The sequence below is a fragment of the Lupinus angustifolius genome, chromosome LG05 (genome assembly GCF_001865875.1).
Source record: "Lupinus angustifolius cultivar Tanjil chromosome LG05, LupAngTanjil_v1.0, whole genome shotgun sequence".
Classification (NCBI taxonomy): Eukaryota; Viridiplantae; Streptophyta; class Magnoliopsida; order Fabales; family Fabaceae; genus Lupinus; species Lupinus angustifolius.
The window spans coordinates 9,618,693-9,685,220 of record NC_032013.1 but is presented as its reverse complement, the minus strand read 5'-3'; the positions used below and the strand labels follow the sequence as shown (position 1 = coordinate 9,685,220).

The following is a 66,528-nucleotide window of genomic DNA, read 5'->3' as shown; positions in this document are numbered from 1 at the left end:
TAGGGTGGCTAATGATGAGCTCATGGGATATTTGAGAAAGTGATGTGAGATTTGCTTTATGGAAGTCAAATCTCGCATCTCAATGCGAAATGATCACCTCGCGGACACGTGTGATAAACATGTTCTTGTATTATCGGCCAATACTCAATCGGGTATTATAAATCGCCCGATCTTAATATTCGATTAGAATTTCGGATTTCGGCATTCCGAGTGAAAAATATTTAGAAAATATGTATGGGTGGACTTAGGATCTATATTGACTCGAAATGAAAATACGAAGCCAACAGCGCAATCGGAATTCGATTCCGAGTTACGGAACTCAAAAACCACTTTGTGGCCCGTACCAGGTGAGATTCGGCCCTGACAGCGGTCCGGAATCGACTGTCTCCGAAAATCATTAAAATTTACCACCAAATTGAAAATATAATTTCAAGACTAAAACTCAACTAGAGTTTCGTCTAATTCTTTACCGAAAATTCCCAGAAATTCATTTTCGAAAATATAATTAATAACAATATTAATAAAATCTTATAATTCGAAATCGTAAAATTTGCGGTGTTACACCAACGATACCCTGCAAACCCAAATATGCGACTTTCACCCCCTCTAAATTCCACCCGCTCCAAAATTTTGCTAGAAGTCATGGTCGCCCACCTAGTTTAGCTCCCCAAGCCTAATCCAAACATCAAGGAGGGGCGCAAGATCAAACAAAGTACTGTGAATACCACAATACATTTGGCCACATGACCGACGAGTAAACCTAGTTACAGGACAAAATTGAAACAAGTCGGCAATGTGCAACGCTTTATTTTAGGGATAGCACAGCAAAGACGATTGCCCATGACACGAGGACTCAACCCTCTGATGAAATACTTCCATATAAAGCATAATAGGGAAGACAACCAAGCAGGGGATGGGCAAATAGAGGCAGCCAAACAACCAAAGGCAGAGGAGCCCGATTGACATTAACACCATTACTAGAGGGTTTACCATGGTGGCACTTCAAGGTCGGCTCAAAAGTGATATGTACGTTAAGTCATACAAGTAACCACCAAACATTCTCAAGTCAATAGGCATGCTCCTCCCATCTTTTACGACGATCATGATTATGAGGGTGTCGTCCGCAAAAATGATGATCCCCTGGTGATCACTGCAAAGTTGAAGAACAAGAAGGTCGGAAGACTCTTCATTGACCAAGGGAGTTCCGCTAATATAATGTTTGAGGACCTGTTTGAGAAGACGGAGCTGAGCGACCATGACCTACTACCGTATGATGGGCAGTTGGTCGGTTTCACCAGGCAAAGCATAACTAAACGAGGCTAAGTGCATGTATGGTTAACCATCGGCGACTAGCCCCTTAGCAAAACAATCCAAGGCAAGTTCCTGGTTATAAAATGCCACTCAACATATAATGATATTTTGGGCCGATCACTGCTAAACCATCTTGAGGTTGTTGTTTCTACCCTACATTTGTGGATGAAATTTCTCTCTCCCAACCACTAGGTGTGCATAGTCCATGGAAGTAAACGTTCTGCTCAAAGCTGTTATCAAATAAGCCTCTTCGGTTTTCCAACAGCAAGAGGAGACTAACCCACAACGAAAAGAAGAAAGAGAGTGTACATAATGGAGATGGACATTCAGACTACAAAGGGGAATCTCCCGGTCTATGCAATGAGTTCGGCGGCCAAAGGATCATTTGGCCTCTTCACCCAAGCTCCCCTCGATCGCCAAAATTGAAAACTTGCTCAGTGGCATACATGTTGCGTTAACTCAAGCATCAAGACTCCCGAAGTTGTTTTTCTTTTATTCCTCCAAGTGTATTGTCGGCCTAGTCGTGGTCGGACAACCCCTCTAACACAAGAAACAAATATATAGTAATGAGATATTGTTGATTTCATGTTTTATCGCAGGAACCAACTCAACATCAACACCCCTCAAGGCGTAGACCATGTCCCCCTTCGAAGGCAGTCAAATAACCATTGCAAGGAGCGGACCATGTCCCCCTTGGTCGAGAACTCAACATCAATACCCCTCAAGGTGCGGAACATGTCCCCCTATGACGGTGGTCAACTAATCATCCCAAGGAGCGGGCCATATCCCCCTTAGTCGACAACTCAACATTAATACCCCTCAAGGCGCGAATCATGTCCCTCTTTGATGGCGGTCAAATAACCATCCCAAGGAGTGGACCATGTCCCCCTTGGTCGACAACTCAACATCAAAACCCGTCAAGGCGCATGCCGTGTCCTCCTTCGATTGCGGTCAACTAATCATCCCAAGGAGTGGACCACATCCCCCATAGTCGACCATTCAACATCAATACCCCGTCATGGTGCAGACCATGTCCACCTTTGATGTCGGTCAACTAACCATCACAAGAAGCGGACCATATCCCCCTTGGTCGACAACTCAACATTAATACCCCTCAAGGTGTGAACAATGTCCCCCTTGGTCGACAACTCAACATTAATGCCCCTCAAGGTGAGGACCATGTCCCCATTCGATGGCCATCAATTACCCGTCAAATTAAGGACTATGTCACCTTTCGATTGTGGTCAAAAAATCACCCAACGTGTGGACCATGTCCCCCTTGATCGGTGGTCCAATAAGTGATACCTCTTCGACAATGGTTGGATAGGCGCGAATAGTGTTCCCTTTGGCCAGACTCAGATTTTACACGGGAAGTATCACTACATCCGATTTCGAATCATTACTCCTCTCGGACAACATTACCTTGGGGAAATTTAGATAAATTTCCAACCGGGTCTAATTATTGCTTCTTCTAGTCCAGGTTGTCTTGTGCATACTCGAATTCGTTACTCCCGGACCAAGGCTACATTGTCCAGGGCTGAAATATTGATGCCAATTAATATTTTCGATCAACTTCATTTTATTCAACTACCAAGTTAATCCATTCTTAGTCGAACATGTCGCTTAAGACCAACATAGGCACTCGAGTTCGAAGTACTTGACCTCCGAATAATACAGCTCGAGGTTTCAGCCATAAAGTTAAACCCGACCAACATTATTTACATGATTACTCAAAAATATCATGATCATTCAACACATCTTTAGTGGTTAATATTACTTCTAGCAAAAGAGCTTGCCATATTATATTATTAGCGGTCAGAAGCGCACAAATGTTCACAAAAAAATAAAGACCAACATATGAAAAGGACAAATTCATTGATAAGAAAATAGGGTTACAAATCCTACAACTAATTACACGACACTCAGGCCTCTCCCTCATCCCAAGAACCGACAACTTGGTGATGGGACCATCCTCCTACAACAAAAATTCCTCATCCTAGACATATGCCTTGATGCATGTCCAAGACCAATCATCGCCTGGATCTACCAGACCAACATGGGCGTAGATATTATCCCATGCAATGAATGCAACCTCCATTGTCAGGCCCGATATGGAATCCCGCTCTGCCACCAGCCCATGCCTCTCCAACTTGAGGGTAGTCATTTCCGCAGTCAACCAAACAACCTCCTTTTGAGTTGATTTATTGGAATCCTCACCTACCTGCCCCTACTCGTCTGTTAACTTCAGCTTGTCGCTGATTTGATGAATCTCACCTTTGGCCTCCTCAATGTGTACCCTTAGGCTAGCCATTCCACTCTAAGAACTGGCTAGTTCCCGTTGGGCCTCCGTAGTAGCTCGATGGTCATCTTCATATCGGTTGGTCAAATTGGATAACTTCTAGTTGACAGCCATCAGTTGGGCTTCCAAACCTTTCCCCTCACCTTCATGGGCCCCCTCACCTTCCTCAGCTCCATAGAGTGACATATTTCGAGGAAATGAAGAGCCTCCCCTTCCCCACGCCCGACAATCGAGGCTTCACCCTCAAGATATTTTGTGATGGTTGTCGCAATGATGGAAGATGCATCGACCTGCCTCATCATATCGCAAATGGACGACGCATCGAATACGACCTTCATCTTATCGGTCACGAGGTTGATCTTGACCGCCTGCAGGACGAAATACCCACCAAAGGTCGACCTTCAACACTTGTAGCCTTTCTTTATCCCCCAGTAAAGGGAATGTCACATGGGGGACAATCATGCCTGGTTTTGTAGGAGCCTCTTGCACATGTTTAGGATCCATTGTAGGAACAGTTACCGGTACCATAGGCACGACCAAAACCGTTTAGACCAGCCCACTCTGATCGGTTGAAGAGGAGGAGAAGGTGGAAGCTCTGCTCCACGACGAGAATATGAAGGTGAACTCCCCCCGAATTGACTGGAATAGGGAGCCATCGACTCCGCATGTGCTCGCTTTCTTGATCCCAATCGTCGAATGATCTAGCTCAGTAATCAGTTCTTATCCAAATGATCGGCCATAGCAGTTGCAAAAAAGCAGAAAGATAAGTACATAGCCAACAACTAAAAATTACGAGCACATGACTCAATACCTACCAACCTGACTTTCAAAAACCTGGTCACCCTTAGACAGGTTCGAACAAAATAGCACCGAGTCATTGTCAACCCATCCGAACATGATTTGGGTTGCCTCAATCTCTGGGCCTTCGAGGCTCTCAAAGGCGTAACTGAACATTGTGGTTGATGTCTGATGGAGGTTTCCATTCCAAGAGAACTAAAAACAAAGCTCTACATAGGATTCGTAAGCCCATTGGTGGGCTGCCCCCGGATTTCAACCTAGTAAAACCCCGCTCTCCAATTTTTGGCAGAAGAGTCGAAGAGGTGGAACAAGGCATGTTTGTTCTTTGACTTAAGGCAAGTGCACCCACGACAAACGATCCTCGACACAAGAACAAGCGAACAATGTAAGAGAACCTCATCACCTAGCAGTAAATCTCGAACACCCAAATAAATCCCTATGCATTTGGATGCAGTTGAGACGAGGCGACCCCCAGATGGTTCAGCATATCCACATACCACTCATCTACATGTATTTTGAGCTCGACCATCCGAGTGTAGTATTCATACATAAAGAAACTATAAGTGTCCCTCCGATCCATGTAAAGATCCTCGCAAACCTGCTCTTTAGAAGACAGAGCATGTAGTTCGGTACATTTTGACACATGTACCAGCATGACAATATTGGGCATCACTTTCTCAAGAACCGATTAGTAGCAGAAGTCAGGGTCGTCCAGACCCTCAGGGATTAGAAACCTATCAGCCATTCCATGTATGTTCTCGACATCAGCAACCTATTACTAGAAGAAGCATCAGACTCTGAATTGGATTCCTCATTCACGACCGGACGCCACTTCTCTATAAAAGTTGCTTGATCTATCCCAACGACCCCCCTTCCTACTACTCTCCCCCTCTAGTGGGCCAGCATAGCCGGGAATGTCAAGCCATCCGCCCATCCCTGAGCAAGCTGGTCCCTAGAACGAGACGACCATGAGACATAAGTGGGTGGAGGTCCAGACATAACCTCCACCTCATCAAATCTAGATTCTAGGTCGGTAATAAGAACCATGATTATGAAAGAAGAAGGGAAAGTAGATTACCTAGAGGGAAGTTTGCGAAGAGTTGAAAGAAGACGCGGTTGATCGGCAACAGAGTGGATTCAAAAGCAAAGAATTCAGAGAACAAATGTGAAGAAAATGAAGGAGAACCTCCCATATTTATAGACGAAGCTGGTCCAGGACCACCCCTCGCTGCCCAAAGCAAAACACATATTGCTTGTTCAAAAAACACCCAAGTGCATCCAACAATAACCCAAGAACCAAGACAAAAACAGAAAAAGTCTACCAGCATGCTCGCCTACCGAGTATACTACTAGACTAGGGAATTTGTCCAATCCCGGTTATTCGGGCGTCCTAATTGTCCGAGAAAGTCGCATACCCGACCAAACAAAGGTTGAGTATGACTGGTCAAGGATCTTATCCTAAAGTCAGACCCTTTCATGATCGGATATCCCAGGTCGGGTCTAGGACCATTTCCCATATGACACACCGCCAACAACACACTGTCGTGCACCTTACAACCCCACCTACTTCCTGCCAACATGACAAAGACAAACTACAATACGGCTACCATGCATGCCACAAGCTACAAGTCAACTATGTATAGAGTACGACTCTGCCAATGCTACCTCGCATGGGAAAAACAGCCCCCAATAGGTCAAAATGGTCGGCCATGCCAACAGTACTCTCCAAAACCACATCATCCACTATAAATAGGGGTCTTCCCCATCAGGAAGTAACACACATTGATTATCATTATCATTCATACTTGCTATCTCTATTTCTCTATCTCAATTATTGCCCTCGAGCATCACATCAATAGTCTTACTGACTTGATCGTCGGAGAACCTTATCAAGTACTTCCACCAGCAGGTCTAAGTCAAGTCATCCAGATTCCTGAAGAACTTCAGTCCGGATACGAAAGAAGCACTACCCAGACCTCTAGTCTGATCAAATTTGTTCACTAAAAGAACAAAAACTAAGCAACAACTTGTCTCTATAGATGGCAAAATGGGCAATGTCCGCATGCGCGCCCGCATAGCCCATATTTTTTTGCGAGTAAGGCACACAAATTTTTCCTATTTGCTCGTTTTGTCTGCCAAGCATGCAGGCATTTCCATTGGACAATGTGGGCGACCCACAAACATAATTTAAGGAAAAAATATGAAAATTTTAAATAAGTTATGATGTAATGTGATTTTTAATCCCTAAAAAATTTGTAATCTAATGTGATTTATTAAACTTTATATACAATATCAGTTAATTTTTTGTTTTTAGCTACTTTATTGAGTTTAATTTTATTTATTATATGAATTTTTTAATTTTTTTTATTATTAGACAACGCCCGTGGGCCGGCTGCAAGTTCGTTAGTCTGTTTTAAAACTAGCAGGACATTGAATTTTGTCTGTTAAGTTAATTCGAGCATGCTCGTGATCACTTAAATTATTGTGGCATTTAGGAACACGGGCAAAATAAACAGGATGACCAGTTTTGCCATCTCTACTTGCCTCCAATAAAGTGAGAAAAGCTTAAAGGAAAAAATTGGAAATCAAACAATTTTAGTATGAGGCATTATTTCTTATAGTCTGATCACATGACACTGTTGGAAATGATAGATAAAACGTAGTTTTTGTATGTCATTCATAAGCAATTAAGTTGATGCATAATTTTTTTATTATTTAATTGATTTGTGTTCGTCTATAATAAGTATATCATCTGAAGTTTTTATCTCTTAAAGAGTATATTGTCTTTACACTATTGGTAAAATATGATGAGGAGGACCCTAATTGTGCAGTTTTATCTCCTCTTAGATAAAATTTGTTTTTGACATAACCTACTATTTTCATATTCCCAAATATATTTTTCTCATAATCAAATTTCTAAAAGTCAAATAAAGTTAAAGTAAATTATATTTTTCTCAAAAACCAATAGTTAATTTTCTACTCCTCCACAAATCCTCTAATTTATATAATATTTTAAATAAAAAATGTAATAAATATAATTAAGTTAATAAAATATAATATATTGTGGAGATAAATCTAAATTAAATAGTATATGAGTTCATATCTCTTCATTATTTTTGGTTCATATATAGTATAAGAGTGAGTTAATTTAAATATTATTCTCTTAGAATTATTGATGCATTTTGTAACGAAACAAAAATATAGAGGAGACATTGACTCTTATACTATTTGGACTTGTCTCAAAAATGAAAAATATTTTATTTAACTTAATTACATTCGTTCCATTTTTTTTAAATATCACATTTATTTCTCATGAAATGATATTTTGATAGTTAGTGTAATTTATGTACATAAATAAATGTGGTTTGTGTAGGTACAAAAAAAGAGATGGGTGATTAATGTAATAAACCAACATGATTTTAACAACATGAAAAGACTAATCGATGTGATTAGTACTAACTCACTATTCAGGTCAATTAAGGTTGTAGATTTTAACAACTGAAAACATATATTAGCTCAAAGCTTGTAGTTGAGCCACAAGCATGTGCCAGTCAAAACTATAGGTACTTGATTCGCGGATCATTTCATGTCAACTTGTCTTCTGTCAATGTCGAAGAAGGATTGTTATTTTTCAATGTAATGTGTTTTTTGTTCTTGGACAAACCATATGCAGTTAAAAATTGCTTAGTTTTCTTACAGAAAAAGGACCTTTGAACTAGGGTTTGATATGTTGGTCACACCCTAGGGTTTGAACTTTGAACAATGGATATGTTTTCTCCTCTCCTTGTTACCTACCCAGCTACAATGTGGTCCAAAGATACAAAGCCAGGCACAGGACATGGTACTGCAGCAACAGTGCATGTGAAATTTGGATTTGAAGAGACTGAAGTATGTAGACCAACTTATTGCTAAAAGATATTTTGATTGCAAGTTGAATTTTGGAGATGATAAAGAGAAAAAAAAGTTTGGAGCTTTCTTTTTCTCTTCCTAAACTCAGTTGGGAAACATAAAATTTTATCACTCTTCAAAGACAAAAGAAATAATTTTGCTAGGTTTAAAATTGTGATTGTGATTGCACTATCAGTTTCAGAAACTTTCAAACTTCAGATATTTTGAATTATTATAAAAGTTGAGATACAATTTTATAGACTTCCAAAACATTAAAGTTGTAGCCGTGGCCGTAGACCTATATTTAAATCTTTATAATTTTGTATTGTATTTAACACATTAAAAATTGTTGAATTTAATTTTGCATGTTAATTTTACTCATTTTATATTTATTAGTAACAATGCTCTTACGATAAAGGAAATATAACAATATACATCTATATATGGTTATATACTTTTCATCCCAATAAAAAACAAAAAGAGAAGTTAAATAATGGACCACTTTAATGTATTAAATGAAGGCATTTTTGCTGGATTAAAGCGTGCAATATAGAAATATTGCAGACATGATTTCTTTTCTAAAAGGTTCTCTTTATGTGAATGTGGTGTTCAATTTCAACGTTCACTAACATTTGATCTTATATTAATATAAAATTTATATACTGTTAATATCAATGTAAAGATTTATACATAAAGATTATATTATTTGGCATCCATTTGGATTACATTTTTTGAAAAGTCAACTATGATTAAATATCAACGGTAGGTGAATGACACAATAACAGTATATAAAACTCATACACTATCAATATATACATTTTTTCTCTTAATTAAGAGGGTAATATTCATGCACTAAAAGTGCAAATATTTATACGTAACCACTACTCATTTGTATTTCTCTTTTTTTGAAAATTCAATAACAATTAAATATAAATAATAGATTTTATAATGAAAATGTATGCAACTCATATATTATCAATGTATACATTATTTTCTCATTAATTAATAATTTAAAGTGATATACGACTATTGTTCGATAGGAAGAGTGGTTAAAAACTTGAAATGAAAAATCAGATGATATGATCCTAGACATGGTTTACATGCTGAATCTTCTAACCTTGGTCTCGTGCTAAGTGATGTTCGAGTCAGCTGAACTTGGAATTATATGTTTCAACATGCATCAATTTGAATCTATTGTGAAAAAAATAGAATTGTTGCTAGTAACAGAATTTGAACTCCTTAGACTTGCCTGCATTTGCTTCAATCCCTACGAGAACAGTTTATTGAATGTGTGTAATCTATTACCTATACATAGCAAAAAAATGTTCCTCGTCACAATTGTTAACTTCTCCTCAGAACATGTCTATATTCTTATCATAGACTCTCACATATTGTATCATGTGACCTTCTATTAGTTCATGTGATCCTTCTTTTTCAATGCATATCAACATATTGTAACATTTGATACTCGTCACTTGTCAGCTCATCTAGGAATCTCACTCAAACATATTAAACTTTTCATTTTTAAAAAAAAATTATTAAAAAATCTTTCTAATATTTTAACTCATTCAACCTCCTAAAAAAGTTTCCTTTCAAATTTTATTTTTGAAAGAAAATCTATTTAGCATTTATTATTACCATTTTCTCATTCTATCTATTACATATGTATAAGAAATTAATACAAATTATTTGTAATACATATTTATTAGTTTTTTAGATAATAACATGTTTATAATACGTCTTTAATAATAAAGTTATATTTATAAGTTTATTCTTTCAATACGTCTATTTATTTATTATTAGTATTTGTATTAAATGTATTTATTTCTGAATGAAATCATCATTTATTAGTTTATTTTTCTCAAGATCAAATGTATCTTTTTTCAATCAATTTATTTATTTTTATTCCACCGAAACTATCTTTTAATAAATTTTTCATCTCGGAAGTACTATTTGCCCTCTCTATGTACTGGTGCTAATATGTTTATTCATTCGTTTAAAGTTCAAACTCCCTCCTACAATTTTAGATTTTTATTGTTTATATTATAGTGTTCAAGAAGATCAATGATCATTTTGTATTTTAAACTTTTAACTCTCCAATTATTTTGTATCCTCAATGTTTGTTATGCTACTATTACATGAATTTTGATTCAATATGAAATTTGACAATATTATCATCATTTATTTTACTTATGTCTTTGAGCGGTTTGAATCATGCGAAAGCTCAAGAAACATGTATATTTTTAACTATATGAACACACGGGATAATATATGTAATTTTAACTATACTAATTCATGGGTAAGATATATGTTCTTAATCATGCAGTACCTGTTTTTTGTCCCGTGCATAATGGGATATATGATAGTATTTATTTCAATTCAGTCATGCCTAATGCTGTTGAAGTTTGTAGTTTGTTGATAGCAGCCCAATTCTTAAGAAAGAGTTGGTATACAACCAGCGTCCAAGAGAAATAGGCAAAGGCCCACTTGGCTTGTTGACTTTGTTCAAACTTTTAATTTCAATTTCAGTCATTTTTAATTATGTCAATTCGGGTCTGAATTGTTTAGCCCAAGAAAAATAATGGTTAACTTAATTTGCCTGTTCCTATTATACAGGACTGTTATTGCTGTAGCAGCTAAGTAATGAAATATTTTATCCAGAATTTTATTTCTCCTTAATTAATTGATTTCCTTCTAGAATAGAAATATGTAGTTGTGCTAGTTCCCTATCATTTTGTATATGCATCATGTGACTGAAAAATCACACCTTATAGGGGAAGACATATAATACTTTTCATGCAGTCTCTATGCTTTTCCCCAATCTTATGGTTATCACATTTCCTTTCTTATACTTCTTAAGGTTTGTAATGCAGTACTTGACATAGAGTCTGGTTGGGAGAGATGTTTAAAAGGCAGGATCATAGGTGGGGAGAAAAAATCAACCACCACCCTTCAAGGGAATCGATTTCCGATAAGAGGTTGTTAACCGTATCATTATACTAAGCTCACCCTCTTTGCCATTAGCTGACTAATAGCCTAAAAGTGGTGTAATCATGATGCACCATTTTGGCATACACACATTTCCTTTTTTCTACACATTATATCTAGCACATCACCTTTCAGTTATTCTCCTATAAACTCTCCATATGGCCAATCCTAACTTCACCTTCAACTCAATCATATTCGCCACTCAACTAGTTTCCTAGTTCTGTTCACCTTAGGCTATTCCTTTTACTGCAAATTGTTACACACTACTAATAAAATTACTCACTTTACATTTGGTTCTGTCGATGCCACTTGTGCTAGAAATCATTTTATTACCAGATTTTTTACGCAATCTCTTCAGCAAGTTTTCAATCAAGTTACACAGAAATTCCACAATATATGCAGTAAAAAATATTAGCAGGCAATTATATTGTACAGTGTACACTGAAAGTTTTCCAAGTCATTTACTAACCAATCTAACTGTTGATAACTGGATTGACATGCATATAGAATTACATAATATATAATACATAAACAACATATGCATAACAGTTTCCTGCTCCTATATAGAGATTATTTTACCAGTACCAAAGGATGTAGTTTTTTACATAAACCCCAATAGTCTAGTGTCATACAACAACAATAATAAGGCAGGCACTTGTATTTAATTGCTGGATGTACTTATAGCAGCAACAGTTGAGACCTCGGACTCTACTCCACATATATTCCGAACTCTGCAGATCTTGTAGTATCCATTCTCTCCCCAGTTCTCCCCCCATGAATTCTTTATGATCCAGAACGGTTTCTTCTTCAACCTAATAGGAGCATATTCATCAGCTCCATAACCCACCAAAAGAACACCATGATCCTGATGTTTCCCGCAGATATAAGGGCATGAGACACCACCGATATATGTCTGCATATAGACAGCATTGATAGCAACTGTACCAAGCAAAGCAAAACTCAGTATTTCTCTAATTTGCCATTTAATCGGTCTCGGTCTTTTAAAAAGAAAAGGAGAGATCAAGCAATTCAATACCTGCAAGAGGGCCATTATGCACTAGATTTGCAGCAATTTGGTCCGTATCAAGAGATACAACACTGAAATTTGACACTGAAGCAACAACTTTGCTTTTGTCAAAATGGCATTTGCCATCTCTTCCGGTGTAAGGATAGTCCTTTTCTCGCTGTACTCCCCCAGATTGAAGTATGTACTCAAAAGCATTATTCATCAACCCACCATTACAACCTGCGTCACATGCTCCATATTCTTCTGGATCACACTGTAAAATCAATCGTTGTTAATTGATAATGCTCTCCATAAATGATCTATGCTTCTAACATATATGATTGTGATTAATTTTACTGCATTCCTCGGAAGCTTATGGCTAATTTCTCAAAAACTGAACACATAAGTCACATTAAGTTTTTGTTATACAATAACATATCAAAACCATGACCGAATCATGTCCCTATACATGCACAGAAACTTCATTACAACTTGTAAGATTCTTAAATGCTGCCTCGAAACAATTATGTTACTTCTGCACTTAAATATGAGCATATCTCATGCACCGATTAAAGATAAGTTAATTCTTGGTTTAGCAATGGAGTTTGATGTAGTCTCAACTCTCAACTCTCAACTAATGTTTCAAAATTGTAGTTTATATGACAAACAGTGAACCGAACATACTTCAATTTATGGTCATTTGGTTTTTTGAAGGATAATGAAGGAAAGGGAAAAGCTTCACAATCATGAAAATACGCTTGTGAAATTACTCTGAAGTTTTTCCTTTCTATTCTTTTTCCTCCAAAACTAACGTACAAACAAATCCTTATGATTTGTTTTCGAGTTGGGTCTTGGAGGAGAATAAAGGGAAAACGAAGACTTCAAAGTCATGAATTACACTTGTCAGATGGATTTGAAGTCATCATGTTCCCTTCCTTGCCCTTCAAAACCTAGCTCTAAAAGGGAACATTAGAGTATCGCTGATAATTGTTTTGACTCCAATTGCTGAACTATTTGAAACATTGATTTAAGTATAAATGAAATAATTTTCCACTTCAAACTAACCACGTGATCGCAATCGACAAGCTGTTGCTCGCTAAGGCTCTCTAGCTTGCCAGTAGCCAGAAAATGAGCTCCTTCCAACGCTCCAGTGGCACTAAATGACCAGCATGAACCACATGCGCCCTGATCATCAAATACTTCAAGTTAATAATACAAGCCAAAAATGAAACTTCAGCATAACAAAAGGTTAAAACAAATAAAATCATCGATGAATAACTATTATTAAGAGAATAAGTCCTACTAACACCTTTTAAAATAGTTGTCTTTGGTTCATATTTGAAAATAATCTGATTATCAGATTGTTAGATAATTTTAACGTGCAAAAATCCAACTTCAAAAAATTCAGTGTTTTATATAATTCAAAAAACAGTGGTAGAGAACAGCTTATATTGATGTTGAACACCTTCCTCCGTATATTACTCCTAAAAATAATCTTAACACCAAACGTCCCCTTCATACTGAAATTGATGCCGATCTTCCTTCAAATTTATATAAACTACAAACATATTTGACTTCAGGAATTAAACTACATGGTGTGGCCGGTGCTTACAAATTTAAACATTATCATATTAGTCTTGAGTTATAAACACTTTAAAAATTATATATTCTAATAACATATTTGACCTAAGAACAAAACTTTTGCAACTTAAACATCTCATATGATGTTTCATATGCAACAACAAGGAGTTGGTCTAGTGGAGTAAGGTCCCACTGGATATCCCAAGGTCGAGAGTTCGATTCCTGAGAGTAACCCTTGTTGGGAAGGGTAACCACGAACCCCGAAAGGATTAGTTCATTACCAAAAAATGTGAGGATACTCTTAGTAATACAAACAAAACATCTCAAATGATTGATGCTTATAATTGTAAAGATTAAAACAATAGGTTCTACTTCAGAAAATTAAACTTTAATTTATAAAATTAAGAGAATTTTATAATATCATACGTTAATGGATGGACCTGCTTATAATTTCAGAGACTAAAATCAACGTTGACTCTTATTAATTTAATAACAAAAATATATGCAGTGAGAGCTTCATGTTTAATCATCATGTAATAATATAATAAATGTGTATAAATCTTCACCACAAGGGACAGTCACATATATTATTATAAGCTATGAAAAACATGCCTGATCCTTGACGCCAGTGACAGCTCCCTTATCACGCCAGTCAAAATCCTCAGGGAGGTTATTGGTAGGAAGGATAGGTGCCTTATGAGCATCAGCCGGTAAACGGAGACGGCGCTTAAGGCCAAGGAACTGGCGGCGGAACTCCCTCGGAGTAAGATCGGAGAATTTAGTTACACCGTGCACGGCGGAGGGGTCGAGTTTGGCATGTCTCTTGGCTCTGCGCAAGTTTGACTTGAACACAGCGAAGCGATGGTTGTGCTCTTCTTCCGTATCGTAGGTTTTGCCGAACTTTGTTTTGAATTTAGTGAAGTGGTGTTCGGCGTTCAGTAAGTCGTCGTCGTCGACGACTTGACGGATGAGGAGATCATCGCTGTCGGTTGCTTGATCGGAGATGACGGCGGTTGCTACAGCGGCGAAGAGGAGGAGAGACAAGAGTGAGTAACGGCCCATGGGGAAAGTCAAAGGGAGCAGTAGGTGGAGATAATGGATTAGAGATATTTTTTGTTGGCGTTTGGTAATAATGCGTAGAATTTAAGAGATTGTAGTGAATGGAGATAGCGAATGGGATGACGGCACCTGGATTTATATTTGTTTCTAAAAAGACTTGGCCTATTATGTCTAATTTCTATAAGAGTTAATTACATTGACATCTCTTGAGTTTTAGTAAAATTACATAAATTATCTCTTATTTTTTACACCTATACAAACATTCCCTAGTTTTTATACTTTCATTACACTGACCACTCTTGCATGAGAAATAAGTGTCATCTTCTAAACAGAAAATGTGATAAATGCAATTAAGTTAAACAAAACATGGTATATTGTGAGGAAACATCCAAATAATATACAAATTAATGTATCTTTATTATTTTTGCTACAAAATGCATCAACAATTCTAAAGAGATATTGTTTAAATCGCTCTTATATTATATCGTAACGAACCAAAAATAATAAAGAGGTATCAAATCATATATTATTTGGACTTGTCTCCATAGTATAGCATATTTTGTTAACTTAATTGCATTTATAACATTTTTTGTTCAAAAAATCACACTTATTTCTTATACAAGGGTGGTTAATGTAATGAAAGTATAAAAATCAGGGGTTGTGTAGGGGTAGAAAAGTGATGAGTGATTTGTGTAATTTCGCTAAAACTCAAGGGTGTCAGTGTAATTTACTCTTTCTATAATGGTGTAATTTTCATTTCCTACTTTTTTCTTAATATTATTTAATTCTTATAAAAAATTATATAATCATAAATAACCATTACCAATATATTATTTAACTACATCTTTCATATTAAATAGAACATTATCATAAATACACAAAATTATAATATAAAGTACATCAAACGCAACAAATACATTCAAATTCTCAAAATAAAGTATATAAAAATTAAATACGTAATATTATATAATACTGACCAGTAGACATGAAGTGTCTGTACACACTAATATATATACATACAATTAATAAAATCTTAGCAACATACTAAATTTTATTTTTAATTAATATTAATCTTAAATGATAGCAATAAAAAACATAAATACACATATCTTTCTACATTAATTTTTCTAAAACTTGTACCATCATGTGAAAATATTTAGGTAAATATAACCAATAAAATTTAAACAACATATTAAAATTTTATTCTACATAATTGAGGATAGTACTAACAAAACAACAATTCTACATAATTGAGGATAGTACTAACAAAACAACAATAGAACACATTTTTTTCTATCATCTTGTCAGTCCATTCCTTATGTGATAGCTACAGCGTGGCCCATCTTTAGCTTTAGCCCTTCTTTTTTGTTGGCTATTTTAATAAGTATCCTCTCTTCAATCACGCAACACTGTGAATTTGAGATTTTTCTTATGATTATTTAAGTTTGGAGCTAGATATATAATTAAAACCTGGGTAAATAGGTTGGAATTTGTTTAACTAGCCTAGCATCAACCAGTCTGATAGGGAACCGAATGCTTCACGAGTCTGAGTCACTAATATGATTAGTTAAGTTTCCAAATAGATATAAATCGACAACACGGTCAATTTTAAAAAAAAGATCAAAACAATGTTGTCTCGAGAGGAAAATCAATTATTGGATTATGTTTACCTTTAGACATATTTGTAAAGGCCTAAAGGAAAGAGGATTTTTCACGCCTCTATTATTAATAACCCTCACATGACATGCTAATATTCTTTCCTTTAAGATATCTTTTGGTTGTTTTTTTGTATTATCCAATGGTATTTTTTCATTCTTTTGAGCAATGAATTAATCACTTTTAGGATATATAACTACCATTTCTAATAAATGTCATTCTAAAAAATTAAACATTTTGCACTTTAATTATCTTGTGAATCTAATGAAGTCTTACATCACTAGACTAAGATACTTGTGTTATACCTCTAATATTAGCAATTCTTACATGATGGGGAACGTGAATACACTAAAATCTCATTATCCTTTCCTTTAAAATTATAGTTTGACTTGTTCAATCAAATTAAGTAATGATTGAATTTAAAATAACTTGAATTCAGTGTTTGTGCTATTCCCAAATTTATCACAGCCAAAGGAAATTCTAAACATCCAAGTTCCAAATATCTTGAATTATCAATGAAATACTACGTTATTCAAAGATTAGTTTCGTTTGCAAGTTTCTTTCTTCTTTTTTTATTTCTTTCAACTTCGATATCACTATCATCCAACATCCAAATATCATATTATAGTCAAAACAAGAGGAATATAATGGACAAGCAACTTGATCCTTTCCCTCTTGTCGATAATATTTTACATAAAACAAAGAATAAAACAAAAAAACACTCTATATTCAGACGTTCCTGGATAACACTAGGGATCCAATATAATAGTGTAGTGTTAGAAGTTCACATTGATTTATCTTTTCTTTTTCTCAAGTTGATACGTATTATAGATTAAGTGAAACTGCACTCATGCACACCTTTATATCAAGTACATTAGAGGCATAAGCTAACAGCCTAATACCTCATTTTGACTTCCACTTGTGAATTTTACAGAATAATCTTACTATTCTATAAAAATGATAGACATTGTACCAATTTGTTAGTCTAGTTGTGTAAGACATTACTGAATATTCGGATAGATCAAAATGTCAAATGTTCGATTCATGAGAACAACATTTGTTAGAAGAGACAATCATGCATCTCAAAAGTGATTAGTTCATTGTTCATAGAGTAAGTAATAATTTTAGTTTTACAAAAACAAATGATAGCCACTTTTTTGGAGCTATATATATGAAGGATTTTATCCTTAGATTTGAATGGAGAATCTGACCAATTATACACCACATTTATTCTTTGTTGGTAGAAGAGAAACATAGGTGATCTCTATTATTAAAATGGTAAGAGTTACGAATAATCTTGATAAAACAAGAAAGAATGAGAAAATCATTCATTGAATTAATATTGAATTGAATGAATGAATTGAATCTTGAATTGATTAAATACAAAGTTACATTGAATCCTTTATATAAAAGGAAGGAAAAAACTAACTACACTAACCAAAAACTAACTAACCCCAATTAACCTTCTTGTTCTTAGAAGCAGAACTAACTCAACAATACAAACCCACATATTCACATACACTATTATTTATATTGATACAATATATTTCAACAACCCCTGAAGTTGGAGAGTGGAAATTTTAAACTCCAAGCTTGAAATTGATTTAAAGCAATAACAACACTTAACTACCTATGACAGAAACTATATCATTAAACGTTTAACCATCCATGACAAAAATTATATCTTTGCTTAACCACTATGGACACTATATTTGAGTTTAACCACCATTAACTGTAGCAAACCAACCATTAATGATGAAAAAAGAAAAATGGATCAAAATCTCAATCCTGATGTGCAGCTTCATTGACATAAAAAACACACTATAATGATGTTGTATGTGAGAGGAGTAAGGAATAAAGTATGAATGAAATAAAAGTAATTGATGGTAGACAATATTTATAATCCTTCCAAAAGATTATTATTGGTTCATCACTGAATGAAGTTGAATTCTTGATTGGAAGAGAGTCTCATATGTGAAAAACAAGTTAGTGACATACTATATGAGAGAGTTTTGTTATCCTTATCTAAAATTGTTGATATCTTCATCCATCTTATGTAACGCCCTCAATTTTCTATTCTTTTAATATGTGAGTGAACTGATTTACTCTTGTAGATTTATTTAAAAATAAATATGATTTTTTTAGATTAGTCGTACATCTTTAAATGTTTATTCAATAAGTTTATGATTAAATAACTTACTTTATTAGTTATCTTATAGTTAAGTGAATTTTTATCTTCTAAGAATTAGCTTTGTTTCAAAAACATATTTTTGGATAGAAGTTGCACTTCATTAGACTATTAAGATATTCACGTATTCTTGTAATATATTGTAGATTTGTATTAAATACATTTCATGAGTATTTATCTATTGATAAATAATTTATCGAATAATATAGCTTATATTATTTATTTTGATAATATTATCTTGTTTTGATTTGAGTCGTTATGTTTATCTTAAAATATTTTTAATAACATATATTGTAATCAATTTAACCTTTTAGCACTAAGTAAATAATGGTTATCTTATTATATACATATATATTATTGTTATGACTATCCTATCTTATGAATTGCTATATCTTATATATTAAATGATATTAAATTTCACGTTATACCTCTGTAAGACTTTTCATGGATACATGTCTAGTATTTGCTTTAGCCTTATTATAATATATTATATATTATAATGAGGTGTGTTGGTTTTTGTTATATATAATATTATAATCAATTTAATAGTGTTTTCTAACTTAACCTAGAAATATTCTATATCTATGATTACTATCCCTTAAAAAAAACGGCTTGTATTCCCTTTCAAACACTTGTGCTACTGCTGAGAGAGAAACAACAAGTGGAGAACTTTTCATAACTCATATTTCTTCCTCCCAAGGTTTATTATTATTCAATCTTTTTTTGTTAGTCTTATGTCTTTTATTGCATGAAAATACATAGTGCCTTTAGAACCTTCTGCCATTGGGAAACTTAACCAATGTTTTTCAATTGTTTTCTTTAAAAAAATGACTTGTCACTTGTTAGATAATAAAGAACAAAAGCCATATTTTCTTTTCCTTTTGATTCTTGCAGACACTGTATGTGCCATTTTCTTGAATTTATTAATTTGCCACACTAACATTTGATAGACTTATAAGATAAAAGAGGTATTGTATTTGTGAGATTGACATCAATACACACATGTTATCTTAGTACAACATTCTTTAACATTTTTGAATAATAGAGCAATTAGGCACATTTCCAATTCAGTTTCCAAGTAGTTATGTGAACCTCCTATTTTATTGTCTTCTTTTTATAACATGGCCATATGCACAAAGCATTAAAAACCAAAGATATTTTGTAAATTTTTCCAAGAGGCAATGTCATGTTTTTCTCACTTTTGTTTATGCCTTATTATTTTGCCTATGAACGTGCACTCCTCTTTTCTTTTATTTCTTTCTTTTGCTTAGGTGAGATGAATTGTTAAGAGTCTTTATTTGCATTGTTTTCTTTCACAAGTTTTAAATTAACACTGCCATATGTTGAAGTGAACTTAATGAACACTTTTCTCTCAACTTAATGATATCAAGATCAAGCTATTACAAACAGAATTGAATTATTTCTAAATAAGTGACTTTTATTAAGTATGAAGTGTTGATCTATTTTAATTTGGTTGCTAGTTGTTGATGTAGAATAGACTTTAATTAGGTGTCTGTTTTGTTGTTGGCTTATGTATGAGAGTAGATCCCGAAGTTGAAGGAGAGTACACAAGAGCTAGTTTGTTTGCTAGACAAAGAGCTTACATAAATCCAGGGAGAATACCAATGTGGTCTTAGAGTATTTCATTAAAGTTTTTCCTCTCCGGTTCCATCAAAAGTCGGAGAGTCTTGTAGATTAGGAAATCTCGTGGAAACATATTTCCATGTAAGAGTCCTTAATATTTTTTATGACAATGTTTAGAGTCTTAATTATTTCATTGTGCTGAAAAAAAATATCTGTATGAATTCATTTTTGTGTGTAACATAATGCGAGGTACTCGCTTATGTTATTACTTCGTCATGAAAGGTTGTTAAATAATTATGTTTGTATGTATTTGAGTATTGTGATAAATTGATAATTGTTTTATGTGCTAAATGTTTGTGATAAGGTTATAATTCAGAAATATCTCAATTGCAATTGTTATGTTATTGATTGTTGTATGGTGGTATTGAAACAAAAAATATATATAACTTAATTATTGTATTAATATGGGAAATACCTACGTTAGTTGTTATATTGATTTGAAAAATACACAAGTTTGAAATTGGGGCTGAGACTACTAACTTAGGTTGTATTTTTGGAAAGGTTGAATTTGATAAGAGCCTATGGATATTCACACACTTGAAAGTGTAGGGAGAATTGGGGCTTTACTTAATGATCTTGGATACTAAGTTAGCATCTTGAGCTCGTCCATTGGACTTGGCATGATAGAAATGCATTGGGGCTGAGATGACTAACTTAGGTGAGAATAAAAAATTGGAAAATATTGATTAAAAGATTCAATGGACTAACTTCGATTATTGTACATGCATTGCATTTTTGTAGTTGGAGTTGGAGAAAATGGACAGATACGATGATAGAAATATCATTAAGATTTGGATAGGGACGACAATGACGGTGATTCATCAAGAAGCCTTGAGGGATTGCTTAGGTGGGATAGTCTAGTGAGGGTCCGGATTCATTACCCGTATGACTAGGATAGTCTTACATGCAAACTAAGTAGTCTCTGACACCCCTTGCACATTTCATGATCAGTAGAGAGGAATCCTAAAACGGACTAGCTTACCACGTAAGCACCTCAGATAGAGGTAATTGAAAAACAATTGATATTGTTATTTGCCATTGTTAAAGATATCTGTACTCCCAGTTGCTTTCCCACTAGGTTCTTGGCCTTCGGGTATTGTAATTTTGGTGGTGATTGGTTGGTGAATTGCATATTGCATTGCATAACAGATATATTAATTGTGGATGTGAATATCCTCTTATATAAGACATTAACTTCATGAATTATTTGCATATGTTTGACATTGTTTGTTTATGGTGTTGTTATAGGGTGTCTCATTTTAATGTTATTTCTCTATGTAATTCCACGTTGTGGTCGCCATAATTGGTTCTTACTCCCTTTTCTTTGTCTTTTTTTGTGTATACTATGTGTATGTTCAGGTTTGTTACAGTTGCTCTATGGATATCCATTGATGGAAATATAGACAAGAAGAACTTAGCTGATATATAGTTAAGTATCTTGTTTATATTGAGATTATTGGCTCTGATTTAGGAATAGCCTTGGTCTTTTGAATTAATTTTTGTATAAGTTATATTTTATGAAAAATACTTAAGAGTGATCCTTTTTGCATACAAGATGTTTTTTATAATCATTATGCTAAGATTAATTTAATAATTTTGTAAAGCTACATACTTAAACAAATAGATAATTATATAAATTATGGTTTTGAGGTTGAATGTGATACATCATTTTTGGGTAATGATAATATTGAACATTTCCGCATCTTGAACATGTTAATGAATTTTTGTTTATATTCACTCTGATTTTCTAACAGGTTGCCTTTAATTTTATTTAAATTTTTATCATATTTTTGTAATGAAGTCTTAATTTCTAAGTTGTAAAAAAACGGGATGTTAAAATAGTGGTATCAGAGCTGGTCCTTCCTATCTGGCTTGGGGTATGGCCTCATATACCCTTTCTCTGTGTTACTCTGGTGTGATTGTTTACGTGTTTTGTTATGATTTCAACCTCACCCAATGAGGTAATGTCTTTTTGTAATGAAAGTGACAATTGTTTGTGAAAGATTAAGTAACGACTTAAATTTATGAGGATTTTCTCGTCATGATCATTGGACATGTGATGGATTAGCATATGATAACTTTTTGTGTGTGGCTCTTTTTTTATTTTGTGTTCACTGGAGCTATTTCACTTCTTAGTCTGGTTCTCTCTCTTGCATTGTCATTTGGTGTTCTGGATCAAAGTATTTATTTTATATATATATCATTAAATCCCATGTGTGTTGTGATGTTTACGGTCATAAACGTTCCTGGTTGAAATATTTATTTAATCATTTTGTCCTTCCTATGGCTAAAACACATGCATAATCTTGTGATGTGGAGTTTTACTTTGTTATTAATTTTCTTTTTTTGGCTAATTCCACCTCTTTATTATATAGTATGTATTTCTTTTGTGAAGGTTTTCTATCACATGCTCTACCTTCTTTTCCTTGAAATAAATTTGTACATATTGATTACTTCTTTAGCATATGTTTTCTTGTAATATATAAAAATTTAGTAATTGAATTTATATGATAAGCTTGTGTACAACTTGTTCTATAGTGTAATTGTAATATATCTATTTTAAATTGATTGATGTTGTCCTTCCATTTTATCATAGAGGCATGAATTCTGGAACAATAAATTTAGTATCATTCTAATAATAGAATAAGTAATTTAATTGAGTGATATTAACATGTAAATGAATATTGTTTATAGAATGTTACTAATAATTCTTTAATGGTTTTGAAATATTGTGTTAGTAAAGCAAAAAGGAAATTACAAAAAAAAAACAAGAAAAAGAAAGGTACATGATGTATTTTGAGGAGGCAACGTCTTGTATCTTTGTTTTCATGAGTTGCCAAAATTGAACCTTTATTGCTTGCACAAGTTTTATATATTTATAATAAAATTAGATTTCTAGTTTAAAGTATGGATTGTATTGGGTTAAGGTACTTACACGCCACCTGAAGAGTATGTTTGTATAAAAGTGGAATTTTTATATATGATCATACTTCGAAGTGACTTTCTAAACCCTTGGTAACCAAAATTGATTCATTATAAGAAATATGATAATAAAGGTATAATGATAGGGAAAAAATATGTTTGTGCCTTTTAGATATGTATATATGTCCAAGCTGCAATAATGAACTTTTGCTATGGTGCCACTTTAGTTTTAGTGAGATATTGCTAAAATAATTTTGTTTACATCCTCTCCATAAGTAATGGTAATTAAATTAGCTAAATTATTGATACTACCTTTGCACATTTTGTTATATCTTCTATATTAATTAATATTTTAAAATTGAATATTAACACTATCTAATATAATTGTAACGTATATTAACATATGGATAGGTACTGTACTTTCAGTTTTTCTTATGTGCATCAACATCTTCTATATATTTATATATATAATTGAGAGATTTTATACATATATATCTATATGTAATAAAGTTTAAGAATCTTATTCTTATGGTTAGTATGTAACTTTTGAACCAATTAGTCTCTTGTAAACCTTGTGGTCTACGCCTTCACATCCATTTCATGCATGATTAATTGTTTTTGATCGTTTAAAAAAAATTTCATTTATGAATTAAATGTGTTTAACCCCTTACTCTTATAAGGTGATTGAGATAGGTCTTCTATCTAATCAATTTTCAAAAGTCCCCTTGGTTGAATTGTAGTATTCCACTCAACATTAGTTTTGTTTGATATTGAGAATTCCAAGCCTTTTTGCAGATAATTGTGTCTAAGATAAGAACAATTTTGTATAATTCTTTGAGTATATTCTAGAATTTCATTTTTAAACTTGATATAGGTATTTGAGTTCTAAAATTGTCTTTTCAAATTGTACTTTCGTTGTTTGTATTTACTGCATGTCATTCTAATGATATTTATGAATATTCAATTATCATGATAATGAAATCTATATTTTTGGTATGGTATGTTGTCATTATGTCTCAAATTGAATATATAAGATATCAAAATTCCTTCTATCACATCCTATTTTAAATATGGGAATGTAATCTTGAATTGGTAACTTATGACCGTTTTGTTTTGCTCTTTGAATTTTAAAAATCCTTGTATGCCTAGATGATTATTTATTTGATGAATATTTTCTTTTCTCTCTCAATGTAATGTGACAAATGTAAATTTGAAAATTTCTTGAATTTTTTATGACTATTTGACATGTGTGAAGTGAAATGTTTCTATTTCTATCTAGTTTGTGTTCATTTAACTATTCTCACATTGATTAACATCTTTTACACTCTTGTGAATGATGAGTTATGAAAATTTAATCTCTTTCCATATTGATTACAATTACAAAAATATCCTAGTATTTTTAATTCAAATTTTTCTAATAGTCTAGATTTATTGTTGTCTTGATAGATCCTTGAGATCTAGTTTTCTTAATAAATAATTGGTAAATTTTGTACTCGTAATAATAATTTTGTTCAAGTTGTGTCTTCACATCCTTTTGTTGTATCTTGACATCTTCAATTTGAACAAATGTTAGTTCTTGAATTCCCCATATTGTATCAACCTTATCTTGACATCTTCAATTTGATCAAATGTTAGTTCTTGAATTTCCAATGTTGTATCAACCTGTATGTGGTTCGCCCTAGTGATTGACAACTAAATTCTCTTAATTTTTTTTATGATGGAGTTTGTGTTTGATTGTGTGTATCTTGTGTCTAATCACACATATAAAATCTTATTACCCTTAGAATAACCTAACAAATTTCGGGGACGAAATTTCTTATTAGGGGAAGGATTGTAACGTCCTCAATTTTCTATTCTTTTAATATGTGAGTGAACTGATTTACTTTTGTAGATTTATCTAAAAATAAATATGATTTTTAGATTAGTCGTACATCTTTAAATGTTTATCTAATAAGTTTATGATTAAATAACTTACTTCATTAGTTATCTTGTAGTTAAGTGAATTTTTATCTTCTAAGAATTAGCTTTGTTTCAAAAACATATTTTTGGATAGAAGTTCCACTTTATTAGACTATTAAGGTATTCACGTATTCTTGTAATATATTGTAGATTTGTATTAAATACATTTTATGAGTATTTATCTGTAGATAAATAATTTATCGAATAATATAGTTGATATTAGTTATTTTGGTAATATTATCTTGTTTTGATCTGAGTCGTTATGTTTATCTTAAAATATTTTTAATAACATATATTATTATCAATTTAACCTTTAGCACTAAGTAAACAATGGTTATCTTATTATTGTTATGACAATCCTATCTTATGAATTAAAATATCTTATATATTAAATGATATTAAATTTCATGTTATGCCTCTGTAAGACTATTCATGGATACATGTATAGTATTTGCTTGGAAAATTTACAGATGTGGTGCACCTTAACCGAAAAATTACGGTTTTGGTGCACCTTTTAAAAAAATTACAAAACTAGTGCAGTTTTATACAAATTGCCGATTTATGTATTTTTTTCCTCTCTCCTCCCCCAAAATCGGCACTGGGGATGGAGTTTTATTAAACTATATTTTTTTAAACTCCCCCTAAATCGTCAAGAGGGGGAGATTTACCTTTTATATTTTTTTTTATTTTTTTTCTCCCCTAAATACGTAACCAGAGAGTTTTTGATTTTTTTTTAACTTGTAGGAGTTATATTATTAGTTTTAGGGTTTAATATTTCAAACACAAATCCTAACAATACACAACATAATAAATTTTGTCAACCCTAACCCTAATAACAGAACACAATAATGAAAAACACAATAATGAAAAACACACATAATATTTTAATAAGATCATTGAATTGATAATTAAAATATTATGTGTGTTTTTCATTATTGTGTTCTGTTATTAGGGTTAGGGTTGACAAAATTTTTTATGTTGTGTATTGTTAGGATTTGTGTTTGAAAAATTAAACCCTAAAACTAATAATATAACTCCTACAAGTTGAAAAAAAAATCAAAAGCTCTCTGGTTGCCTATTTAGGGGAGAAAAAAATAAAAAAGGTAAATCTCCCCCTATTGACGATTTAGTGGGGAGTTTAAAAAAAATATAGTTTAATAAAACTCCCTCCCCAGTGCCGATTTTGGGGGAGGAGAGAGAAAAAAATACATAAATCGGCAATTCCATTGCCGATTTGTATAAAACTACACTAATTTTGTAATTTTTTTAAAAGGTGCACCAAAATCGTAATTTTTCGGTCAAGGTACACCACATCTGTAAATTTTCCGTATTTGCTTTAGCCTTATTATAATGAGGTGTGTTGGTTTTTGTTATATATAATATTATCATCAATTTAATAGTGTTTTCCAAGTTAACCTAGAAATAGTCTATATCTATGAGTACTATCACTTAAAAAAAAGATTTGTATTCCCTTTCAAACCTTTGTGCCGCCGCTGCTGAGAGAGAAACAATAAGTGCAGAACTTGTCATACCTCATATCTCTTCCTCCCAAGGTTTATTATTATTCAATCTTCTTTTGTTAGTCTTATGTCTTTTATTGCTTGAAAATACATAGTGCCTTTAGAACATTCTTCCATTGGGAAACTTAACCCATGTTTTTCAATTGTTTTCTTTAAAAAAAAATGAGTTGTCACTTGTTAGATAATAGAGAACAAAAGCCATATTTTCTTTTCCTTTTGATTCTTGCGGACACTGTATGTGCCGTTTTCTTGAATTCGTTAATTTGCCACACTAACATTTGATAGACTTATAAGATAAAAGAGGTATTGTATTTGTGAGATTGACATCAATACACACATGTTATCTTAGTACAACATTCTTTAACATTTTTGAATAATAGAGCAATTAGGCACATTTCCAATTCAGTTTCCAAGTAGTTATGTGAACCTCCTATTTTATTGTCTTCTTTTTATAACATGGCCATATGCACAGAGCATTAAAAACCAAAGGTATTTTGTAAATTTTTCCAAGAGGCAATGTCAAGTTTTTCTCACTTTTGTTTATGCCTTATTATTTTACCTATGGACGTGCAGTCCTCTTTTCTTTTATTTCTTTCTTTTGCTTAGGTGAGATGAATTGTTAAGAGTCTTTATTTGCATTGTTTTCTTTCACAAGTTTTTAATTAACATTGCCATATGTTGAAGTGAACTTAATTAACACTTTTTTCTTAACCTTATGATATCAAGATTAAGCTATTACAAACAAACTTGAATTATTTCTAAATAAGTGACTTTTATTAAGTATGAAGTGTTGATCTATTTTAATTTGGTTGCTAGTTGTTGATGTAGAATAGACTTTAATTAGGTGTCTGTTTTGTTGTTGGCTTATGTATGAGTACACAAGAGCTAGTTTGTTTACTAGACAAAGAGCTTACATAAATCTTGTTTGCTAGACAAAGAGCTTACATAAATCCAGGTGAGGGAGAAGACCATTGTGGTCTTAGAGTATTTCATTAAAGTTTTTCCTCTCCGATTCCCTTAAAAGTCGGAGAGTCTTGTAGATTTAGAACTGTCATGGAAACATATTTCCATGTAAGAGTCCTTAATCTTTTTCATGACAATGTATAAAGTCTTAATTATTTGATTGTGCTGAAAAAAATATTTGTATGAATTCATTTTTGTGTGTAACATAATGAGAGGTACTCGCTTATGTTATTACTTCGTCATGAAAGGTTGTTACATAATTATGTTTGTATGTATGTGAGTATTGTGATAAATTGATATTGTTTTATGTGCTAAATGTTTGTGACAAGGTTATAATTCAGAAATATTTCAATTGCAATGGTTATGTTATTGATTGTTGTATGGTGGTATTGAAACAAAAAATATATATAACTTCAATATTGTATTAACATGAGAAATACCTACGTTAGTTGTTATATTGATTTGGAAAATACACAAGTTTGAAATTAGGGCTGAGACTACTAACTTAGGTTGTATTTTTGGAAAGGTTGAATTTGATAAGAGCCTATGGATATTCACACACTTGAAAGTGTAGGGAGAATTGGGCTTTACTTAATGATCTTGGATACTAAGTTAGCGTCTTGAGCTCGTCCATTAGACTTGGCATGATAGAAATGTATTGGGCTTGAGACGACTAACTTATGTGATGTTTGTGAAATAAAAAATTGGAAAACCTTGATTAAAAGATTTAATGGACTATCTTTGATTATTGTACATGCATTGCATTCTTGTAATTGAAGTTGGAGAAAATTGAAAGATACAATGATAGAATTATCATTGGGATTTGAATAGGCTTGGTAATGATGATGATTCGTCAAGAAGCCTTGAGTGATTGCTTAGGTGGTATAGTCTAGTGAGGGTTCGAGTTCATTACTCGTATGACCAGGATAGTCTTACATGTAAACTAAGCAGTCTCTGACACCCCTTGCACATTTGATGATCGGTTGTGAGGAATCCTGAAACGGACTGGGCTTAATACGTAAGCACCTCAGATAGAAGTAATTGGACAACAATTGATATTGTTACTTGTCGTTGTTGAGGATATCTGTACTCTCGGTTGCTTTCCTACTAGGATCTTGGCCTTCGTGTATTGTAATTTTGGTGGTGATTGGTTGGTGAATTGCATATTGCATTGCATGAAAGATATATTAATTGTGGATGTGAATATCCTTTTGTATAAAACACTAACTTCATGCATCATTTGCATATGTTTGACATTGTTTGTTTATGGTTTTGTTACAGGATGTCTCAATTTAATGTTATTTCTCTACGTAATTTCACGCTGCGGTCGCCGTAGTTGGTTCTTGCTCCCTTTTCTTTGTCTTTTCTTTTGTCTATACTATGTGTATGATCAGGTTTGTTGCAGTTGCTCTATGAATATCCATTGATGGAAATATAGACAAGAAGAACTTAACTGATATATAGTTAAGTATCTTGTTTATATTGGGATTATTGACTCTAATTTAGGAATACCCTTGGTATTTTGAACTAATTTTTGTATAAGTTATATTTTTTGAAAAATACACAAGAGTGATCCTTTTCGCGTACAAGATGTCTTTTATAATCATTATGCTAAGATTAATTTAATGATTTTGTAAAGCTACATGCTTAAACAAATATATAATTATATAAATTATGGTTTTGAGGTTAAATGTGATACCTCGTTTTTGGGTAATGATAATATGAAACATTTCCTCATCTTGAACATGTTAATGAAAAGAAATTTTAAATTCACTCTGAACATTTCCGCATCTTGAACATGTTAATAAAAAGAAATTTTAAATTCACTCTTATTTTCTAATAGGTTGCCTTTAATTTTATTTAAATTTTCATCATATTTTTATAATGAAATCCTAATTTCTAAGTTGGAAAAAATTTGGGTGTTAAATCTTATCCTAACAATTCTTTATAGCATCAAAAGTACTCAAAAATTATTGCACCTGTATATCACTTTCCTTACACTGTTTGGAAAGAAAGTTCAAAACCAGAAGGGTAATAGTCCCCAACACTGACCATTCTTTCTGAATTTGAGACCACTCCAATGGCCAAAGACATCATCAAGCCATGAATAAAGATAAAAAAAGCAGTTTTTTTACCCAATAAAGCTCAAATAAAAAGAGCACGAATGAATATTGAATTGAATGGATGTGAATTTCATGCATTCATTGAATAAATATTAAAAATCAAAGAGCAAAAAATGGATGTGAATTTCATTCAATAAATGAATTGAATTTTTGAGTAGTTACAATGAAATCCTTTTATAAAAGGAAGAAAAAACTAACTACCCTAACATTTAAAATAACTAATCAACAAATCCCTTTTACTACTCGAAACTAATAGTTTGGGTTAAAACCAACCCAACAATATAACCTCTCATATTCACATACACTATTATTTACATTAATACATTATATTTCAACATATTAAAATAGTATAAGTCATGGATAAGCGAGATATTCTTGATGAACAAGAAGGAATGAGAAATGAATGAATAATATTCTCATTATTGAATTCAATGAATGATAGTTTACAATGAAAGTAAACTATATATACATGGAAACAAAACTTGAGTAACTAAAACCACTAAAATTAACCCTAAGTATAACTAGCCTAATACAAAATCAACCCAAATACTAAAATATTGTTCAAAATATATTTCAACAACCCCTTCAAGCTGAAATATATCATGCATTCCAAGCTTAAAATGATTGTGTTGAACACGATCATAGACTCTAGTACCTCCTCTAGCTGATAAGTGAATCCTTATCTCACAGTATTAAAATTTGAATATTGAGCAATAACGATGCTTAACCACCATCAGTAAAAGTAATTCCATCCAACACTTAACCATCTATTTAACAAAAATTAAACATTCAATGCTTAACCATCTACATGACAGAAGCAAACCAACCATAATGGATGAAAGAGAGAAAATAGATCTAAACCTTGATCCTAATATACAACTTCAATGATGTAAAATTATACACTAAAAGTAATGTTGTGTGTTTAATGAGAGGGGTAATTGAAAAATAGAATAGTAAATGAAAGAAATAATTAGGAGTAAACAATGATGAATAAGAAAAGAAAGCTGATAACTATTGTAAACAGTCCCTGACTTCATAAAATCATTATTAAGTGAAACTAGTGCTTATTTTTGACACTCCATCAATGATCTTCCATCTTCCAAGAAAATATTAGTAGTAGGTCTATACTTTTTAGAACCAGAATGAGCCTCAAAGCAAGTAAGAGAAAATACAATGTCACTATAATCACAAACTATGCTGTCACCCAAGACCCTCCTATACTTCATGGTTTTAATAGCCTTTGACAATGCATGAACATAATGACCCTATGCAACAATGAACTCCACCTTCTTCAAGATTTGTGACTGCTTAGCCATCACATCTTTAGCTTCTTCAAAATCCTTAGTTATTGTACCCCATCCAACTTTCTATGAATCTCACAAGATAAATGAAGGCTTAAAGCAAGAACTTGAAATAGCACAAAAGGAAGAAAATGAATCTTTAAAATTGAAACTTTCACAAGCTTTAGATGAGGTCCAGCTGGATCACAACAAAATACAAGAACTTGAAGCTGAATCTGATTCTTGAAGATAGTGATAGATAGAAGTTATCTTGAAGAAGAAAGATTAAGGAGAAAGAAATGATGTACAAACGATAAAGAGAGGAGAGTGAAATAGAAACCACAAGAGAGGCAATGTTATTATTTTCTTCTTTGGCTCCACTGCAAGGTGCATGAGAAGGAGTTATTGGTAAATTTCAAAATCACAGTCCTCACATGTGTATACAGCCACCAAATATGTTGAAGTTGCTGCAAGAATGATTCTTCATTACATAGAACTTCGAAAATGCAATGTTTGTTGATGATGAAGATAACCTTGAAAGTGGGAATGATGATGATTGTTTGGTGAATCTTGGAATGATGGAGCCATAAGTAGAAGCTATTAGAAGAGTAACTGCGCTTTGATACCATATTAAAATGGTAGAAGCTATGAACAATCTTGATAAAACAAGAAAGAATGAGAAAATCATTTATTGAATTGAATGAATGAATTGAATCTTGAATTGACGAAATACAAAGTTACATTGAATCTTTTATATAAAAGGAAATAAAAAAACTAAATACCCTAACTAAAACTAACTAACCTCAACTAACTCATTTGTTCTTAGAAGCTAATAACTCGATGTTGGAGATGTTTGAAATATGTTATTATATGAAGTCTCATATTGCCTAGCATTAGAATAGAGTAGAATATCAATGTTATATATTGGACTCAGGTCCCTTGTTATAATTTGCACTATATATAAGCATCAGATAGAAACATCCATGGGCAGTTGGGTCATGGGTGTGCTAGGTTTTTAATCATTATTCTCTATTAAAATCTTGGTAGCCACCCAGTGCTCCCGGGGACGTAGGGACAATTGGTCGAACCCCGTTACCAAATCCATTGTGTTATTCTCTTTTCTTTATACTCTTTTACTATTTGATTGCTCACTTGTTCCCAACAATTGGTATTAGAGCCAATTGGTAGATGGCTCTTAACCCAGCGACAAATTATGGCTATAGAAGGTGAAGGCGTGATGGCTAGACAATGTGCGTCAAAGATACTGCGTGAGGATAATGTATATGAGTTGAATGAGAAGAAAACATGACGGAACTGTGGTAGAGGTGATATATGTTGATCCAGAACCCTAGTGCTTCATTTACTAGATTAAGATCAAGGTGAAGATATAGACTCGGGTGTTGAGTTTGGCCTTGAGACACGTGCTGACAATATCTTTCTTGATGTTGAGAGAATGATCTCGTTTGAGATGAGAAGTAAAATATCCTAATGACATGTCTCTGATGTCATAGTGAAGGATATGGATATTAATTGTTAGCATATCACTACAAGCATAGAGGCGCTGACTGACTTTGATGTAGGGTGTAGCATGAGTATTGGATTTGATGCAAGGTGTAACACGAGTATGGGTAGAGATGTAGGATATGACATGTGCATTAGGTTGGATGCAAGGATGTGGCTCGATCATTGGTTAGCATTGATGCAAAATGTGCATTGTGAGTATATTTCTTATAGTGGAGCATGATAGTTCTTTTGAACTAGGATTGTCGGAGTAGACAATGGTGGTAGCGGCTGATGCTTTTCAAGGAAGCTCCATGGTTCAGCTTGCTGAGTATTGAAGAAGGTGGTTGTTGGTGAACTTTGATGTAAAGGTTCCATAATATCTAAAGACTTCCTAGCAATAGGTGGCTAGGCGACGTGTTCCATTAGATAGCGGTATGGGAAGGTGCACTAGAAGTTTGGAGAGCTAGACTGTTGGTAAAATCGTCAAGGATACTCAAAAAGGCTTATGCTGAAGGGGAGCAAGCTCTTATGTCGAAGAGTTGTTAAAGAAAATAAGACATTGAGGAAAATATAGTCATATATTCGCTAAGGTGAAGATTCTTGTATAGATTTCTTAAGGAGCGAGATATTTGTCTATTTCAATCAAGGTGGAGATTGTTGGGGATGTTTAAAATATGTTATTATATGTAGTCTCATATTGCGTAGCATTAGAATAGAGTAGAATATCAATGTTATATATTGGACTAAGGTCCCTTGTTATAATGTGCATCAAATATATGCACCAGATAGAAACACGTCATGGATAGTTGGGTCCATGGGTGTGCTAGAGTTTGTAATCTTTATTCTCTAATAATATATTGGTAGCTGCTCAGCACTCCTGGAGACGTAGGCACAATTGGCTGAACCCCGTTACCAAATTCTCTTGTTTCTTCTCTTCTATTTATTCTATGCATTTTATTTGATTGTTTTTTGCCAACATTGTGCAACAATTGCTTCCGCTGCACCAACACTTGAGTTAGAACTAATCCAGCAATACAAGCTCATATATTCATATACACTATTAATTACATTAATACAATATATTTCAACAATCTCAATACCTGAAAATGTGAACCGGGGTGGTACCCAGATTTGTAACCCCAAGACTATAAAACAATGATGTAAAAACCGTAATGTACTGGCCGCTTCAACCGGAAAATCGGTGAACCGGTCTCCTAACCGGTATGGTACAGATGTTGAACCGGCCAAGTATCAAAACCGGTCAGTATCAAAACCGGTCAAAACCGATGAACCGGCCGGTATTTCACTAAACCGGCCGGTTTATACATATATTTTTTTTGAAAAAAAACTTAAAAACTCATTACAAGGTGACCTATCTTTCCGACCCTTCTTCAACACTTCAAGGCACATGCTTCCAATGCATACTTAGATTACACATTTTGGTTCCTAACATTCGTGTGTAATCTCAGTGACATTTGTGTAATCTTGGAGTATTGTCTGAAGATAGGATTTGGTACAAAAATATAATATCGATATGAGACAACTTTGACTCATTGGTGTTAAATATTAAAACTCCAAATTGATTTTCTTTGTAGAGTGAGTTATGAACTTGTGTCATTTATTTATATTTTGCGGTTGTTAAATGATATTTTTGGATTAATATATGTTTTGTAATTTAGACTTTGAATTTGTTAAAGACTTAAATTTGTTTGTTTATGTGAATTTTGAGTAGATTATGAATATGAATTATAAACTGCAGTTTAATTACTGAAGCACCGGTTGAACCTCTATATCACTATACCAGTACCTTGACCAGTTTTAACAATACTGCTCTAAAATACAATCAGGAATGAGGGACAATTGCACTATGATTGTATGTATATCAACTAATCAATTACCCTATAAATATGCAATATAAAAGTAAAAATAAAAAATGCATCATACATCATAAATATTAATACTACCCACTAACCACTGTGGATAACTTCTCTTCACTAATATACATTTCTTCCCCTAAATTGAGTGTGCAAACATTCAGTTTAACATTAGTTGCTCAAAGGATAAACATCTAACAACTTTCTTAACTTCTAAAATATAGGAAACTTTAACGGCTTTGTAAATATATCAGTAGCTTGTTCTTCAGTTCTACGGAAAATAAGATCAATGACTTATTGTCAAATCCCTCTTAACAAATTAAATGTGACATATATGTGCTTGTTTCTTCCATGTAGAGTGAGATTCTTGGACATTTTTATTGTTGAACTGATTTCACAATAAATTATAGTAGTTTCTTCTTGCTTGAAAGGCATCTTTTCAAGAATTTTCTTGAGCCAAATGGCTTGGCAAACACAAGTTGTAGCAGCTATGAATTCTGCTTCAGTAGTTGACAAAATAACAATTGGTTACGTTTTTTGAATTCCACTAGGTAATTGCAGACCCAAAGATAAAAACTACCGAGTACTCACTAACCACTAGTGATAACTTCTCCTAATTTATCTACATTAAAGGTAATTGAAAAACTCAAATAAAGGACTCTTGAATGTCTGCTCCTTTTTACTTTTATTTTTATGTGTGTTAATGTGAATGTTCCTTTTGTATTTGGTAACATATTTTGGGGTACATTTTCTATTTTAAGATGTATATCACTTCATGTACCATTTTATTCTCGTTAGTAAAAAAATATAAAGTTGATATATATTTAATTCATGTTTTGAGCTGTACAAATTTTGGTTCAACAAATGTCTTCAATATATTTCATTGTTCAAAAATTGGTCCACCCTATAGGCCTATACCAATAATGAGAGGATTTGTTATTTGGTTTACTCATATCCACCCATTAGTGGTATCTCATAACCAAGACTACTCCGAGAGGCTCAAATTTGCATGCAGGGCCTAAAAGGTAGTAGTCATAATTTTGAACCTACAGGAGTTCAAACAGGCATATATTTCTATCTAAGTTAAAAATTTCAAATTTTAGGAATTCTTCCCCTAATCCTCCCCTTCTTGTTGAAGGAGATAATGTCTAAGTGTCTGACACTTAATCCATCTACCGTTACTTATACATATAACTTTTTCCCGAATTGCAAAATTAAATACTAATTTTCCGAGGTATGGTCATATACTTAACTACAAATTTATCTCACTTGTATTTTTAAACACTCATATCACTCCAAAGATCGAACATAACCTCATGCTCTAATGATTTAATGACTCAAATTCCTTTACAAAAACTTTATTGGATATTTAAGTCAAATAATTTAAGTTTTATTTTCTTGACCAATAGAATATACTGGCACATGAGTAACACAAAATTTCAAAAATCAGATATTTAGTCATTTAGAAATTGACTAAACATTACGACCAATATGACTAAAAAAAGTGCAAATGCTGATTGGTGCGAACTAATCAATGAGAAAACACTAATAAGATGTTGATTTAGTAGTGTAAGGTTCTACTAGACCAAAATGTCAAATGTTTGATTCATGGTAACGACACTTATTAGAAGGAACAATTACGCATCCAAAAGAAATTACTTCTAACGTTCCCTAATGAGTGAGAAAATCCCCTTGGTAATTCTAAAATAGTATGAGAAAACACATAATTAAGGGTGGATCGTATTGACAAAACTCAGAGGCACTTCAACATCATTTTGTGGCATGAAGAGGAACACTGCCTACACTTTGACTAATTCAAAGGGTCATTGATTCTATTCCAATGTATGCCCTCTTTTTCAACATTTTAATCATTGATGTTTAGCATTTTGTCATGCAAACATCTTTAACAAACCAACATATGTGTGCAGTTTACACTCGGTGGATATTATTGCTTTCAAATAAACATTATTATTACGTACCAACAATGTGCATAATTTGACTTTTTGCTACATCTCTTTCATCATTAGATAGGCATAAACTATGTTGATTTATAAACAAAGTTAACCTTTATTAACTCTATTGGAACTTGGTTTGTTGGAATCCATTAGTAACAATTTTTGGGTGTGAAATCTAAAACATTCACTTGTCCCACATAGAAGAATTTTGAAAAAACAACTCCTAAGTCCCACATTGGATGGTGGATGAACTCGGAAAAAACTCCATGTTATAAATAGAGGCATTCTCCCCTCATTAAACTCGTCTCAAGTTGAATGTGCTTTCATTCAATTTTTTCTTTCTCCCTCATATTTTATGTCGATGCATTTTCGGCAAACTTCTCACTTTTTCTTTTCGCGACACTAAGAATTGGCACAACAGCCAAATTGTGGGAATTTTGAGAACTGGTACGGGTAGTCAGATTGAAGAAAAAGAATTGGCACACATAACCATATTTTGGGCATTTGAGAAATGGCACTAGTAAACATATTGTGGTGGGTGTATTCGAGATCAGTTCTTATAATGTAGTAAGAATTCGATAACATAGACATGGGTTGGTTTATACCATGGACGACGTGGTTGATAATCTGCTTGCACATTTTGGACAGTGCCACAAAACGTCTTAAAGAGAGCGACATGGTCGTGACTCAGTCAGCAAGTATTATTCTGTGCCATTTATAATTGTGGCAAACTACAATAACAATAATTTTAAGATGTTTTTACTGTAATATCATTCGTAGATAATATTACTCGACCAGACAATTTGACCTAAACAACCCATTTCGGTTTGATGAGACAAATTTCAAACGGTAGCAACATAAGATGGAATTTTTCTACACTATGACAAAAGTTGCACACGTTCTGAAAATCGATATCCGAGTGCTGCTAGAAAAAGCTGAAAAAAGGAAAGGGATAAACTAGCTATTAATATAGCTCTCTGGAATGAAAATGATTACCTTTGTAAGAATTTCAATCTAAAGGGTTGTCAGATGATCTCTGATTACTACAATCCATAAAAGTTTGCCAAATTAATTTGTATACACTTGAAAAGAAATATGATACTGGGGAAGTATAGACCAAAAAGTATGAGGTTTACTGCTACCTAAAGTATCAAATGACTGATAATAAATCAGTAGAGTCTCAGTCCTATTAGATACAAAGAATTGTTCATGAAATTATTTATGAAGGTATGCCCCTAGAGAATTAAACTCGCAAGTAGATCCTATGAATGTATATTCATTGGGAATATTATGAACAATAATGCGTACATGTTTTATTATCTTAATTCAAAATTGATCATTGAGTCTAAGGATGTTGACTTCAATTAAGAGAAATTCCTTTTTAAATTGAGGAATAGTGGGGCACTTCAACTAGTCACATATCTGTGATTATAGATAATGATAAAAAATAAAAGTTTGAAATAGAACCTAGAAGAAGTAAGAGAGCAACAACTGCTAAAGAGTATAGACCTGATTATATGGTCTATATGTTGGAGGAGAATCCATCAACTCTAAAAGAAGTTTGACTTCTTTCGATGCTGATTCATGGTAAGAAGTCATAAATGATGAGATGAACTATCTAGAGTTTAACAAGAAAAAAACTATTTTTGCTCAATACACTATGGAAGCTGAGATGATAGCACTAGCAACAACTAGTGAAAAAGCAAATTGGATGAGAAACTTGCTTGCAGAGATTCCCCTGAAGGTTTATTAAGTGTGTTCATAACATGCACAACAGAAAATAATTCATCTATTTGTGTTAAAATATGCATACACTATAATAAATAGACAAAAAATGTTTGTAAAATTACCTCAGGAGACTGCGATGGCTTTCGAAAAAGTTTTCCTTCAAAAGTATGAAGGTCCTACACGCGTATCCACACCGAGACCAATCCTTGTTGTATCAACACTTGATCCGTGGAGCAAAAATTCAACTCAAATAAAACCAAAATGAAAGGATTGAAAGAAAGCAATATGATTCTTTGTATATTGCATATGTTGCTTTTTACCATGAAGGTTAGATGAGTTTTGGTTTATATAAAACCAAAATATCCTTCAATCCATTTAGTGCTAATTAACAACTCATTTATTTAGCATAAATTTTGGTTTATAATATATAAAACCAAAACTTCTTTCAATCCATTTAGTTCCAATTAACAACTCATTAATTTAGCATAAATTTTGGTTTTTGGTTTTCAAAACTGACTATCAGTTTTAAACCTTTGAAATATTATATTTAAGTCTCACTTAATTATATTAAAGATGACTGCATCATATTATTAATATTTTTGGTGCTAGCAAAAAACACAATAATATTTCACTTAAAAATAAATATACAAAATTAAACTATTTAATTTAATCAATAATATTTTCTGGCCCAAAAAAAATCAGAACACTCATTAGTGTGTGACCCGTAGGTTCTTTACTAAACCGGTAGTAAATTAACTCATTAATTTACTAATCAAGGTTGACATCTTGCAATATTCCTTAACGAACAGATAGAAATGAAGTAATATCTTTTACTTTAGAACAATTAGAAGATTAATATAATATTTCCTTCCATCTTTACAACTCTATGTCAACTCTAGAATATAGTATAATTGTTAAATTCTAATAAGTTAACTCGTAGTGAATGACTTAAGAAAGTCATTTCTTCATTCATTTAATTCCCCTTGGCCAAAGTCTTTATTTTTGTAGAGCTCAAACTCATTACCATGAGTTGATAGATTCTTTCTTGATTAATCATTAATTCTACAAGGATTTAATTATATCCAATAATCATTCAACTAATATCATAAGACATTAGGTGTCCGATATCAAAATATAATAAATAACTTGTTAATTACTATGATAATCTTAAGTCTAAGGAAAATATATATTTCTTCATAAGAATATTTTATTGACAATTCAAAGGTAATATATTAACCATTATGATAATCTCTATATGCATCATTTATATGTGTAATTTAATAAATGAGATCTATTAATCTTTATCTAATAAAGATCATTACATATATATTGATCTATCTGGATTAAAAGTGTCCTAAGCTCAATAATCTTATGATCAAGAACAATTTAGATTAAAATTATAAAAGATTTATTTCTCTTTAATATAATCTCTATTATAATAATAAGTCTCTAATTTTAATCAATGACCTATTATATTAATTATTTTGACAAACAATGAATATGATATTAAGATAATAATACATATAACTTTATTATTATAAATATGACAAATTGGTTCTTGGGCATACATTATATCCCAACAATCTCCCACTTGCACTAGAGTCAATCAGTCATGTACCTCATTCCCATCTCCCACTTGTGCTTATCAAACTCTTTTATGCCAAGTGCTTTTGTGAATGGATCTGCAACATTCTCTTTTCCATCAACCTTTTGTAACTTAACATCACCACGTCCAATGATTTCTCTAATTAGGTGATATTTTCGCAAGACATGCTTATTCTTTTGGTGCGATTTAGGCTCCGATCCTTGAGCAATAGCTCCATTATTGTCACACAATAACGTAATTGGTTCATCCATAGAAGGAACTACACTGAGTTCAGTTAGGAAGTTTTTTATCCAAACAACTTCTTTAACAGCTTCACTTGAGTGGAGTATCTAGACTACAAGAGTACTCTTGATAGACTCACCAATATGAATTTGGAAGTGGAGGCCGCTTCCTATGAAATTTTGGGACATAAATTTCTAGAGCGTTCAGTATACTGGGATATACGTGCATGACCTTTAATGCATGAACTTTAAATAATACTCATTTGAAAAGGTTTTGTGTGGTTGGATGTTGGAGATAGAGTTCAAGACTACGAGTCAATCTAGTAAAATCTAGATCCTATTCACTATGCAAAGGTTCAAGTCACATGACACTTTTATTTTCGCACAATCTTATTGAGACCACAAAAACTCTCGAAAATTGTGTTTTTAATTTCAAGAGGGGGATTGTTGGAATTTGGTTTGTTGGAAGCCATTAGTGGGAACTTTTGGGTGTGAAATCTAAAAAACTCTCAAGTCCCACTAGAAGAAGTTTGAAAAAACAACTCCCAATAGTCCCACATTGATGGTGGATGAACTTGGAAAAAACCTCATGTTATAAATAGAGACATCCTCCCCTCATTATAACTCGCCCCAAGTTGAATGTTCTTTCATTCAACTTTTTCTTTCTCCCTTATATTTTCCACTGATGCACTTCCGGCAAACTTCTCACTTTTCTTTCTGTGACAGTAAGTATTATTTCGTGCCATTTATAATTGTTGCAAGTTACGGTAACAACAATTTAAGATGTTTCTACTGTAATAGCATTCATAGATAATATTACTCGACCGAACATCTTTGACCTAAAAAAACCATTTCGGTTTGTTGAGACAAATTTCAAATGGTAGCAACACAAGATGTAATGTTTCACACTATGACAAAAGTTGCACACGTTCAGAAAATCGATGTTTGGGTGTTGCTGGAAAAAAGGAAATGAATAAACTAGCTATTAATATAGCTCTCTTGAATGAAAATGATTATCTTTGTAAGAATTTCATTATGAGTGAGTTGTCATATGATCTCTATGATTACCACACTCAATAAAAGTCTGCCAAATTAATTTGGTATGCACTTGAAAAGAAATATGATACTAAGGAAGTTGGGACCAAAAAGTATGTTATTAGCCTCTACCTAAAGTATCATTTGACTGATAATAAATCAGTAGAGTCTTAGTCCTATGAGATACAAAGAATTGCTCATGAAATCATTTATGAAGGTATGCCCCTAGAGAATTAAACTCGCAAGTAGAGCCTATGAATGTATGTTCATTAGGTATGTTATAAACAACAATGCATACAGGTTTTATGACCTTAATGCAAAATTGATCATTGACTTAAAGATGTTGATTTCAAGGAAGAGAAAATCATTTTTAAATTTAGGAATAGTGGGGGAACTTCAACTAGTCACATACATATTATTAGAGATAATGATAAAAAAAATAAAAGTTTGAAATATAACCTAGAAGTAGTAAGAAAGCAACAACTGCTACAGAGTATAGACCTGATTATATAGTCTATATATTGGAGGAGAATTCATCAACTCTCAAAGAAGTTTGACTTCTTTCGATGTTGTGTGTCAAGAAGCGATAAATCATGAGATGGACTACCTAGAGTTTGACAATAAAGATATTATTTTGGCTCAATCCATTATGGAAGCGGAGATGAAAGCACTAACAACAGCTAGTGAAGAAGCAAGGTGGTTGAGAAGCTTGCTTGCATATATTCCTCTATGAGAAAATCATATACCAGCTGTATTGAACCATTGTGATAGTACCGTGACTATTGCAAGAATTGAGAACTACTTTTATAATGGTAAGAAACGACAAATACATCATAAGCACAACATCATTAGAGAGTTACTCTCTACAGTAGCTGTTAGAATGGATCATGTATGCACTGAGAATAACTTAGCAGATCCTTTGACGAAAGGACTAGCTAGAGAAAAAGTCCATAATACTTCTAGGAGTATGGGACTATTGCCCATAGAACGATGATCACTCAAGATGGTAACCCAACCTAACTGACTTGAGATCCCAAGAAATATGTTCAATTGGTAATAACAAGTTGTGAAGTGATATGAGAATTAATATGCTATAAAATTATGAGAATCATGATTCCTGCAACATATGTAAGGATGAGTTAAACTCTTAATGAGATTTATACTCCAATTAGAGTGGAGTACCTAGGCTACATGAGTACTCTTGATAGACTCACCTATGTAAATTTGGATGTAGGGTCGCTTCCTATGAAATTTTGGGGCATAAATTTCTAAAGTGTTCACTATATTGGGATAGACGTGCATGATCTTTAATGCACGAGCTTTACATAATACTCATTTGAAAAGGTTATGTATGGTTTGATGTTGAAGATAGAGTTCAAGAAAACGAGTCACTCTATTAAAATCTAGATCATTTTCACTATGCAAAGGTTCAAGTCCATGACACCTTTATTTATGCACAATCTTATTGAGACCATAAAAATTCTCGAAAATCGTTTTTTAATTTCAAGTGGGGTATTGTTGGAACTTGGTTTGTTGGAAGTCATTAGTGGAAACTTTTGGGTGTGAAATCTAAAAAAATCTCAAGTCCCACATAGAAGAATTTTGAAAAAACAACTCCCAAGTCCTACATTGGATGGTGGATGAACTTTGAAAATACCCCATGTTATAAATAGAGGCATCCCCCTCATTATAACTTGCCCCAAGTTGAATGTGCTTTCATTCAATCTTTTTTTTTCTCCTTCATATTTTTCGCTTATGCATTTCTGGCAAACTTCTCACTTTTTCTTTCTGTGACACTAAGAATTGGCACAGGTAGCCAAATTGTGGGAATTTCGAGAACTGACACTTGTAGTTAGATTGAGGGAAAAGAGTTGGCACAGGTAGCCATATTGTGAGCATTTCGAGAATTGGCACTGGTAGCCGTAGTCTGGTGGGTATATTTAAGATCGATTCTTATAGTGTAGTAAACAGAGATCTGAGCTGCTTTATCCCAAGAACGACGTGATTGATAGTCTGCTTGTACATTTTGGGCAATCACACGAAACATCTTAAAGAGAGAAATCTGGTTGTAACTCATCCAGTAAATATTATTCTGTGTCATTTATAATTGTTGCAAGCTATGGTAACAACAAATAATTAGTTACTGAGAAATGTGAGTAACTTATTTCAATTTATTTTTTTATTTATAAAAAAAATGAATGAATCCTAGTATAGAAGGATAAATATACAATAGAAAGAAAAATAAAATAATACTTTTATATATAATACAGGTTTGTCATGGGAAACGAGGGATAGTAGCATCTGTACTTTTATATATATATATATATAATATAATATAGGTTTGTCATGGGAAACGAGGGATTGTAAGTTGCTAAGTGAATCATCAATTTGATATTTAAAATCCTTTAACTAATTTAGCCCCAGAATTTGGTAATGTTACCAATCTAGCCCCTGATTTTTTTTATATTACTAAAGGTATTTTCTCACATCTTTGAGTAAGGAATTAATCAATTTTGGATTTTGTGACTGTCTTTCCTAAAATGTGATACGAGAATGTAGCAAAACCTTACACCACTATACCAACACCTTGTTGGTAGTTAGGAATTTGATACTCTTTAAAATCCTTTAACCAATTAATCACCGGCAATTTAGTCTCATTTCAACAATGTGATACGGCCAAGTTCTATTTAAAACTGCTTTAAAATGATGGATTTACATTCAATTTTAACACAAAGTTGAAAGAGAAGTTTTAATACAATCTCATTAAATAACAAAACACAACTTAGAAAAGTAGGGAGAAATCCTGAGAAACATACATTTTGATGGAGTTTGAGGCTTAGAAAATAATGAATGAACCAGTAGCAGTGCACCGAAGTCCAGGAGATGTGCACAAATAAGGTGCATGTATATAAAGTAAATGCTCTTATAAGGGTTTGCAAAAGTAATCTGGACACTCTCGAATACTAGAGAGTCTATCGAAAGAGATGATGACATTTGACATAAAATAAATTAAATGATGCAGATTTTAAATTATTTTTAAATAAAGTTCTTTTTAAATTATTAATATAATCTGAACTACACATTTTAGTGTTAGATTGTTCAGTAGTAACGGAGATGATACCAATTATTGCATGTGATGTAGGGCGAATAAATGGAAATTGAGAAACCGAGAAGTGGACAGAAAACATGTATTAAAATTGATGGTAAAGGGGTGGTATACAATGCAAGTAATATTTTAAAAATTGGTTGTAATTACCATGAGTTGAAGGTAATTATCCAAAATTGTGGAAAAACATGTATAATGTAACCACAATTATGATTATAATGTTGTTATGAAAACTCAGAAAACTATAATAATAGGGTCACAAACTCATAATTGATATTGTGGAATGCAATTTACCACATATGTATTTTAGCATGTGGTGTTTAGTGAGAAAGTAGCCAAGTCGTAGTCATATTTATAAACAAAAATAAAGAAATTGTCTAGCTAATGTTATGCCATTGTATGGGTCAGATATTACAACAAAAAATTGTGGGAGCAATTTTTAGTTCTTAGTGGTCATGATTTTGTCTTCATGCACGTGTAATTGTTCACGATCATGTCCTTAAGAGCTTGTCTAGTAGCGTGCCAGTAACTGCTCCAGCAATGTGTCCAATTGTCGGTCAGGTGGTAACCAGCTTGGATCATTGGGACGTCCTTGTGTTGAATCAGATCTCCACTGGAATTTCATGAGTTTGTTACTGAGTTGCTTATCTAGGACATCAAAACATACCTACAACTTATATGGAGTGATTCGAGATGAATGACCTCTCCAGTATTAGAGAGAAAGGTTCTATATTTTATTTTTATTTGGAAGAATAAAAATGTCATTTCCTATTATAAATAACAATATAAGTGTCATTATAAATTTGATATTTTTTGTTTTTAATTTAGAATACTTTTCTCTCTAGGATAGTGGTTCATTCAAAATATATTAGAATGGAAGGAGTAACATGATTCTAATTTTTCACAGCCATGGATGTAAAAATATATTATCTGATAAATTTACAAAAATGGCTGCATCATTGTCTTTAGTGGTCTTCTTACAGGAATCCATGAGATCTTCTTCAGCATAAGCCTTTCAGGCTGCTGTTACTGCCAAATTTTAATTAGTTCAACTGTTAGTTTTCTTGAAGGATCTACACCAAATTTACAAGCCACTTATTCGTTAAGAATTGAGATCTATCCCATTTCTTTATACTAGTGTTTTAAATTGTGATTATGATTATTGTAATCGTGACCATTGTAATGCGGATTGTGGTCATCACAGTGAGAATTATTTTGTGAGTAAAAAAATAATTTTGATATCAATATGATATCAAAATGTAGCCCCATACGATTGCATTGCTACATGATGCGGTTGTTTTGCAACTCGTTGTGGTTGCATCATTGTAATTAGTATGACACCACAACTAGAATATTGCAACCACATCACGTAATACGATCTATAATTTAAAACACTGGTCTCTCTCTAACTCATTACCGTCAATAACATTTTGACAAATATATATCAAATAACTATTAAATCAATTTTTTAAATTAACAATATTATATGTCGTAGTATTTGATTGATTAGGAAAAGAGATATATAATTATTTCTGTGAAATAATTTATGATCATTTATTACTTTTAATAGGCTTCTAGCTGTAAAATCTATTGCTGTGGGCAAGTATTATATGATTTTATTTATTCTAAGAATCCAGTTTCGGAACAACATTGGAGCTCATCTTCTGAGAAAGACCCAGGATCTTATTCTGGAAAATCCTCCAAAATGGAATCTAACAGCTGTAAGAAATTGGGACCCGACCTTATCATTAATTTACCACGCTTGCTCAGCTCACATGTAATGTTGGCGTTATTACTCTCTCTAAGCAAATTCATCCTTGCAAAACATTTTTTAATTAACATCATGACATTTTTTTGTACTACCAATAATATCTCTTATCCATAAGAATATGTGATTGTTCTCAGCAACTATCATTCTCAGTAACTACACATGACATTATGAATCTCAACTATTTGGATGAACCTACACTACGTCAGAGTTGCAGTTTAACAGTGCGTATTTTAGATATATAACAGTGGTTTCAATTGCTTTTTGTTTGACCATAGTAGAATCATGTCATGATTACAACTCTTCTCACACGGTGTTGTATTGAATATATACCATAGCACATCACACAAAAAGTGTTGTAATATATTGCATAAATATAACAGGACATCGTACACAAAGTGTTGTCATATATGTCATACATAAACAACTCATTTTATAGGCATTGTTAACAACGCTTATTTTTGCGTTGTATTGCATATATATAACAACACATTATTAGAAAAGCGTTGTTGTATTATTCATAAATATTCTCAAACAACGCCATAATACAACAGTGCAGCATACACATAGAGTTGTTGTATTAAGTATGTACAATAACACAGTCTATAAAAAGTGATGTTATATTAATCCTTTACAACAGCGCATGTAAGGGCTTCCTCTAGAATTCACTATTGATTTGTATAAATTAATACTTAGATAAACATTTATTTATTAGCAGCACATACATTCTAAAAAATACATACATTTATACATTCTCAACAGCACTGACACATTAATACTGGCCAGAAGTTTGTTTTATTAATGTTAATACAATAAAAACTACAAACAATGAATATCATGTTAATTATGTTTTGATAGAGTCCATATTACAAATAAAAAATTATGCAAATTACAAAGAAAAAAAATTGCACAAATTACAAACAATCAAAATTAAGCTATAATTATACAAAGACTACTTGCATCGACTTTTTCATTTTCTTTGATTGTTTTTTGCTTGTAAGATCATCCTTGTTTGGAGGAACATATTGATTCACCCAAAGCCCTTCATCGTGATCATTTGTTGTATATAAATCATCATCCATAGTTGGTCCGCTCTCACGCGACTAATATGTCCCAAAAAAGATTATCTTTACCAATATCATCATCATATTCTTGGTCATCAATATTATTGACGATTATTTTGTTAGTTAAAAGAACAATGAATCATTTCATATCTGTTGGGTCACTAACATAGAATACTTGTTGAGCTTGTGATGCTAGAATAATGATTCATCTTTATATCATGCTCTATTAAGATCCATCTACATGAACCTAACTCATCAACTCGGAAGACATTGTTGTTATCAATCCATCTACAATAAAAAATCGGCATACAAAATATTGTGTAATCCAATTCTCATATTCGTTCAATCACCCCAAAGTCTGACATGTTCACAGATTTCTATCTTTTACACTTGACATGTGTAAAGTTCAAGCAATAAGAGTCACACCACTAATTTGCATTTTACTTTGATCATCTTGTTTTTTCGTATAAAATGTGAACCCATTAATTAGATAACCAGTATAGGATAAGACATGAATACTTGGACCATTGACTAACCATTTCAATCTTTTGGAAATCGAATGTGCATTTTATTCAACTCCTCATCAATGTGATTTTTTAGCCAACACCGATTATGCTCTTTGGAAATCCAATTTTTATTATTACTTGGGTAAGACTTTCTTAGCATCTCCTTGTGTCTTTCAACATAAGGCTCAACCTCATCGACATTATGTAAAACATATAAATGTGCTTACTCCAATTCGGTTCTTGTTATAGTCAATATTTTATTCTCAGTAATACCTTCACCAAATGTTTTTTTGCATACTGAGGCTTTGGAATGCCCATAAAATCATCATCATTGAGGTATCCAGTACAAAAATTAAGAGCTTCTTCAACACCATATCACTTGAAATACAACCCTTTGGTCCTGATCGGTTCTTCACATACCCTTTTAATGTCTTCATGTAATGCTCAAAGGGATACATCCATCTCATCTAGGAAGGGCAACATAGTTGTGTCTCTCGAACACGATGAATGCTTAGATGAACCATTATGTCAAAAAACGAAGGTGGGAAATACATTTCAAGCTCACACAATGTCAAAATAATTTGTCTTTGCAATGTAGGTAATTTCTCAGAGTCAATCACTTTGCTAAAATTTGCCTTGAATAGGAAGCACACCTTAGTTATGGTTCCTCAAACATTTTTAGGTAGAATTGACCGTATTCCAATAGACAAGAAATGGTCCATAAGTACATGTCAATCATGAGACTTAAGACCTTTTAAATCGAGGTCTTTCATTGATACGAGGTTCCGAATGTTGGAAGAGTACCCCTCTGGAACTTTAACACGATGAAATTTTTTACAAAATTCTATTTTCTCCTTCCTCGACAAAGTATAAGCTGCTAAAGGTAGAAATATATGTTTTCCCTTCATTATCGGTCCCAATTCCTTTCTTATTCTCATACTAACCAAGTCCAACCTTGTATTCAAGTCATCTTTGGTCATACCAGGGACATTGAGTAAGGTATCAATGAGACTTTTAAACATATTTTTGTCAATATGCATAATATTGAGGAAATGTCTTACATGAACTCCAATATGAAATTTCAAAGAAGATTGACATTTTCTTCCCCCATTTGTGACAATTTCTTCTGCAAAATGTTTACCAAATTTATTATTCAAACCCTTTAGCTTTCGAAATAATTGGTCACCCGTCAACGACAAAGGAGCACGACCTCATTCATTGTTCCTATCAAATGTTTTTCTCCATCGTCAATAGTGACGATCTGAATGCAAATATCTATGATGACAAGGAATAAATTCTTCTTATAGTGTTTTAACTTTATTGAATGAGTATTGTCTTCACATGCAAGACATCTAAAATGTCCTTTTGTACTATATTCGAACATATTACCATAGGTAGGAAAATCACTTATTGTGTAGAACAACAAAGACCTCCAGTTGAATCTTTCTTCCCTATACACATCATATACATTTAGGCATGTTTCCCACTTTTGCTTCAAGTCTTCAATTAATGGAACCAAATATATGTCTATGTCATTTCCTGGTTGTTTAGGTCCAAAAATTAATATAGATAATATCACATATTTGTGCTTCATGCATAAGATACTTACAAACATGATGAGTTAGTAGCCATAAGACGAGTCAAGCTAGGTCATACAATTGTCCTCTAGCTGATTCTAAATATTGATTGGGTCTAATTTTTTGAATCTGAACTCAGCCTAGACTCGATGAGACTTGACTCTATTTGGACCTGATCATGATTAGATCAAATTGGATTAGGTAGGATCAGTTCCTTCTCACCCCTAATTAAATCTATATATTTGACACGTGTTTGATTCCTGCTCACCATATATGTGCTATGAGTGTAATGATTTATACAAATTCTATACATAATTTACAATTTATTTGTATTATTAAGATAGAAAAGCCATTTCGTACAAATTTATGAAGATAAAGAAAAATGTTAAATTGAAAAGTTATGGTATTATCTAGGAGTCTTTGATTTAGATTTCAAAAGAATCTGCTAATCAATAAAAAAAAACTTACGTTGTTAATAAAAAACCTCCATCTCTACATATATTTTGGGCTAGACTGTTTTACTCAGGATAATCAAAAGAGTAAATTACATTAACATTTGCTGAGTTTTAGTGAAATTTCATAAACCACCCCTACTTTTTTACACATACACAAACCTCCCCTAATTTTATACATTCATTACACTGACCACCCTGCATAAGAAATAAGTTAAACAAAAAATGTGACAAATGCAATTAATTTAGACAAAACATAATATATTGTGGAGACAAATCCAAATAGTATATGAGTCAATATTTATTTATTATTTTTGGTTCGTTACACTATATTATAATGACGATTTAAATAATATTTCTTTAGAATTATTGATGCATTTTGTAACAAAAAATAATAAAGATACATTGATTTGTATATTATTTAGACTTGTCTCCACAATATATCATGTTTTGTTTAACTTAGTTGCATTTATTACACTTATTTCTTATGCATGGTTGGTTAGTGTAATAAAAGTATAAAAACTAGGGGAAGTTTGTGTAGGCATAGAAAAGTGATGGGTGGTTTGTATAATTTCACTAAAACTGATGGGTGTTAGTTAATTTACTCTAATCAAAATGAAACACCCTCTTACTATATGCATTAGCAAATCAACAATTGATACATTATTACTTTAACATAAATTAGTCATGCTAAAAAAGTTATGTTATGATTTTAATATTTATATATTATTGGTGTAAAGTTTTTTACACGATTAATATATTATTCGCTATTTAAGTATAATACTTTTATTTAAAAATTAATAATAATTAACACATAAATAATACATAATATGTTGCTAATGTATAAATTTTGTACATTATATATAAATATATATTAAATTCAATTTTTAATCTCAATTAACTTAGTATATGTATATATTTTCTATTAAATATTTTAATAATTTCTACAAAAATCGATGTAAAGTGATTGGTAAAGGAAGTTGTATTGCTCAATGCAAAGTTTGAAACCACAGTTGCACTCCTGTTTGAAGCACTTGTGTACTAACTCTATTAGAGTAGTAGCTTAATTGAACAATATTCATCTACAGTACACAACACAGTGAAGGGAACAGAGCCCTTCTAATGCAAAATGCCTATAGAGCCGACCAAAGTCCAGAGAAGAAGGTGGTATTCTGGCAATGCTAGAGAAAAAGCAATCATATACAGTATATATATATATGGCGTGGGTGAATCAGTGGATCTTTTCAGGATTCTCTCGTGCAGAAAAAAAATGAAAAAATATATAGGTGTGAGTGTATGATTTGGGCTCGTTTACATTACTAGAGGCAACAATTCTGTTTTAGTGTATTTTCAAGGATAAAAATATAATCTCAATGTAAATAAAGGATATAACTGTCATTATTCTTTGATTTTTCTATTTATTTCCACATAATTGTTCTTTCTAGTAATGAAGAGGAGTCTAACTATTGCATATACTTATGCCAAGAATCTTGTATTTTTTTTGTTTTTTAATAACAATTAAAAGGTGCAAACACTCTTAATTGTGAAAAATGGTTGTTAAAACACAATTAAGACAGAACTGGCTTCATTTCCAACCTCTTCATGCATCATGCATTCCAGATGAGAGTCATGTCCTGTTTGGTAGATTTGTTACATACATTGGTTTCTATTATGTTTGGTACATTTCATGAAAAGAATGAGAAAAATGTTATCCACAATAGAGTGAAGAATTTTACACTGTTTATTTTTTTTATTGACAAAATACACTATTATTAAATTGCACCAGAATTACAAAGGTAATAAATGAGTGTTGCATGGTGATGGGATTACATTCAGGAGAATAGCATATTGAAGACAATTTTGCAACGTATTTTATGGGGTTTGCAACTCAATAAGAATGTCATTGTGGTCTTGCTTCTCTTTCCATTGATTCATAGAAATGCTTTCACTTTCACAGATTCTACGATTTGCTATAAAGACAACTTGATTGAGTTGAATATATCATCATTTCTAGATAATCAAACAGACCATATTGTTGTTGAACGAATGACACTAAAAAGTTACTAACATTTTTAGTCGTTTGTCATGCCGCAATGTGTATTGGTTCTAAACTTCTAATGGTAAAGCAATGCTAATGTCCAGTCAGTTGTAGAGCAATCGCCAAACTGAGGAAAAGGTGTTAGGTAGATTATGTATGCTGGTCGCAAATGGTGCTTCTCCTTATATTAATATTATCCCCTCTTAAGCAAGACTTTCAAAATTGACAATATAGGGTGGAGAAGTTTTTATGCATGAAAATTTATTGACCTTCAATGGTGTTTTGGATTCTCATAGAAAATGTAGATGATGGTAGTAGTACTCTTAGTGAATCTGTTTAGTGAAAAAATTATATGTTGATTTGACTTAATAATGTTGGATTTTGTTATGGGGCCACTCCCATAAATTAAGTATATTTTCCTGTGGTAAATATTGTGCAAGATCATTTATATGATTGTCAATTAGTTTCAATTCCTTAATAAATAGTTACCATCTTTGATATATTAACTTGATGGTTGTAAAAAACTTTTTTACCGATGACAAGTTAGAAAGTTATTTTCTGAATGAGAATTTAACTAGTCATGCAATAATTTCTAACTCTTGAAAATTTTCTCACCAGCTTTTGTCATACCAAGTAATTAGTAAAGCATTGTTAGCTGTCAGATAGCATGATTTTCTTTGTTTTTTATTATGAAAAGGTTTATGTAGTCATGGATGCTTCTTTTCTTTGAATTTTAGAATCATAGTGGTCTCATTCGAGGGGTGCAGCATGTCTGTTAAAGTGATGGGGTTAATTTCAGGAATCAACCCTCACATTGTGCTAACTTTTGGAGTGGGAGGAACAGCTCTAGAAACACTTCATCACCTTTAATCTGATCTATTCCTAATTTTAAAGTGAAAGTGACTGTAAATATTTTTGCATATTTAAATATTTATACATCCTCCGCTGATCCACCATTCATTTTCAATCATTATTAACTCTTTAAAAAAGAATACAAATAAATGATGAATGTACTGACGGTATATAAATCTTCATAATAATAGTACATAGATATTATACTCATCTTTTTTATCCTTTTATGGTAGAATATAATATTTATGCATTATCGATATGAAAATTTATACATTTTTTATTATTACATCATGGACTCATGGTCTACAACTTTTTTCTTACATTTTTGGTACTACCAAGGGCATTTCTCACATGTTTTAGTAAGGAATTAATCTTTTTTGGGTTTGTAGTTGTCCCTCTGAACAAATATCACTCTCATGAATCAAAACTTCGACTTTTGGGATCTAGTAAAACCTTATACCACTACATTAACGTTTTGTTACTCTATTTTTTTTCTTTTTTCTTACATTTGAATACATGATTGTATGATTATTCTTCAAACCTTAAAAGAAGGTGAGGAATGCAGTTACTATTATGCTTAAATTGATATTATCATGAATAAGATTATTTTATTTATAAAATAAAAGAAATCTTGCTAAAAAGGATAACCAATCGTGGTGTTGGTTTCAAGGCTGCTACTTTTTCCATATTAAAGTTGAATACATTCCTAGTTTCACTTTTTGTAATGATGGTGAATAACATCAGATAGAGACAGTGTATATTACTTTTATAAATTAGCTAATTTATTCAAAAAAACATTTAAGTAAACAAAATACTGAACTGATGAGTGCTTTAAGATCTTACCCAAAAAATTAATATGAGTTATTAAGTGGAACTAAGAAGTATTTAATATTTTATAAACTAAAATAATCCTGATATTTGTAAAAAATTATCTTGAAGCATGATTAATAAAAATATTAAAATATATATACAAGCGAAGCCGTTATTTTTACAATTTGAATCATCTTGAACCAGGCAAACAAGAATTATATTGCTTTTACTTTAAGGCTTACTTAATTTCTCTTAAGAGAAATTGTTAAATTATTAAATTTAAATTGTTCAAATAACACTACTAAAAATAGAAGGTGGAGAGCAAAAACATTTGAAGGCTATCAACACATATCATTGTTTGCCATACCTAATTCTTTCTAAGTTAAGATCTTCTCTGTTAATGAAGAAATAAATACATCAGAAAATAAAAAGAAATATAAATTTTAATGAACATTTATCTTTTTAATTATAATGAAATTACACTTTTGTCACTAAAAACCAATGAAAAAACATGCATGTGTGTCACCATTAATGAAAAGGATGTGAAAGTCTTTCACTCTTTTTTAGGTTATCTTTGACACAACTAGCACTTAGGCTTTGTTTGGGAGTTATGAGAGAAAGAGAAGGAGAATGATCAAAGGGTTAGGAATGGGGAGGAATGGAAGGGAAAAGGAAGGAAATCATCTTCCTTGATTGAGAGTATAAAATTTAGATGAAGGAAAGTAAACTAATGATAATGTCATAATATTTTTTTTATTTTCCCTTTAAAAATGTAATTAACAATGAGAAATGGACAATAATCTATAATTATATAATATTACTAAAAATATTTTGCTATTTTGACATTTTATCTCCAAAAAACCCTAAATCAGATGAACTTTAAAAATAGACATATGAAGGGTTTTAGAGGGTTTGAGAAACCCTTCAAAACCTTCCTCTCTCCTTCATTCATCTCCCAAACAAGGGGAAGGCTTTCCAAAGCCATCCCCTCCCTTCCTTTCCCTTCCAAAACCCCACTCCCAAACAAATCATTAAGAGCTTATAAGTTAGGACCAAAAAATTAGAAGCTTATAAGCTAGTTCATAAAATAGAATTTTTAATAAGACAAATTTATGGTTGGTATATGTATAAAATAAAATAAGCCTAGTGACTTATTAATCACAAGCTACCCGTTGAGATGCTTGAAATATATTATTATGTTAGTCCCATATGGTCTAGTATTGTAATAGAATAGAGTAATCAATGTTATATATTGGAGTCAAGTCCCTTGTTATAATAAGCACCAGATATAAGCACAAAATAGAAACACCCCATGGGTAGGTGGGGTCATGGGTGTGCTAGGGTTTGTAATCCTTATTCTCTAATAACATCTTGTTAGTCGCTCAGCGCTCCCGGGGATGTAGGCACAATTGACCGAACCCCGTTAACAAATTCTCTTGTTTATTCTCTTCTATTTATTCTATGCCTTTATTTGATTGCTTGTGGACAACGCTGCGTAACGATCACTTCTGCTGTACCAACAATTGGTATTAGAGTCAATTGGTAGATGACTCTTAACCCAGAAGTCAGATAATGGCTAAAGAGGGTGAAGGCGTGATGGCTAGACAAAGTGTATCAAAGGTAGTGGCAAAGATAGAGTAGATGAGTTGAAGGAGAAAGAAACATGGCAGAATTGTGGTGTGGACGATATATGTGTTGATCCAGAATCCCATAAGTTCATGTATTGGGTTAGGATCAAGGTGGAGATACAGACTCATGTGTTGAGTTTAACCTAGAGACAGATGCTGACAATATCTCTCTAGATGTTAAGAGAATGTTCTCATTTGAGATGAGAAGTGGAATATCCTAATGGCGTGTCTCAGACGTCATAGTGAATGATGTTAATTGTTAGCAGATCTGCAAAAGCACAGAGGCGCTGACTGACTTTGATGTAGGGTGTAACATGAACATTAGCTTTGATGCAAGTTGTAACATGAGCATTGATAGAGATGCAAGGTTGTGACATGGGCATTGGCTTGGATGCAAGGATGTGACACAAACATTAGTTAGCATTGACACAGTGTACGCTGTGGGTATACTCCTTATAGTGGAGTATGATAGTTCTTTTGAACTAGGATTGTCGGAGTAGACAATTGTGGTAGCGGTTGAGGCTTTCCAGGAAGCTCCAAGGTTCAGTTTGAGAGTATTGAAGAGGACGATTGTTGGTGAACTTTTGTGTAGATGTTCCAATATATCGAAAGACTTCCTAACAATAGGTGACTAGGTGGCGTGTTCCATTTGATGGTGGTACGGGAAGCTGCACTACAAGTTTGGAGAGCTAGGCTCTTGGTAACATCGTCAAGAATACTCAGAAGGTCTATACTATAGGGGAGCAGTTAAAGAGAATTAGACATTGAACAATGTGAAGTCATATATTCGCTAAGGTGGAGATTCTCGTGTTGATTTCCTAAGGAGCGAGATATTCGTTTATTTCAATCAAGGTGAAGATTGTTGGGATGCTTGAAATATATTATTATGTTAGTTCTACATTGTCTAGTATTGTAATAGATTAGAGTAATCAATGTTATATATTGGACTTAGGGATGACAACAGGCACAGGCGAGCACAGGTAGTAGCTACCCGCTTCAAAATAGAAGAGTAATACCCATACCCGCCTGTACCCGTACGGGTACCGTGTGCGGGTATTCGCGGGTATTTCTGGGTACCCGCGAGTACAGTGGGTACCTGTGGATTTCCTCTATTATAAATAAATTTTTAAATTTTTACTTCTATTGTATTTCAAATAAGATGAAACTTAATTATTTTTGTACATTTTGATTGAATATTTGGCAAAAATACTAAATTTATTCGTGTTTTCTATTTGTGTGATTTTTTGTTCTCATTTCTTTAACAAAAAGTATATATTTACTTTGTAAAACATGTGTGTTTCTACACATGTAATAATTTTTGTAGGATATTTCACCACCAAACTCAATAAAATATGGAAACAAAGTAAAGGAAAAAAATATACATAGTGTAATAAATGTTAGAATAATGTATTTTTTATTTTAATTAATTATAATATATTAATCATATAAATAACGGGTACTCGCAGGTACGGGTACCATAATACCCTTACCCGCCCGTATGTACTACGAGTATTTTTAAAAACCCGTTTATAATACCCGCGGGTACCCGTTTGTGACCCATACCCGTACGGGTTTTACCCGCGGGTACGGTTTTTTTTGCCATCCCTAATTGGACTCAAGTCCCTTGTTATAATGAGCACCAGATATAATCACAAAATAGAAACACCCCATGGACAGGTGGACTCATGAGTGTGCTAGAGTTTGTAATCCTTATTCTCTAATAATATATTGGTAGCCGCTTAGCGCTCCCGGTGACATAGGCACAATTGGTCGAACCTCGTTAACAAATTATCTTGTTTCTTCTCTTCTATTTATTCTATGCCTTTATTTGATTGTTTGTGGTCAACGTTGCGCAACGATCGCTTCCGCTCCACCAACATTACCTCTAAGTAACTTATAAAATATGGATTTTATAGAGGTAGTTCATTTATCACATAGCAATGTTATATCCTTCTGCTACACCTTGCTATTAATCTTCCTATTCATAGAAGTACAACAATATTACTTGTAAACTAATCATTAACAAATAAAGTATTACATTGTGACATATGTCAACTTTTTCGTAATATGAAGATTTTTAGAAAAATTTAGTATGAGGATATTTAATTTCCCTTTATGAAACATGATCAACTAATTTATTTTATTTGTTGACTATCTTATATAGATCATTTCGGGCATTACCAAAGGCAACCCTATTCTATACTCCTTTTTCTAGGATTGATATTTGCTATCCTTTTTTTCCAATCAATCTCTCACTTTCTTTATTTAGTCAACAAATTGAAATATAAAATAACTTATTTAGTAACTTCACTATTTTTTACCAATAATTTTTTTTAAACACGAGTGGTGCATAGAGACAACATACGTTTTCCTCTTTTTCTATAGTAGTTAGTGGTTGATTTGGCTTATGAACATAAAAGTATAAAAATGATACTTATGAATATATATTTAGAGTGTAATAAATGATAAATGATAATTATGTGTACAAGAGAAAAAGAAACTCCTTTTTTTCCCTTTCCACTCTCACTCTTCACTATATTTATACCCCCTCTACTACCCCATTCTCTTCACCACTAATTCCCAACTTCTCTTACCAAAGACTAACTAGAACTAGACCATATTATTTGGGTCAAAGTCATAGTCTCTTGATCATTCCCCAATATGGCTGATACTTCAGGCTCAGCCTCTTCCAAGAGAATGTGGTGCTCCGTTCCAGAACGGTTTCAGCTTCATGTGGCCATGCTGCTTCTGCAGTTTGGCTATGCTGGGTTCCATGTTGTCTCTAGAGCTGCCCTTAACATGGGCGTTAGCAAACTTGTTTTCCCAGTCTATAGGAACATCATTGCTTTGCTTTTGCTCCTTCCATTTGCTTACTTCTTGGAAAAGTTAGTTCTCCTATAACCAACTAATATTCTTAAGTATATGTTCAACTATACATATATCTACTCTCATAAATCCTGTCATGAATTAACAAAAATATCTCATGTAAATTAAAAATTCTAAAAGTTAATTATTATTATTGTTTTTACTTTATTATTATTGGGCATTACAAGATTTGAAACAACAATCCATGTTATATTATACATATACAAATACATAGACATGAGTACTTAAACTTAAGGGCTTGTTCCTTAATTTTGTTTCTTTTCCTTTTTGTTCAGGAAGGAGAGGCCAGCGATTACTTTAAACTTCCTCAGCCAATTCTTTCTTCTGGCACTTGTTGGGTATGTCTAATTATTAAACCATGTCAAAATGTATCTTAATTTGAAAGTTCAAAAGAAAATAAAATAGAAACTTTTTTCAACACCATATCATTATATTATATATATATATATATATATATATATATATTTGCATTAAGTTGTAGCTTTTTTACTTGTATTTCTTAAAACTATAAATTAAAATTTAGGATGGTCTTTTTATAATAAAGTTACATGAAACAGGATAACAGCAAACCAAGGTTTCTACTTGCTAGGCTTGGAGAATACATCCCCTACCTTTGCATCAGCAATACAGAACTCTGTCCCAGCCATTACATTTCTCATGGCAGTCATACTCAGGCATGTCCTTCACTAGTTAATAAAATAATTATCATTATTTGCATGTAAGGATTCTTAATAATACTATATAATATTTCATTACATTTTCTGTACTTGTGGACTCTCATTTGAAAATATACACTGTGCCAGAATTACCATTCAACAGTGTTCAAAATTATTATTAAACATTCTGTGTTTTCAAGTACTCTCTATGTAACCGTAATGAAATGTGTAGTTAAATTCCACAATGCTTTTATGAATACCGTAAAATGTGAAAAATTAACAACGCTCCTTATAATGGTGGGGATTCAGTTAGGCAAACCACTAAAACCATAATTATTGAAGCTTGTGATTGTGTACCTTGGGCAGTGAATCAAAATGTGGACGGCATGATGTCATACGGTAACAATATTGTGGTTACGTTTACTATAGTAACTTGCATCACACTGCGCAATTGTCATACGATATCACAATTGTGGTGTGATACCAAATCATAATGATGTAGTTGCATTAGGCTGCATTAGTTCTATTCAATTGAAAAATATTTTTTTAATCACAAAATAATTTAAATTGCAACGGCCAGAATCTATAGTGACTGAAATCTTAGTAACGAAAACCATGATGGCAATCACGAAACACTGCCTTTGTTATAGTTAAGATTTATGTATTAGTTTTCTTATACTGTTGCTACACCAAGCATATATAATCTTTTATACTAATAATGTGTATTATTTGGTTATGCAATTTCAGGATAGAGCAAGTGAGAGTGAACAGAAAAGATGGGGTGGCTAAGGTAGCAGGAACAATATTATGTGTGGCAGGGGCAACAGTGATTACACTTTACAAGGGTCCAACAATATATAGCCCAACCCCACCACTACACAGCACCAACATGATCACAACAACTACACCACAAGTATTTGATTTTGGGTCACTCTCACTTGGTGATGCAAAGGGAAAAAACTGGACCCTTGGTTGCATCTATCTCATAGGACACTGTTTATCTTGGTCTGGTTGGCTTGTGTTGCAAGCACCAGTTCTTAAGAAATACCCTGCACGCCTTTCTGTCACTTCTTATACTTGTTTCTTTGGACTCTTACAATTTCTTCTTATTGCTTTGGTTCTTGAAAGAGATTATCAGGCTTGGGTTTTCCACTCTGGTGGTGAAGCTTTCACAATTATATACGCTGTAAGTAATTAATACTTCTTATTTTGTATGAAAAAATCAAAGAATTTTTAATGAAGTAACTATACTGTATATGTACTCTTCATGCAGATATTGTAGTATCTTTTAGTGAAAGCTTTTGTTTCTTTTTTCCTTTTTACTTTCAAAGTATCAAAATGCTAGAAAGTCATAATGTTTTTTTGTGTTTGTCTACCAAGGGTGTGTCCCCAAACCAATACTCCTAGAATAATACATGTTTAGATGTCAACATTACTTACTGAAATGAGTTTTCTCTCTAACATAAACATTTTTTTCTTATATTTTTTTAAAGCTTATTTTAATATTTCTTTAACAAAAAATAAATAAATTATAGCTAATGTTAATGATGTAAAAACCGTATCGTACCGACCGGTTCAACCAAAAAACCGGCGAACCAGATCCCTAACCGGTACGGTACAGATATTGTACAGGCCAAATATCAAAACCGGCCAAAATCGGTGAATCGACCGGTATTTAATTAAACCGGTCGGTTTTTGTACACATATTTTTTTTTTTAAAAACTTAAAAACCCATTACAAGGTGACCAATCTTTCCAACACTTCAAGACACATGCTTCCAAGACATACTTAGATTACACATTTGAATTTTTTTGTTATAGGTTTATATATATATATATATATAAATATAAGCAGATATGTTCATTTTAAATGACATACAGTTTAATTACTGAACCACTGGTTGAACCACTGTACCATTATACCGGTACCCTGACCGGTTTGATAACCAGTACGGTTTTAACAACACTGGTTAATACAATGTAATATAAATAGCATTATAAAGTTTGGGTGATGAAATTGATAAGTATTTAATATATGTGTATTTTAAGTTGCACTCAGACAATCATCACAATGACTACAAAATTGTAGTTTCATAGTATCGATAATGGCATCGAACCACAAGTTTGTTTGATCGGCCACATTTTCTCCAAATATTTTACAAAACACAACCCCAGTTTAAAACAAATCTAATCACTTTCTACTAAATATTTCATGTCATAATTTTCTTTTAGCAATCATTTGAGACTGAATTGTATAATTTTATTAAAACTCAAAAATATTAATATAATTTACTTTTTAATATATTTGTGTAGGGAGTGGTGGCATCAGGAATTGCCTTCGCCGTACAGATTTGGTGTATTGATAGAGGTGGTCCTGTATTTGTTGCTGTGTATCAACCTGTTCAGACTTTTGTTGTTGCAATTATGGCTTCTCTCGCTTTAGGAGAAGAGTTCTACTTGGGAGGGTTAGTCCCTAATTACCCTTCATTATCTTTCTCATTTGATGATTTAATATAAAAGATACAACAAAACATGTACAATAATTTTATTTTTCAATGTTTGATAGTTTAATTTTTTTTTTATACACAGTATTTGATAGTTTTGACCACTTATTTTATGCAAATAAGTGTGTTTAATGGTATTTTGAGTTGTGTGATCATTTTGAAAATGACAAAATTCACTAAAAATCTGGATCCTTAAGTATTTGTTTGTGTCACATGTCTACTAGAGAAGATCTAATCACCAAGTATAAAGTTAATGTATACATTATCTAATCCCTCTTTGTTGATCTGGGATTAAATATTTTTATACCCATAACCACATTCATCATTTTGCCATGCTATCTTCATGGTCTTGTACATCTATTTAACTCATTTGAGTTGAATTTTTTTATTTTTACTCTTATTTAATTTTAAAAATAATAATATTTCTCCTAATTTGGTTCTTGCCCATGTGGCTGGATGTACTCTTTATTTTATAGGATCATTGGGGCAGTGTTGATTGTAGCAGGACTATACCTAGTTTTGTGGGGTAAAAGTGAAGAGAAGAAATTTGCAAAGGAACAACTTTCAATTACATCCACTGCTGAACATAGCATCATTAGGCCTGCAAGCCATGCCAAAGCATCACTTATTCAACCACTCCTTCCATCTTCAACAGAGAATGTTTGATCAAGAGAACCATATGATTTTAAACAATATCATATTTTCAGGACATCTTGTTTGTTTATTAAGGATTTGTTTGCGAATTTTATTTTGGTTGGAAATGAAAGAAAATGAGAGGCTTGAGAGTCATGTGATAAGTTATTTTGTGACTTTCAAATCTTCTCATTCTCTTTTATCCTACAAAAATTAATTCGCAAACATATCAACAGATTCTTCCTTTTTATTTTATATTTCTCGTTTTAATGCTTTCTTACTAGGTCATTTAGAATGAGAGATTTTATGGGAATGATTGTAATGCTGGATGTCACTACTTAAGGTGGGGCCTAGAGCCTGAAATTTCATATGCTTTTATATTTTAAACTATGGTTTGAATCACAAAAGGAGATATTTCATAGAAAATTATATTGGCACTGTGATAGGGAAGGGACATGCGTGAACACTCAAATTGTTTCAAAAGTAGACTAAGCATTATGGTGTTAATATGATATAAGTGTCACCTTCAAACTGAATAATAATTTCGGTCGGATTCAATTAACTTATCTAATTTCTTATCACTATCAAATTTTGTAAGTGTATGATCACATAAAGAAGTACCCATGCTTGTAAAATCTCAAGCACAAATAACTAAATCCACTCCGGGGTTATAAATGACCAACAACAAAGAACCTATAATTTTATACACATCCACATAAATTAAGAATAATGTCTATATTTTTCACAACTTATCATACAATTTCTCTTTTTTCTTGTTTTCTATGGGGTCCACAATTTCTTATAAGACTAACCAAAAAAATGTTCCCGTAGAAGAATATTATTCCTAATAAAATAAGAGTCTCACCATAACAAATGAGGGGAGAACATTCTTATTTCAATAAGAATCCTCTAAAAATCACAATTGGAGATACTATTAGCTCACAAATCCCCATTTACATATATTTGCATGTAATTGTAGAACAAAGATCATTTGTCATAAAATGATTATGTCTTCACATTTCTAATCTATTAACTTACTTTCTTCAAGTAATACAAAAATGTTATTTTATGTATTTAAAATTTTTATTTTTAATTAAGTGATATATTTACATTGAATTGATACATGAAACTTTGACAAGAATGAGGACATGAAATATCTATTACTAATTATATATGTGGTCATGTTGGTATAGAATGGCCCAATGAGATTGCATTGTAACGATTATGTCGTTAGCACATAAGAAGAGATATAAATCTAATAAGCGGCTAAAGGCAAGTAAATAAGGACTGATATGTAGAGTTACTTTATAAGATAAAGTCATAAAGCCATGAGGCTACAAGCCAACATGTCTTTGTTAATTCTTGTGAAGACATGGACAACTTGACAAAGTTCTAGGTAAAATTATATGCATGTTCAACTAATAGATCACATAGCTTTAAAGGCTATCTTATGAATCATTTGGATCCATGATCATATATAAATATAATCCCCTTTTTAGAAAGTCCACTTTATTGAGATGATCGATATATAGATGTTTTTACTTTTATGATGAAGGGAATGGAATATCTTTCCATTATTTTGGTTTGCTTTTTTTCCACACATTTTTTATCCTATGCTTTACTAGCGGGTTGTGTCAAAGTAGCAATGATCATAAGCTGTTGAGGAGGAGACTTCAAATATCTATATTTTGTTACTTAAATATTACAAAAGTATGGGCCGGTCATGGTGGAAGTATCCCAAATGAAATTCACCCCTCCAATCAAAGATTTGAATTGTATAGTAGTCTCTTTTGAAACAACTTTACTAATCACCATTCTAACACCAATGTTAATATTTGGTATATTCAAGAATAAAGTCTCAAATTGAATATAAAGAAATGAGTATAAATATTTATAAGTAAAAGAGACTCATGAAACCATTACTTTAAGATTTTTGGTGGAAGATGTGATGTCTCACTTGTGTCTCGTCACTCTTTTATCTAGTAACAATGAGCCTCTTTAGTGGTTGGAGGCTCTCCAATCACGAACATGTCCAACAAGTAATATCATAGTTGATGGTTCGACCAAGACATGGTAAACTTAAGGGTGAGTAAACTAGTAAGTGTGTGGTACCTACACTTTAGAAGCAGATTATTTTCAAGTGTAAATTCCTATATTAGATATGAGGTGTTAATGAAATAATTTATAAGTGAAAAAACTCATGAAGTCATTCCCTTAATGTTTTGATTAAGACGTAGTGTCTCACCTAGATATGGCAAAATGGGTTGTCTGGTCCATTTTTCCTGTGCCCAAAAATGTCCGTAAAAACTTAAGTGGATGTGGTATGTCCATGTTGTCTTAACGGACAAAATGACATGTCTTGTCCATTTTAAAACGAGCTAACCGACATGTGGACGGCGCGTCATTGATGAATAATTTAAAAATAAAAAATATTATAATAAAATAAAAAGAAATTAAATAAAGTAGTTGAAATAGAACAAAATTTAAAAAACTTTGATATTTTATATGATATTGACTAAATCATATTACATCACAATTTTTTTAAGACATTAAATCACATTGTATTATAATTTATTTGAATTTTTCTTCTTATTTTCCTTACACTATACTCGCGGGTCACCCACATTGCCCAATAAAAATATTGTTGGCTTTGTATGCAAACTATAAGGGTAAAACATGCCAATGAATAAAATTTATATGTCATACCCACAAAAAAATGTGGGCTACGAGGGTGAGCGTGTGGGCAATGCCCATTTTGCCATCAATAGTCTCACTTATGAGTCTTCAATCATCTCATATCTAGTAACAATGGGACTAGGAATGACAACATGATGGATTGGTTGGGGTTTGTGCTTACCCGAACCCGAATTAAGTGGGTTGAAAATAATGCTACCATCCTCGAACTCGTTGAGTTTCGGTAACCCAAACCGAAAGGGAACCCATCCAAAACATGTACTTCTATATATATATAGGTTCTATATATATGTCAAATTTCTATACACATATATTATATATATATATATATATATATATATATATATATATTTATGTGTAATTTTATAACTTTACATAGATTAATCGGGTTTGGGGCGAGATCGGGGTAGAGTATAAACTATACTAAACCCGAACTCGAATATAACTTGAACATAGTCAAATCAAGCTTTCTCTGTTAAATTCGAGTTTGATTCGAATGAGTATCCACAGATTCAGTTTTCATTATCATTCATAAATAGGACTTTCCAGTGATTAAAGGCTTAGTGACAGAAAAATATAACCATTAATTTCATACTAATGCCTCCAGGACACTAATGTTAGAAAACTAGACTCATGGGAAATACTATAAGATTAAACTTATCTTCTAACCAAGACATTCATGTGAAGTTTTCAAAAAAGTAATAAAGTGAAAGCATACTTGTATGTGTTCATAGAGAACATTGAAAAATAAACTTGCATGTGCTTGATCTTGGCATCTATATCTATGGAAAATACGTTGTGAAACTTGTAGGTTTTGGATGTTTTGAGTCATGTATGTAGAATTTCACTTGACCATGATTTGGGGTGAGTATAACCAAAGTCATTCAATTGCCAAAAACAAATTGGTGTGTGAGACACTTCTATCAATTTTTTTTACTTTCCCATAAGTTAAATCAATCTTTTTTTAGCTATTATAATGTTTAATCACATTGTCTATTATAACTATATGTCATTAAATCATACCATATCAAAACAATAGACCAACACTAGTGGGAAAAGGGATTTTAAATCAGTTTTAAATAAAGAGGTAATAACATTTTTATCATTATTTTATAAAACAAATAAATTGTTTTTACCCAATTTGTAAATAATTTTAAAATTGGTTAGAAAATTTAATCATTTTAGATGTATTTTGCACATCGAGCACCTAGTCATCCTAATTTGAAATTTTATTTTTCTATATTTCCTAAATTAGTTTACAGCTGACCCAATTTATAAAATTCTATTTCTTAGACTAAACTGAAGAATGAAATTATAGCTTTCTCAAATTAATGTATTTATATTTTACCAAAACTTCAAATGAAGCTGTCACACTCGAAGCTATCAGGGGTTCATCTAATCATCACTACTCTCCAACTTTCAATCCTTGTCATTCTCTCACTCGAAGCTAGCAAAGTTCCACACTTTTAATAGTCGTTTATTGTAGTCAAAGTTCTCTGCTCACTCAAAGTTCTATATCATAGTTCCTATTGACTAGCTCAGTTAGACACCATAATCATGAATATTTATTTTTACTCTCATTTTACAATATTAAGGTACCTTTGTTGTGTTCTTCTTGTGTGGTGATGATGCTTTTGTGTGTTTATCTTTCTTGTACGTATTCTAAGTTCTTATAGATTTAAGCACGTATTTTGCTGCTTGTGCGTAGGCTTGTTGAAATCTAAGTTCTTATATATGTTGTTATTGTAAATTGGGCAGAGCATGGTGTCGCGCCCGATTTTCGGCTGCACGACTTTGTTTAGAGTCGCCACTACATTTTATGGTTAAAAATGTAGAAAAATCTTTTAAGCCCAATTACCTTGGGCTTTTGGATTTTTGATATCCAGGTTCGGGAGTCGCTTAGAAGATAGGGAAGGTATTAGCACCCTACCCGCCCGCCTTAAGCGGTACCTTAATTAAAATATATGACTTTATTGTTATTATTATTATTTTATTTTATTATTAAATTGTCTGATTAATTAGTTACTTGTTATGAAAAAATTAATTATTTTTATTATTGAGCCTGACAATATTGACTTTGGTCCTACGTACCCCATTAAGAGGATCAAGACTTACGTAGTTCTTTAAGTAGAAAAAAGTTTGTTGGTTGAGTGTATTTTAATTAAAGAAAATATATTTTGTAGTCAAAAATATATATTTTGCAAGTTTTGTTTAGCATTGAAAAATGTTTTATTTGGTTATTTAAAAA

The 66,528-nt window shown here is 32.4% G+C and overlaps 2 protein-coding genes and 1 long non-coding RNA gene across 3 annotated transcripts; 2 read left to right on the top strand and 1 right to left on the bottom strand.

Annotated features, from left to right (window-relative positions):
• On the bottom strand, nt 11,722-15,023 carry LOC109347683 (cysteine proteinase 15A-like). The gene is made up of 4 exons (XM_019587677.1): nt 14,484-15,023; nt 13,356-13,475; nt 12,321-12,564; nt 11,722-12,223 (listed from the first exon to the last, which is right to left on the bottom strand). Exons 1-4 carry the CDS (start codon nt 14,931-14,933, stop codon nt 11,946-11,948), a joined length of 1,092 nt encoding a protein of 363 aa, XP_019443222.1. The 5' UTR covers nt 14,934-15,023; the 3' UTR covers nt 11,722-11,945.
• Nucleotides 32,566-55,198, top strand: LOC109347161. Its single transcript, XR_002107565.1, has 3 exons — nt 32,566-32,680; nt 47,888-47,894; nt 55,143-55,198. It is a non-coding gene; the product is annotated as an uncharacterized LOC109347161 (long non-coding RNA).
• LOC109347682 (protein WALLS ARE THIN 1-like) lies at nt 57,449-61,625 on the top strand. The gene is made up of 6 exons (XM_019587676.1): nt 57,449-57,793; nt 58,070-58,132; nt 58,352-58,468; nt 59,198-59,636; nt 60,763-60,914; nt 61,430-61,625. The coding sequence occupies exons 1-6, from the start codon at nt 57,570-57,572 to the stop codon at nt 61,617-61,619; spliced, it is 1,185 nt and encodes a 394-aa protein (XP_019443221.1). The 5' UTR covers nt 57,449-57,569; the 3' UTR covers nt 61,620-61,625.

Bases quoted from the DNA above. Each gene is read 5' to 3' on its own strand.
- LOC109347683 (XM_019587677.1), bottom strand. From the start codon at position 14,933: ATGGGCCGTTACTCACTCTTGTCTCTCCTCCTCTTCGCCGCTGTAGCA. The intron at 13,476-14,483 runs GCATGTTTTTCA...TTTGATGATCAG, and splicing joins TCACTGGCGTCAAGGATCAG to GGCGCATGTGGTTCATGCTG. The intron at 12,224-12,320 runs GTATTGAATTGC...TGCTTGGTACAG, and splicing joins GCATAATGGCCCTCTTGCAG to TTGCTATCAATGCTGTCTAT.
- LOC109347682 (XM_019587676.1), top strand. From the start codon at position 57,570: ATGGCTGATACTTCAGGCTCAGCCTCTTCCAAGAGAATGTGGTGCTCC. The intron at 59,637-60,762 runs GTAAGTAATTAA...ATATTTGTGTAG, and splicing joins CTTTCACAATTATATACGCT to GGAGTGGTGGCATCAGGAAT. The intron at 60,915-61,429 runs GTTAGTCCCTAA...TTTATTTTATAG, and splicing joins GAAGAGTTCTACTTGGGAGG to GATCATTGGGGCAGTGTTGA.